Source organism: Chaetodon auriga, chromosome 16, assembly GCF_051107435.1.
Source record: "Chaetodon auriga isolate fChaAug3 chromosome 16, fChaAug3.hap1, whole genome shotgun sequence".
NCBI classification, from domain to species: Eukaryota; Metazoa; Chordata; class Actinopteri; order Chaetodontiformes; family Chaetodontidae; genus Chaetodon; species Chaetodon auriga.
Window position 1 is genome coordinate 3,329,319 of NC_135089.1, and position 67,850 is coordinate 3,397,168.

The 67,850-nt window shown below is 46.5% G+C and overlaps 2 protein-coding genes across 5 annotated transcripts; both read right to left on the reverse strand.

Moving 5' to 3' along the window:
* Positions 1-1,204: 1,204 nt before the first annotated feature.
* On the reverse strand, positions 1,205-34,373 carry lrrc4ba (leucine rich repeat containing 4Ba). The gene is made up of 3 exons (XM_076752427.1): positions 34,003-34,373; positions 14,375-14,914; positions 1,205-11,706 (listed from the first exon to the last, which is right to left on the reverse strand). Exons 2-3 carry the CDS (start codon positions 14,618-14,620, stop codon positions 9,742-9,744), a joined length of 2,211 nt encoding a protein of 736 aa, XP_076608542.1. The 5' UTR covers positions 14,621-14,914; positions 34,003-34,373; the 3' UTR covers positions 1,205-9,741.
* Positions 34,374-42,750: 8,377 nt separating this feature from the next.
* med25 (mediator complex subunit 25) lies at positions 42,751-62,157 on the reverse strand. 4 transcript variants are annotated; one of them, XM_076752996.1, is made up of 20 exons: positions 62,035-62,157; positions 60,913-61,062; positions 60,769-60,814; positions 60,528-60,652; positions 60,310-60,408; positions 59,724-59,844; positions 59,403-59,559; positions 58,219-58,340; positions 57,995-58,070; positions 57,395-57,657; positions 55,255-55,356; positions 51,920-52,005; positions 51,776-51,833; positions 51,544-51,651; positions 50,751-50,927; positions 46,156-46,269; positions 45,874-45,945; positions 44,807-44,977; positions 44,591-44,711; positions 42,751-43,335 (listed from the first exon to the last, which is right to left on the reverse strand). In XM_076752996.1, exons 2-20 carry the CDS (start codon positions 61,035-61,037, stop codon positions 43,232-43,234), a joined length of 2,247 nt encoding a protein of 748 aa, XP_076609111.1. In that variant the 5' UTR covers positions 61,038-61,062; positions 62,035-62,157; the 3' UTR covers positions 42,751-43,231. The 4 variants fall into 4 exon arrangements, with proteins under 4 accessions (XP_076609111.1, XP_076609113.1, XP_076609110.1 ...); XM_076752995.1 differs by having other exon boundaries at positions 43,088-43,335; positions 44,807-44,998; XM_076752998.1 differs by lacking the exon at positions 45,874-45,945.
* Between the last annotated feature and the right edge of the window lie 5,693 nt (positions 62,158-67,850).

Below are 67,850 nucleotides of genomic sequence, written 5' to 3' on the forward strand. Positions count from 1 at the left end.
GACAAACATTACACCTGCTTAACATTAGCATGTTAGCGCTCACTGTGAGGGTGCAGCATGCTGACGTCAGCACGGCCACAGAGTCACGATCTCCTTACACACCTGAGATCTGACGCTTTCACTGTGTGGACCGAACACTTCAACTGACCGAAAACTTTTTTGGGCTTTTTTTTGCAAAGTCTTTAGCCAGTCAGGTCTTAAATAAGTCTCACAGCGTTCAAGGTCAAATCAAGTCTTATATCTGCAGCTCTGGCTGAGAGTCATTGATTATGTTTCCTTCCAGATTACATTATTGAACAGTCTAAACCTGGACATATTGTCCCAATAAGGACACTGAGCTCAGCTTTTGAGAGCGCACACACACGTCTTTATCGTCATACATGTGGGATAAATCCTGTTTAGTTTTTACAGTTTAGTGATGGCTGCTCATTGAAATAACATCCAACACGTTCAGAGCTCAATGCTGACCGACAGGCAGCTGTTAACCACCAGAGCCCAGATATTAAAATAAGTGAATAAAACAATTTATTCCTCTAATGTTACCGGAGAATCACTGTGAAGACAGAACGAGCCAATGTTAACCCAACCCAACAACCCCATCCTGCACCCACACACACATCTGGAAACACGCACACACACAAGGTAAGCCGATAATTGTAACCCTGAGTCGGTAGCATTCAGAAGCTGACCTCTTGGCAAACCCCCAGCCAGCACGAGCTAAGTGTTCACCGCAGGCTAAACAACATCCCACGAACAACACGCACAAATGCACACACAGACACGCACCCACGTGAACACAAAGACACGCACGCACACGGGCAGACGTGGGGCGCAGGCGTAGGTCATCCGCTCGGGTCACGATACACACCCTGCAGCCAGCCGGTCCACAGCCTCAGTGTCAAATCAGCTTTAACACACTGACACAATGCCTCGGAAACACTCACACACACTCTGCAACACTGCTGCGGCACAGAAAAAAAAAAAAAAAAAAAACTGATGCTGATTGAAGGAAGAGGAGGCTCTCTGGGAGAACAGCAGCGACGTGGAAGAACACGCGCACACACACGCGCGCGCACACACACACACACACACAGGCAAAATAACCCGCAGACAAACAAGTTGCTGCTGCGCTCTGCTGATTCGGCACACATGAACTTCCACTCGTTTCCGTCTTGATGATTTAAGTTAATCGACCTACAGTCAAAAATAAGCACCCCGATCTCACTTTGAATTTTGTGAAAAAACGTTATTTTTATTTCATAAATTTCTCAGTATGGCACATGAACAGAGATTGAACGTTCTGAAAAAGATTTGGCACAGAACCTTGAAGCAGAACAAATCCACCCTCCTCCACGCATACACACTCTCTCTGCCACACACACACACGCACGCACACACACACCCATGACATGTTCCTCCAGTGTTAATACGTACATCTGTGGTTATAACAGGTTAAAACACAGTCTTAAGAAACAATCACAAGAACAACCATAGTCAATATTGCAGAAGAGAAGCTGAAGTGAAACAAAGAAGCAGATGGAGGCCATGTTTAATTGAACAGAGGGAAGGAAATATCAGAAGCCTTGGTTTGTTGTTGGGTTTGTTTTCCATATTCCTGAGAGGGGATCGGAGTGGTGCAGGGGGCTAACGAGAGCGTGGGAGAGTGTGTGTGTGTGTGTGTGTGTGTGTGTGTGTGTGTGTGTGTGTGTGTGTGTGTGTGTGAGTGGATCAAGGGGTTAATACAGAATCACAAGTTGACATCTAGCTGCAGGGGGGTGAAAAATGGCAGAAGGCGAAGGTGGGAGGGGTGAAACAGGGAGCGTGAGGTAGATAGAGAGGAGCGGAGGAGGGGAACGGGAAGTTAAGGGGATGAGTAGCATGAGAGGGGGATAGGGGGATAATGCAAGACGCGCTCCCGTGAGCGAGCGAGCATTCCAGCATGTGTGTGCGTGAGTCAGAGAGAGCGGGAGAGGCCGTGACCGAGGCTTTAGCTACATTTCTGAAAGAGAGGGTGAGAAAAAGGCAGAGAAGCAGGAGAAGTCAGCCATGCTCCTCCTCTGCCTTCCCTGGGTCGGGGACACAGAGGAGTCATTTCCCCTCCGGCGCTGTGTGACATATAAGCACCACGGCGGCCCTTCCTCCTTCATGTCTTTATCTCTGCCGCACACAGATACACAAACACGGATACCGTGCGCATTCGAGTGCACACAAGCACGCACGCAACCCACTTGGACGTATGCATAAATATGCATAGTTATGTCAGTCATGCAGATGTTACACAAACACACACTGAGCACACAGAGCTGGGGCCTCAGTGTGTGTAGGACATATTACATTCATGCACACACATGCAAACACGCTCACACATGTAGATTAAAACCTACATAGATATGGAGTGACAGGATGCCTCTCAGTGTCATCTTTCATTCCTGCTGTCATCCTCGCTTCTTCTCAATCTCGCTCTCCTTTCTCTGTCTCTATTTCTGTCTGCCCTGTCCTCCCTTGTCACTCCATCTCCTTTGGGCTCAGAGGGTGGGGAGGCCTGAGGCGACAGAGGCTGCCGTGTGGCTCCACTGCCGGCCGAGCCTGGCGAACGTGGCGCAGGCGTGACGGGCCGTGCAGCCTGGGCACAACGGAGGCTGCCGTCGTGGCCGGTGGATGCTGCTCGTAGCCGTTTATGGAGTAAAAATATAACTTGTGAGGTTGCTTTCACATAGACTGGGAGCAGAAATGAGAGCAGACATGAAATGAGGGTATTAAGGGCCAGACCGGATAAATAAATCAGCACCAACGAGAAAAGCAGCATGCCTCACTGGCTGACATGCGTGGGTGGAGACAAAAAAGGGTAAAGAAAAATCAATATCTCCAGTAAAAGTTTATTTCATATTGATGACTGTTTACAACTGTTTCCTGCATTTTTTAGGACTTATTTCACTGGGAAGATGTTGCAGGTCTGATTCAAAGCTCGGCTGGGGAGGCTTATCTGGGTCAGGGCCGATTCCTGCTCCGGCTTCACCTCTCTGAGCCCAGACAACTTCTGACCCCCGCCGCTGACGTCCGGTCCGGGTTTGACCTCACGTCCTCCCGGGCCTCTGCCGCCTCAGCAGACAGATATGGGTTTGACAGCTCCATTATCAAACCAACAGCTCATATCCATGTGGCTGTCGCTATCTCCTCACGGCCCTCCATACGGTGCTCCAACCAGACCTGAATTTACACTTCAAAGCGTTGAAATGTGCTCTATGGCCCCCGCCCAGCTTCAAACAAACATCAGACACAGCAGAGTGTGATTATGATGCCGGGCCAAGGTGCCCATAAACTGTAAATCTAGGAGCCGTGCTGCTGTGGACCGCGAGGGGGGTGTGCGTTTGGAAACTTAACTGTGAGCCCGTCCCCTGAGAGGAGCGCAGCTGCTGGGTCAGCACATCCTTTAATAGTTACGGATGGTTCAGGACACTCCAGCGCGAGCCCCCGAGTCCGCGCACATCGCACAACCGGAGGGGACGTTTCAACCGCGCTGCAGGGCGCGAGGTGGCTCCCGTGGACCGCCTCCAAATCCCAACACGAGCCGCAACATCCCAGATTGTTCTCCAAACACGAATCTGTAATTGAAAGCGCAGTACGGTTGCTGTCTGGTGAAAACCTTGCATCGCCCCAAATGTCAGCTTTTTAGGATCTAAGAAAAACAGCCTTCTTTTGAACTTTTCTTTTTTTTTTTTTTTTCACTTTACCCCACGGAGTTGTGAAAGGGTTTCACCAGCACCGAGGGCTGTGGAGTTTTCTCAGTGAAAAAAGAAAAATGTAATCACTCCACTGATGTTCAGAATTGGAGTTACAAGGTTTCCACACGACGACACTGATATCCTCCTTTATAAAGCATTCATGAGAAGCTCTGTGTTAAGCAGCGCTCTGGCTTTACTATTCCCATTAATCGGTGCTTTACAATTACATGGGCCGAGAGCGTGTCCCGTTTTACTCCTTCGGTGACTGTGTGGATTTTTCCCAGTTTTCCTCTGAGCTGCAGCTCTCAGGCCCGCTGACCCACAGCTGAGTGACACAGAGGAGACCGTCATCCGGGATGAGACACCGCTCATCACTCTCACGTCACAGCCCGCACACGCCGACGAGCCCCCCCTCCGCCTGCACGCGGCTCGTCGCAAGATGACCACGACGGACATCTTGTGACCAGCGACACAGTTGCCAAGGCAACAAGGAAATAAGCCATGTGCTAATGTCGCGGCCGTCGTCACATTAAGGACACCTTCACAGGACATAAAGCAAACACGCGCACGCTGAGGCCCAGCGGCAGCAGCTGAGCGGCTGGTGTTAACCTCCACTGCACTCAGCTGCAAACTGTTTAAGAAAGCCCCACCTCAATCAATAAATCACTCAGTCAGCGTGTGTGTGTGTGTGTGTGTGTGTGTGTGTGCGGTTCTTACGTATGCACTGGTCTGTGTGTGTGTGTGTGTGTGTGTGTGTGTGTGTGTGTGTGTGTGTGTGTGGTAAGGTTTGATAAGTGGCTTCGGGGCAGCGTTTTCACAGTGATGACACAGAAAAACGTCTGTGCACATCACATCTCAGGCTCCAGCTGAAGCTACATTGCAGTGACAAAAAAAAAAAGAAAAAAGCTCTTCAGTCTCTCATAATGTGACTGAGCAGAATGACCCAGGCGTCTGAAAACTGGTGCCATCAAATCGGGCCTTGGACCAGCGTGATGGTGATGAAACCAGCCCCTGACTGCCAAACATCCCACAGCAGAGGCACATGAAGCACAGCGAGACGGGGCTGCTGCTGCTGGGCGGGTAGGAGGGCCGCCTCGCTGACACAGTGGCACACAAAACACTGCTGCACTTAACAGAATCACAGCAGCCATCATGTGAGGAGACAAGGTGCAACGCTTGGCTCCGCTCTCACGGACCGTCTTCGTGTCTGTGCGAAGAATAATAGCAATAACGATGCGTATAAATTACGGCGGTTTGATGCTTTTGGCCTTGGCACCGGGGAGAAAATTAACACTGGCGCCTAAGCACATGCATCATTGACACCATGTGTATCAATAATGCATTGAGCTCTGCTGTCGCTTCACTGCTATTTTTAAAGGGGTTGGGTGACAGAGAAGAAATTAAGCAGTATGGCGCTCACACAGGGCTTGTTATGCTGAGGTTAACATGTGTGCGACACCGCCCTCAGGGACTGGCACGAGTGTGGCCACAGCGAGCAGCAGACCCAACCTGGACTGCCCTCGAATCTGTGATCACTCAAAGCTCCGCCACCATCAGACGGCAGCTCCAAAACCATTTCATATGCATCATTACGATTATGTCCAACAGCCACATTGCTGTCAGGGCGATTAAGCAGAAATACAGCCACAGAAAATGCACATTAAGAATCACTTCGCCAACAGGTGTTCCACTCACACATAGCCGAGCCAGGGCGAAACAATTAAAGCAAATGGCACAAAATGGGAGCGCTAAGCTAGCTGGCTAAAGATGTGAGGTTAGCGAATGCCGCCACCAGACTTGACCCTTGACCCTCAACTTGTTGTGGAGGATTGACAACGAGAGCTAAAAGAGGCTGAGGATGGGTTTAGAGAGAGAGAGAGAGAGAGAGTGAGAGAGAGAGAGAGAGAGAGAGAGAGAGAGAGAGAGAGAGAGAGAGAGAGAGAGAGAGGGCTGCTTAAGCAAAAAAAAAAAATCCTGTTTTTACTTTAAGTGTCAGTGAGAGGATCATAAAAGTAGCCTGAAGCAGAGGGAGACAGACAGAGCTGGTTTGAACTGGGGATTTAAAATGGAGGTCTGACCGCCCCTCCTCCCTCTTTCCCTCCTTACACAACCTAGCTAGCGTAAGCCCACCTGAACACACACACACACACACACACACGCACACACACACACACTGAGCAGTATTGCATCAACAATGGTGTAACCTCTCTCGCCGTAAACAGCGCACCGCTTCACATGTCCTGATTTCTTTGCCTTATACAACAGTACAACAGGCATTTTATAATCCAGAGCTGCACACGCAAACACACACACACACACGCACACGCACACACACCCATATTCTGGTGTTTTTCACCTATTCCCTGAATGGGTGAACGAGCGGGTCTCTTCCTGCACAGTAAACACAGCATTTCCATTAGAGTGTTGGGAGTGTGTTCGGCGCTCTGTGACTCAGACACTGCAGCACTGTGACTTTGTGTCTCCAGCTCAGCCGCTGCTCTCTCTCACACCGAGCCTCAATAACATGGCCTCCGGTTTGTGCCACTTCACAGGAGCTATAGGGGCTACACAATGCTTTCCAAAGTGACGGGCTACTACAGGCGATGGGCAGGGCGCGCACAATCCCAGGAATTAGGGGGAATAGCTTTTGTAACAGTCCTTGCTTTCAGCCACTGAAAACTGACACACATACACACACAGACCACACTCATACCCACAAGCGTGCCCACATGATAATTTCTCCGTTATTTGCACACAGAAGCAAAATGAATATGTAAATAACCTGTGAGGGGAATATGGATCCCTTGTGCAAGGAAAGGAATATGTTAATGACTGATGCAGGGTATGAGCGTTAATCACAAGTGTAGGGTGCATAAACGCGTTTAGCGATGGCGTGAGCGCGATGCAGATGAAACGCATAGGGGAGAGTGGCGTGTAAACCGCACGATTCGCTGACAGGAAGTCAGGAGCGTGAGGAATACAGCTGCTGGTGTAAACAAATCAGACGCATTAAACGAGGAAACGAGGAGAAATGTTAAAGATGGAGGCGCGTGCACACACGGAGGATTCTATACCGTCTGCTCTCGTCTGCTCAGCATTCGAAACCCAAATCAAGACGCCGCGATAAGGGCTGTCGCAGCGGCAACAGTTGCCAGGGAAACCTGATGGCAGGATGCTGAGGGGTTGGGGGGGAGAGGAGGAAGGGGGGTGGGGGGTGGGGGGGGGGGGGGGCGCTTTATGCGAGGACGCGGGTACAATGCTCAGGTTGATTTGCTACCATTGAAGGAACGCTGGCCGGCCGGTCGAGATATGGCACCTAAAAGGGACGTGACTGACAAGGGGCGACGGGGGGCCGCGGGGGGGCCGCGAGGCGCCGATGGCGACGCCGTTTGGAGCGTTTGTCCGAGTGTGTAGTCATGGCAACGGGGTGTTGACATAGCGCAATCGCACTGGGGGCGCCGTGATTGCGATGACATTCAGGAAAGTAGAGAGCGAGTGCGAGGGAGCTCGAGAAGCCGAGCGGGGCCTTTCCTGTCCCCCTGTGCAGAAAAAAAAGGACCAGCGCCGAGCATTTCACATCCGCCACGTCTGAGCTCAGGCAGAGCCGAGGGACACAAACAGTGAGACCACAGTTAAAGTTGATCAGAACAAAAAGGAAACAAAACAAACAAACAAACAAACAAACAAAAAGTAGCCACCAAACTTCACAGACTTCAACTGCCATTTTATGTGCCAGGTTTTTTTAATTTTCAAAGTGACCTCTGCTAACAGAACAGCTCTCATAATTATAACCAGTGTAATTAGCTAATTATAATAACAATAACAATATTACAATAAAGATAACACTTGATTTAAAAAAACAGAAAATAATCAAACTAGATAAAAACCCAAAATGAAAAACACTTATCATAATAATTTTGTTTTTTAAAAGAGATCTATAAGGTTCTATATTTTTTCACTTAATTGTCCTTTTCTTTAGAAAAAAATTCACCCACCACTGTATACTGTACTGTCTGTTACCTCCTCCTCCACTGAACGAGCTTTGCTTACCTTTAAAAATGCTCGGCAATGCCTGTCGTCCATTTAGCTCCCTGCTGCCATGAAATCCACTCATACACGATAACACTGAGATACAGTTGTGAAATAATCCCCTGCAAAGGAGCAGTCTTCATCAAAGGTTCGTGTCCTGTCTTTAATGCGTGATAACATGAGGGGTCCTGACTGCTTGAGACATCAGAGCAGACGAGTCAGTGAGGGCTGGACTGAGGAAGCCATTTTGAGGGCCAGGTTATTTCCTGCTGATGCATGTGGAGTTCACTTAGCGGCACGCTGAGTCCGTCCCGCTGCCGTTCGTTAGCCGAGTCCGACAGGATCAGTCATAAAACAACTTCAGTGTCATATACAAATGAAAGAAAAATGTACTTCTCAGCTATCTGTAGGCACAAGTAGTAATAATAATAGTCATATGAATGCTAATAATGATAACGTAATAACAATAATGTCATATCATCACTGTGATTGATCTTCACCGAATGTTGAGCGAATCTAGACTTGGTTTTTCGACAGCATGCTAAACGAGCATGTGCAGCTTTTTAGGAACATGTACAGTAAAACGTTGTAACATATTGTTTATCATTTAACGCGTTAATCATTAAATGACAAATAAAGCTAAAGCTTGTTATCATTACTACCATTCTGATCATTATTATTAACACCGTAGCTACGCTGCGTACCAAACGATGAAGAGCTGAAGTCGTATTTCATATTTTCGCAGCAGAGCGTGAAGACCTCCCTCCTCCAATGACCCTGTTTATGTGAATGCGACAGGAGAGGAAACACTTTGAGTGGCTACAAAAAAGTCAAGACCAAAATAAATTCACTCAAACACTTTGCCAGGTTTTTGTTTTAGCTCCGTCTCGACGGACGCCGCTCTCCCGCGCGTCCCTCTGCAGCACAGTCGGGGCGGCCATCTTGCTCCGGGTTCGGAAAAGTCGTAAGGGAGGGCCACTACAACAGCTGCGCGTATTTTTTATTTTTTTTTTAGATATTCTTCAGACGTTGTAGTTTTCAGTCAGAAGCTTGATAAAGATTCTTTATAATTTATTTCTTTGAATGAAAATATATTTACGGTATATATAATATGTACTTTCAGTCCTTTTTATATCTCTCATTGTCCTTTAGGGCACGGGATCGTTCTTCTCCCGTGACAAACCGATCTGTGTCTCTCCTCCGTCAGAGAAGACAGTAGCCAGTCAGGTGTAAACGGGAAAAAGGTGAGAAAGTGAGAGTGAAACCACTCTGAAAAAACAATCGCTGCTGTTCTGTCTCCTACGAAGTACTAGTCTGATACGTGTGTCCTGGACAGAATCGCTGCGCTGCTCGAATTCTGCTTTCTCTGTTTTGTTTTAGTGCTTCCTGGAAACCTGGGACCGTACCGCTCACCCAAGCCATTGTTTGTTATTCAGTGTCTCTGCCAAACACTAATCTGACAACATGTTCAATGGCCAATATTATGTCTCCCTCCAAATATATACACTGAATGTGTCTGGAAATATACGAAGCGATCTGTATAAAACCCGGAGAGGCTCACTGCACGTGTGAATTACTCGCAGCTTTCCGCTGTGACTGTGGGTGCAAATGAAAAGAGTTGGCTTGATCTTGGACTTTGGCAGACTGTAGCGGGGCGCACAGGTAACTGAATGACTGTGATGTTTGTGGTTTACGTCGTATATGTTTGCGTCTGATTTAGTTTGAAAGTATGCGCAGATGCTGTTGGTGGGACTAGTGCTGATCAGACATTGTACTCTGTCTCCTCTCGTCTTCCTATCTGCTTCTCTCTGTCAACAGATTGACAACACAAAGCAGCGACTATGTGAAATATAATCTTTTCTGGAATCTGTCCACGAGGACAGTAGGCTACAATCAGTCTCATATACTCGGTCTCACAGGCTCTTTCCGTCTCACTGTCTCTATCTAGCATCTCGTCTTTCTTACCTCTTACTTCTACTCTCACTTTTACTCAGATTTGAGTCTCTTGCACATTTTCCTTGGACCCGCTCTTAAAAAGCAGGGGCTCATTCTGGCTTTTCCCCATAAGGCCTTTCAATGAACTGTGGAGACCCAACTGGGGCAGGGGCACCGGAGAGGGCAGGGTGCCACCTGTGGGCGTTCCCCCGCTGGTGGTGGTTGGAACCTGGGAACAGGATATGGACGTGTTCTGAGACTGAGAGCAAGGCGAGGGGTTGTTGTTGTTGTTGAGGCCCACACCTGGACCCGTGCCCATGCCCAGGCCCATCATGTTGTTGTTGAAGTGATGAGTTTTGTAGTAGTGGTTGAGGTGCTCCGATCGAGCCAGGTTCGGCAGGTTGACGATCTCTGGGTGGTGCAGCCTGAGGCTCTGGCCCCCTCCTATTCCACTGCTTCCGGTCTGCGTCATGGTCGAGCCTCCTGAGATGCCGCTGCCCCGACCGCTGGCTCCGGCCCCCAGCTCATCCTCCACATTGATTATCTCGATGGCACGTGCAGGACCGTGGTGTTTGTGCAGCTGGTGCTGCTTCCTCAGCTTGTAGAACACCACCAGCATCACCGCTGCCATGAAGGTAATGGCTACGAAGCAGCCGATGATGATCTTGGTGGTCTTCATCACGTCATCCAGGCCCGAGAAGCCCGGCTCAGTGATGGGCACAGTGAAGGTGGGTCGGGTGGCCCGAGGAGAGGAGGAGGACCAGCCGGCTGACAGAGAGGAGGCCGTGGTGGAAACGCCTTCTGGCCACATGTGGCCCGAGGGAGTGGGGCCAGGGGGTACACGGATGAAGGTCTCATTGATGGCTACTAATGCAGACTCTTCGTCTCCTGGCGTCTCCACTGTCTCCACGGTGACTGTTGTGAAGTAGGTGTAGTTGACGCTGGCATCAGCGGCCGTCACATTGAGGACAGCAGTTGCCGTGGTATTGCCAGCAGCATTGGTGACCATGCAGGTGTACTGGCCCGTGTCTCGCAGAGTGACATTTGTGAAGTTGAGTGTGCCATCATGCAGGACGGATATCCGCACCCGGTAGGAGCCATGGGTCATTAAAGTGCCATTAGGGGTGATCCAGTTGACAGATGTCGTGGAGGTGCTTGTGCGACACTTGAGCTCTGCAGCCATACCCTCAGTGACATTCAGGTCTGTAGGTGGCTCCACAATGACAGGCGCATAGCAAGTGAAGTGGCTCTGGTCAAGCTCTCCAATGTACTTGCCCTTTAAGAAGGGGGGAGCATGGCAGCGGGCGCAGCAGGTGGTGTTGCTGGGTACCGTCTCCTTCAACCACCAACTAAGCCACAGCACATCACAGTTGCAGATCCAGGGGTTGTGGTTGAGGTGGACCCTCTCCAGCTGGTGTAGAGGTGTGAAGAGGTCATGGGGCAAGGAGTGCAGGGAGTTATGGGAAAGGTTAAGTTCTTCCAGGTTTTTCAGGTCATCGAAGGCGTTACGCTCAATGACGGACACCTGCGAGTGCATCAGCCACAGCTTGCGGAGAGACACCAAGCCCTGGAAAGAACCGGGCCGGATGATTTCCAGCCGGTTTCCTGACAGCTCCAGCTCCTCCAAACGCACAAGGGCCGTCAGTTTGGGAATGTCCTTCAGCCCACACATGCCTAGGTTCAGGTATCGTAGGTTGATGAGGCCGACGAAGGCTGCGTCAGAGATGAAATCCAGCTTCTTGAGCTCACCCAGGTCCAGGCGCCGTAGCGAGGGCACACGGTGGAAGGCATAGCCTGGCAGAGTCTCAATGGGGTTGTTGCGCAGCCACAGCTCTCGCAGCTTGCTGAGGTACTCGAAGGCATGTGATGGCACCAGTGTGAGGCGGTTGTCGAAGAGCTCCAGCGTGTTGAGGTTGGGGAGGCCATTGAATGCTCCGACTTCAATTTGACGGATCTGATTCTTGGAGAGCTGGAGGATCTCAAGGTGCCTCAAGTGCTTGAAAGTGTCTGACTTGATAACCTGGAGGGGCAGACAACGATACAGTTACTGAACAACACGTGGAATCGTTAATGTGGATTCAAAGCAGTGTTTGTTATTGAGATTCATATGGTAATATCTGACAACGGGAGGATCTGGATAGCATAAAGTGGACTTTGAAGTTAAGCTGGGTTTAATGACAGAGTACTGTACAAAATATTTATTTTAACGCGTTGTTACTTTTAAGGATCATATACAGTATAAACCTTCCTAAAAGTTACTCTGTTGAGTTTTGATCATCATAGTTTATGATGTTATATTAAGATATTAAGATGTTAGATATATAAGATATTAAATGACATAAAACTTTTAGAGCTGCAGCTCAAATACTGACATATGATTTTTTTAAACTTTAGAGATGTTTACAGAATAACAGTATAAACCTAAAGCACTGTGAGCGATTCAAAGACACACACAGAGCTAAACACATTTAAATAAACAAACCAATCAAATATAAAGAGTTCATGTCTCAACAGAAACAGCTGATCCTGCAGTGACCATTGCTGCTGTTTACGGGGGGGCGGTGGGCTTTTCAGACAGACTCCCTCTGACTGCTGAGAGCGACACCAGTCAGTCAAACAAGTGTGTCTCCAGGACTCTGTGTTGGCTGCAGGGCCACCCCGGCCTCCATGCTCCTATGTTACTGATGGACTAAGAGTTACAGTGAGGGCGCTGATCCACTAAAAAAGGTTGATCTGCTCATGACTCCATACTGTCTGACCATGGTGCCGTGGCACAACCTGTGCTGCACTGATGGTGAAAAATGGCAAAAAATTATCACATTTAATTTGTAGTTTGTATATTTATATAACTATCAAGACAATAAGCAGGTGTTAAACTTGTCATTACATGTCTAAGCTCTGTGGTGAACGTCCTGTAAACCCGGTCCTAACCCTGACCTTATTTCACAGCCTGCTCCAGACACTGAAGAGCTTTTCACACTGTTGTTTCAGTGAGACTCGGGGGACTTTCGGCTCACACGTTTCAATCCCTTGATAATAAGATGATTATCAGTGTTGGACTATTCGCATGAAGTGTCGCCACAAATGTTCCGTGTGACACTTTTTTAAAAATCTGTTTTACAAATGATCAACCAGGGGAGATGTTTGTCTGCAGGAAGACGTGGTTCTGAAAAACATGGATGCCAAAGGTGGCGGACAGCACACGCTAGCACCGGTGCCGTCCAGCTGGAGATCAATTGGCACGAAGTCAAAGGCACACGGCTAGTGAGCGCCACTAAAAGCCCCTTAAATCTCTGATTGTTTGAGATATGTGTGGCCAAAGCCCTCTGCGAAACACACAGAGGCTCCTGGAGTCGGGCCATTGCCTCTTCTGTATGTAGAGCAGGAGTGGGAGGGGAGGTAGGCAAAGAGGGGGGAGGGAGGGGGGGAGGGAGGGAGGGAGGGGTGGGGATGTTAAGAGGGGGTGGGAGCTGTCAAGGCTTTACTCTCAGGGTACTCAGTGAAGGAAAAAATAAGCCAGAGAATCTAGGATGCCTTCAGGTGTTAAAACATTTTTAGATTTTTAATCATTTCAAGTGGGGCTGCAGGATACAACAAACCGAATCGGAATTTGTAGGCTAAAAACGAAACGCAACGGATATTGTTTTTATTTCTTTAATTTTTCTTTCATGTGAACTGCATCTCTGAAAACCTCACGTACCAAATCATGTGGCATGATGTCCCATTTATGCCCCGTTAACGTCACATAATGGCTAATAAGATGTTTCCTCAGAGGAATAGAGGATTTCAGACTGCTCCGTCGAACGTACACAACAGTTTTACACGATAGGAGATGCACTGGACAATTATCACAATGTTTAGGACACTTGTTTTTCATTAGAGCAGATAAGATGTAATGGAAAGGCATTTAACATCACAAAAGAACAAAGCGCTGTCCAGAACATGAGCAGGGATCAAATGGCTTCAAATGCTGGTGCAAAGAGCAAAATCAACCCACTCTGTTTAGAAATGTAGAGATTCATGTGCTTTGTATCGATTGTCTGTGGTTAAATGATCTTCGCTTGCAGCTGTAAAGCCACAATGCTCTGTCGAGGGACTCTAGATAAATTGGTAATGCATACAAAAGGCAGCACGGTGTCGCAGAAATATGCCTTGCTTTCAATTCATAAAATATTCCCTCAGTTCAGCAGAGGCTTAAGTGCCTTTTTCTACCATTACTGCCGCTTACGTTCTGTCTTTTCTTGGAAGTTTCCAGGAGACAACCTGTGTCAACAAGTTAATCCCGACGTCCACAACTGGCTGCAAAACCAAATGTTCTGTCTGACTACGGGCGAAAAAAAGCATATAGAAATGTTTAAGACGCAGATTTTAATGTCTCTGTGTGACTTTATGTCACCCAGGATTCGTCTGTTCTATCAGTAACTATAGCAGCTAATGTAGTGAATGAATCAATGACTGCATTAAGGTGTATCAGTAGACTATGAGCTGAAAAGAAATGGTGAAACCAAGAATCTGCTGCGTTTGGGGCACTAAAACATATCATCTTATGCGTCTCTGTGATATTTATAGACAGAACGTTTTATCATGTGGTTTCCCTGCAAAGCATCCTGTATGAAATGCACAACACAAATCAACATTGACGTGACGAGATTTGAGCTGACGAGCATCTTCCTCCAGGCTATATTTACCTGTATCGAGTTCTCCTGCAGGTTGAGGTATCGCGTGTTGACTGATATGCTTTCGGGCACCTCCTCCAGGTTTTGCCTGGTGCAGATGACTCGGCTGGCCTGGTTGGAGCAGGTGCAGAGGGAGGGGCAGGAGGAGGCGGCTCCCACCAACTCCGGCCCAGGGAGGAGGAGCCGCAGTAGCAGCTGGGCCAATAGAAAGAGGAAGGGGGAAGGGCCGGGAAGGCAGGTCAGCGTGGCGATGCGCATGGCAACTGGGACATGACCCTGCTCTTTAATCCGAAGGTACAGGTGAGGTGACTCCACGCTGGTGGATTTGCGAGAAAAGGTTTATTTTCCCTTTGGTCCTCCAGTGGCAATTTGTTCTTTCTAATTCTGCATCCTCTGAGATGTTTTTTGTCCTCTGTCGATCTCTGTGTTTTTTCCCCTTGTTTTTTGAACATAGAAATATGCAGATAAACAGATGTTATTCCCTCTTTTTTCCTCCTGTTGTCTGGGGATTTGACTGAGGCTTTTTGTGAAGTGAGAAGAACCCAGGAGTTACTGTGGAAGAACAAAAGAGAGAGAGACAAAGAGAGGGAGAGAGAGAGAGCAAATATTAAAGGCAGAACACAGACTGCGCTTCGTGTTTTCACCAACAGAGAATGAAAAGAACAAATAAGAGGTAGACATCTACAGTATAGCTTATCATGGGAGGGATTGTCAAAAAAATCTTTGAGAAGCATTAGAACTTCTGTGTCACTGCTCATATCAAATCCCACATAATCCCCGAGCAGACATTTTGTCAGAAATCAAATCCTTACACCGAGGGCAGGTGGAAGCCGATTTCTGTAATTAACAGTTCGAGGAGGTGGTGCGGAAATATGGAAACACGCAATCAGAAGTAGGCCAACAAGGTATTTCTGTCTTTACAGGACCGCGCTAAGCATGCAAACATGAATTAATCAGAAATACATACATTTCTGAAAAACTGGTCCTGCTGTAAACAAATGAGCACCATCACATGCGATCAGGCCGAAACAGCCGAGAAGTGAGGTGATTCCTGCAGAGCAGCTCAGAGAGGACGGTCTGCACGGCGGCTTAAGGTCGCACTGGGATCAAAAGAGTGATCTGAACACACCTGAGTTCAGACAGGTACACAGGTGAATAAGTGACGAGTCCAAGTGCATAAAGCTATAAGCAGCCACGTGTTAACTGTTAGCTGATTTTCACTGCTTGCACTCAGTAAAATGTCTAAAAATAATCACATTTTCACAAACAAATGCACTTTTAGATGTAAACGTAATAACATGACAGGGATTAAATAAACAGCAAGTTATCAGATTTGTGAGTCTTGGACAGTTCATGTTCGCAATATTTTCACCCAAATGACTTAAACGATTAATTCATTGTTTAAACAGTCGAAGATTAATTGTCTGTTGCATAATTGACTAATCATTTTAGCACTAATTAGGTTTTTCGAAGGTAAAGGAAATAAGATATGTACAGTATAATATTGCACATACTTTGTACAACAAAACAATCAATGCAGCCGCCACAAATAGAAGCTGAAAGGCAGGGCTGTAATATTAAAGAGCGAGTCTTCAGACAAAATACAAACTGTAGCCTGCATTAATCAAAGGCTGGAACTCACGGCTCAAACACTGTGTTTACAAAGCCTGAGACAATGTTGGATTTCACGGAGAATCTACACCCAGTGCAAATTAAGATAAAACTTATCAGGTAGATGATGGAAAATCCCTTCAAACGGCCTCTTCAGCGAACAAAGCGGCATCTACGCTGTGAGAGGGAGCAACAGGCTTCATGGGACAGGTGGTCTTCACTTTGAGCACCATTAATAACACCGCTGGTGTGAGATAGCGGCTTCCAGCGATGGTCTCATTTGTTAAAAGCCAATTACACCAAGGTATAACAGTTAATACGACACAGATATATTGATGTTTGATCCTGCTATCCTTAGCGCCTTCAAGTAAACTCTCATCAAAGCGAGTCTCCTTAAGAAGGCCTTAAAAACAGGACTGAATCCAGGAAGCTGTGCCGCTTCTTGCAGTGGCGGTGGGACTGAAATGTTAATTCCATTCCTGTACGAGCACAGCATTGCATGCTCCAGGGGCTGGAGAATGGTGGCGAATGGCGCAGTCTACATTAACGCTAATGGATGACCAGCTTGAGTCAGGCTCTACCAGCCTGGAGAGCCACAGAGCCTCGCCTCCCTCCTGCAGGTTATTCAGACCTGAATAACCTTAATAAGGGCATCCAGCAATCTAGATACGGTTATTAATGATGATGGTTGTAATGATGAGACTTTGACACGCAAACTCATTTGACACACCGAGCATCCTCACTTGGCACAGTAAGAAAGGAGACGGGGGGGACAGAGAATGAGAAGGGGAGAAGGATTATTAATCTGATAGATGACTGTATGGCTGCAGGCAAAGAAGGGAATTATCAACACTACAGTAATAGATGAATACTGAACAGCTGCAGAGAGCGGAGAAAGAGAGAGAGAGGGAGAGAGATGGAGACAGATGGAGGGAAGGTTGAGTGAAAGCGATGATGAGGGATAAAGACCCAGAGAGAGGTATAAATAGTGGAAAGAGCAGAAAAGAGATCAGTAGTAAAAGAAAGATAAAAAAAAAAAAAAGTGGAAGAGGGAAAATAGGGAGGGAAAGAAGAAGAGGCACATTAATATTAATAATCTCTCGCTCAGTGAGAGAGAGTGAGGGAGAAAGGGGAGAAGGAGGGGAGGCTCAATAGAGAGATGAATATAAAACAGACAGAGATGGAGGGAGGGGAATGACAACACAGAGACGCATATAAAACAGAGAGCGACGGAGAGATGGAGGCAAAAGACAATACGGAGGGATGAATATGAAACAGGTGGAGATGCAGAGGGGGAGAGGAAAGGGTGGACGGGTGGGGGCGAGTTTGATCAATAACGCGTATGCAGTGGTTCAATGACATTAAAACACACACAAGGACGCTATGATAAATCATATCGGCAGCAGCATCTCTGGTCAGACAGAGCAGGGCACCGGCGACGGTGCGGCGGCAGCTGCAGCAACTGCAGCCGCAGCGCCGGGCAGCGGTGCTCGGTCACCGGGGACGGCGGCTCACGCTGCCCCGCAACTGCTCCGCATCCGCATCCCGGCGCGCGGCGGCGGCGGCGGCGCCGCGGATGAGGAGGCACTCGAGTGTTATTTTTGGAGCGCCTCTCACCTTTTTTATGTGTCTTAATTTCCAGCCACCTTTTCTTTTTGCTTGCCAGCGAGAACTGAGTGCCAGAGCTATTTCAGGTACCTGAGCTGAGTGGAAAAGGTGCAGTGAAACAGACGGAGAGGAGAGCCGGTGGAGGCTGAGGTTAAGATGGTAGCTGAGATGCTGGGAGGAGGAGGTGGCGGTGAGCGGGAGTCCATGGAGGAGACTGAGACTAGTTGGAGCTGACAGCTGGTTAGAGGCTGCTTGATTGTATTCTGCCTCGCTGCTGTCACTACCCACATGTTTCTATAGTCTCCACCTGTAACTCTTCCTCCTCATCCTCCTTCCTCTCTCTATCTCCCCTGATATCTACACCCATCTCTCACCCCCTTCTGTAAAAGTACAAACTCTCTTCTTCTCTTTTGCAAACTCATCCCCCCCCCCCCCCCCCCCAACCCCCGGCGGCCTTACTACAACTTATTTCCACCTCCACCCCCTCCTCACTGTGGTGTCCAGTGGCGGGGGTAAACGCTGCATTGACCTCGCAGTTTGATGAAAGATTAACCTGCTACAATGATGCATATTAACCCTTAACCCCCCCCCCACACACACACACACACACACACACACTGCAGCTTCTTTTCCCCCTCTTGCTCGCTCGCTCTCTCCCTCTCTGCATTCAAATCTTAGCCAACAGAGTTACCATGGTTACCTATTCACCACAGTCTCCCACTCCGTCCAGCTGTATCCCACCAAGTCCACATCCACCCCTCTCCTCCGCCTCCTCCTCCCTCATTAGCACCCTATACACACTCATATACAAACAGCACGGAGCAAAAAACATGAGCGTGCATGACATCGACAGTCCCGACACCACGAGGCCGGATTACAGCAGGCCCTGACGAAGACGACGACGACGACGATGATGCTGTGATCTGGAGGGATTTACGGTGAAGGAGTGCTCGCTTTAATTTTGGCCAAATGACAAGCAGCCACAAATCACCAGAGCAAAGGTCAGGGGCTTGCTTCCTGTGATTTAGCGGCACAAAGATAAGAAAACTGAAATTCTGTCCAGCAAAAATAAATTAATGCACATTTTTTATGGACTTTATCAACAAGGTTTTCTTTTCTCTATTAGCTTTTTACTGCACAACGAATCCTCTGAACCAAACAACAAAATGCACAGTTTGCCCTAAAAGATGGTTGGTCGTGGTTACGATCATCAACTCGTGGTTAAGGTTTGGGATGTTGCTTGGCTCGATGACGCCGTCACCTAATTACTACAGCTGCTCGAGTGCTTGCTTGAAAGTAATATACGTCGGTTAGGGGCTGAAACTTAAATAATTAAATGGTGTTTTTTAAAAGCTTTAAAGTGCCTCCTCGCTCAAAACTGGTGTTTTGCTAATTGTCCCTGCACTCGGCTGTTTGAGCCTCACTGTGCAGAGTGATGCATGTGCAGAGTTTGGCACCAGAAGGCTGTTTTCATTCACCTGCTGCTGACGGGGGAAAGAAAACGACAAAGCTATTTACTCCAGAAAAACATCAACCCTGAAAAATCCAGAATCTGTGAAGATTGTTTAGTTGACTCCCCCCCCCCCCCCCCCCCGCAGCCATTATTTTTCATTACTTTCTGTTCAGTTTGAAAATCAATTATCGTACGAAAACTCACGTTGTGTACTCACAGTGGACATCAAGTCTGCATTCATTTCGCCGGTTACATTATCATTGATTTGCAACACAATTTGAGCTCAGATTGATTTGAGAAGTCTGCACTGCTTGACCTCCAACCTCTGAACAGTAATGTGAAAATGAACGCAGAACAGATGCTCGATGGACGCAGACACGGCTGATGGTGAGTATGAATAAATGGAAAGCAAAGAAGTCTAGGAACATTCAAATTTAGAAAACATAGAAACACGGCTTTCAAAAGGGTCAGCTGGGATGTTAGGTTTAAAATCTGGTAGCGGAGGAGCTAAAACCAGCAAAATGACGGGTCTAGTCCTTTAAACGTAGTCGCAGATAAAGTTTAATTCATGCTTTTCCCCCTTTAATCGTCAGCCCAGAACGTTCCCAGCCTTCCTCTTAGATTTCCCTCAAGCTTCAAAGAGTAGCTTCAAAGTTAAATAAAACATTTTCCCACACTGTTAGACAACATTACATATACAGTATTCTGTATATGTTGTAATAAAATATTAAAAATCCAGAGCATTTCTTAAAGATGTGTGATTCCGTCGAATATAAAATTCCACATGTCCCAGTTTACGCGCTGTGCTTTCCTGTAACTCAGCCTGACGTATCGGATATCTTCAGGGTCTTGACAGGAATTTAAAATTAAGTTTGTGCATGTGAGCAACGCTTGGTCGGCCGGTATGCTCGCCTCACCAGGGGCTCTGTGGAGCCGAAGAGGTTAAAAGACCCCCATGTTCCTGTTTCTTACGCTACTGCGATGGTGTGTCCTGTGAATTTTATTTCATAAAGATTTATGTCAGCCTCTAAAGGTTGGGTAATTGAGTTTGGATAATTTTACCCTCCACTACATCTCTACCTGTGGCCACAGAGCCATAATTTAAGAGCGGAGGGTTGGGAAAAGAAGATTTTCCTTCATCTTCCACCAGAAGCCAGCGATCATCAGTGGAGGATACCGACCATGACAGGACTGAGCGGCAGATGGTTCGACGCTAACTTTTCTAACTGATGCAAAGGGCGAGAGACAGGCGGAGAGATAACCAGAAACACGCGCTGACAGTCGAACAGGCGACGAGTCGAACCGACAGGAGTGCGCTGCCGCTCTCCGGCGTCCTGTCTGCGCACCAGCGTGGAGGCCCATCAATAATGACTCGGCACACACCAAGATGGCAGCTCATGCAGCCGCGAGAAAAAAAGGGAGAAAAGCTCATCATGTCGGTTGTGTGCGGTGGGAATAGAGCCATGACCTTTCCTGATCGCAGTGACATCTCGGCAATGTGCCTGCGAGGCGTTAAGGCAGCGGAAAATCTGCTCGCACGCACCCCAATTTCTGAGACAAGGAAGTCGTTTAAAATAATAACCTAAGACAGATTTTATCCCAAACAGCAGAAAGCGAGTTGCCAGAAGTGCTGATGCCTCTGTTACATCAGGGATGGCATGTGTCATGGCAGCTGCTGATTCAGTCGATTCACTGAATCAACTGAATCAATTAACCATTTATTAGAATTCAGTTTGTGGTTATCCATGTCTGATGTGATGGATGTGATGAGGTTTTGGTGATCGATATCAATACTGATCGATGGCACCATCTGAAGCTCTTCATCTGGGCTGAATGAGCCCCAGAAAGCAGCTGGATTTTTCTTATTATCTTATGTTTCGGCGCAGACTTTTAGTGCCCCATGTTCTCCAGTAACTGCTGTTTCAGTGGCTTTACCACCCTGAGAAAAATAAAATTCTGAGGGAAAACTGGCTCCTTCGATCTCAACACCATCAATACCGGCCTTAACAGACCACATAACAGTAACCAATAAAAAACCATTCGGAAACAGTCTTGCAGAATTCGCAGCGCACGAGACGTCTGTAAACAGGAACAATGCTTGTGGTCTAATTGCTTACGACAGGCGGCGAGTTCGTGTGGCGGGGTGATGGAGAGGGCAGGAGTGAGAACCCACATCCACCTCCTGCCTTGTTCCCTCCAACCCGTCTGTCTCCCGCCTCAGTATGAATGCCAGCAGCGATGAGTGCATGTCTCCTGACTAACGGACACGGTCTTGGCACCTTCAGGCATCGCTAGGGGGCGAAGTCTCAGGGGAAAGCGAATTCCTCGTGTCGAACAGAGGATCATCCCTTCTCACATTATGGGGGCTTATTCCAACGGTCAGCTCACAGACGGTGTCGCTGGTTAATTCTACGCACAATGTTAACGATAGAAGTGAGCGTCTTAAAAGAAAATGGAAATACTAACTCATTTTAAAGGAATTCAGCAAAAGTTTTGAGTTATCAGAGGCTACTTTCTGTGCTTTAAAGCTTGCTTTCTCTCAAACTATAATAGCCCATTAAATGCTTAAACTCACAATAAACAGGCTTTTTACTGTTTAAGTTGATGGCTAACTCATTTGCACATCCATTAGCTTATTAGCTTGTCTGTAAATGTTGCTGAACAAATGACAGATACAGTATAAATGCTGAAAGCAAAGCAACTGTTTAGCATTTAGCTAAAATGCTAAGCTACTATAACAGTAGCACGAGTAGAGAGGAGTTTTAAAGTTAGCAAACTCACCCAATAATGTGTAATATTACCTGGAGTTTGCTAACATTAGCCACCATAAGCTGCTGGTCATACCAGACCGAGTAAGTCTGCAGCAGCAAAACCCCTGAGTGCACAGAAATGAGCAGTGTTGCATTTTATTGCTTATTAATTCAACTTTTCTTTTGTAAGAGGAACGGTTTGTCATGTCCTCTGTCAAAAGTTGCACAGCGTCACCTTAAAGCTCCATAGATGTGAGGAGAGCTGCAGATTCAGGGGTTAATTCTCAGTGCGGTCGTCATCAAAAGCGAACCCTTTCATAAACAAGCAGCCATGTGACCCGGCCCTGCTCTGAAATCTGGATTATAGTCGCTCTAAGTCTTAACATTTGTGTACTGAGCGTACTCACAGATCAGACTTCTCATCATGCTAAAAGCTAACTTTCTCTCAAAAACAGATTGATTGCTAAAGTGTTGCAAAGTCCAACAGGCTACAGACAGATGTTTTCAGATTCCTCATCATGTAAAAGTCATTTGACAAGCAGACAAACGTCCTCAACCAGATCAGCTCCATCATAATTTCTTAAAGAGACTCAGATTTCCAAAGAGGCCGGACCCTCCAGTGAACTGTATTTGAATACAAAGCGCCAAACCGAATCAGTCTCATCTCGCTGCTCCTTATTAGACGGGAGTACGACGGACCACAATACAATCAAGTAAGAGGCTGCAGCGAGGTCTTTCACTCTCCCAGACGATCGTTTCTCCAGGCCTTCGCGGGCCGAGGCCGAGCCGCTCTATCGCAAGTGTGATCTCCACGCTGCACAGCTCATAAGAAGCAGACAAATTTGGGATATGATAAATCAGCGCTAATATGATACCCTCAGTGTCTGCTAGTTAACATAAAACAACCTCTAAATTTTCACTTGGCAGGCGCTTCTCACTCAGCCTGCAATATCGTGTTTGTCCCGACCGGGGGAAAAAAAGCAGCTCATGCAGAATAACATACAGTAAGCAAAGGCCAGACTAAATATAAACTGTGCAAGCTAAGCTACCAAAGTGCAGATTTGAAATAATAAAACGCATGTAGTCATGTCAGATAGTAATCCTGCCATAGAGACAGTTTCGCCATAATCAGCCCATTATAATCCCATCCAGACCTTCCACAGTCTGCTACCACCCGGCGTTAATTTCCAGCCCAGGCTGCTCATCTCGCCTCATTTTTCCTTCACAGTCCTCCCGGTCCTGGTCCCAGGGTGGTCTATCACACTTAGGCTTACGCTCTTCAGAGGCACTTATAAACATTTAAAGCATGTGACTAACCGGCAGGCAAAATTGACTTTGGGATGAAAGGCCAGGGGGCTTTTAAAAAATGAAAAAGGGAAGTTCTGCATCAGGACACGGAAGTCCTGATTTAATGGAAAACAAAAAAAAGAAAAGAAAAGAAAAGCAGTTTCGTTCTGCAGAAGCGGCCGAGTCACGCAGAGGGTTTTCTCCTTTTAATGATGGAGGGGTCGAGGGGCGACGACAGAAGGTGCTTGTGAATGGCTCTTGAATGGGGAGAGATGGGGGGGGGACGCCGCTGTGCTGTATTGTGCTGGGTGGGAGAGAGGAAGCACCACACCCCCCCCACTTCCTCCCCTCTGTCTCCTCTGCCGGCCTCCTCCGCTGTGTTTGCCCTCCCACCCCCTGGCACTGAAAGAAAGCTGGACGAGCACTGGCCTTGCTGGTGAATGAAGCCCTGACGTCACTTGCCCACACACACACACGCACGCACGCACACACACACACACACTGTAAGCAGCGTGACTAATAGCGTGCTAACGTCCTTTGTGTTGCTTCAGTTATACCTGATTCATGTCTGGCTCCCAGGGGAAGGAGCCCCCCAGGTTATTGAAATATTCAGAGCTGTTAGATGTTAGCACAGGTGAATCAATGATGCCAGTCGATAACTCCCCCCTCGACAGGGATTTAAGGACAGGGGCGTGTTGTACCAGCATGCTACCAGATTCAGGTGAAAACACCACTATTGTACCTCAGATTGATTTTTTCTTTCCTCCCTGATATTGCACGCAGCGATTCCCCCACAAGTATAGGTTTATGTAGAAACATGCTTTAGTCTGCCTACCTTTGAGCTCAATCTGTGTTTGATAGCTGATATCATTAAGTGGCTGGCGCGCTGTAATGGGGCAAACTGGGGAATGGGAGTCGGAAGGAGGTGGTGAATTTGGTTTCAAGCGTAGTTCCTTTTTATTACTGATGAAACAAGCCTGCACTATAATCACCTGAAGGAGAGATACGGTATGTTTGTACAAGGGTGTGATGTTACACAGACAAACATGGCGCTGCCTTCATGTGCATCCGGAGATGAGATTCACCGTAAGACACAGAGCTCGCCGCGATATTTTGAATCCTCATAAATATACAGAATTCACGTCAAAGGACTTCTTCACACTTCAAAGTCACAATCAAATCATTTTTCACTTTGCTGGATGATTATTCCAATTTAACCCATCAACAAGTCTGTTAAAAAAAAACAGCCGTGTTTTCGCCGTGATTGGCCCCTGTAAATTTGGTTCAGTATCTAATTGTGAGTTTTTGATAATAAACTCGAAAGCATTTCCTTTCACAATTTAGAATCTGAATTTTCAGGCTGAGGACAAAAACACTGTCAGGAATAAAAGCCACAATTAACACGAAGCTGTTATTTTGAGAGCCGAAGCTGGAAACTGGAGATCTTTGCCTCTAGATGTTTGTCAGGAGGATAAATTTGAAACCATTCATATTAGATTTGGTGAAAAGAGCAAAAGGCCAAAGAACAAGTGACTGACTGTTTTAATGCAGATCCCGGAATTTTATTTGTGTAATTTTTGGAACATTTCAGTGTATTCCTCTTGAGGGAACGGGCCAATTTAAATAACATACATGCTGTATGTCGCTCAGTCGCTGTGTGTATTTTGATGTGGGTCAACGTGCAGATAAAACAGTTTCTACAAACTGGTTGACAGACTGTGCAGCCTTGGCAGCCTTACGCCAAATATTTTCATCGTTTTCATCCACTTCTGATCACATACGTATGTTAAGATTCAGTTTTGGATGGAAAATATGTCAAATTACGGAAACAAGATCTTCTCAAAGTCACATTTAAATTCTTCTAAATACCTGCATTATCATGGATTACAAGACGACCGCACACTCATCAATGACTCCAGCAGTGATTTCCTGTGTAACGCCACCTAGAGCACATGGAGTTATTTTTCTAGCCGTGGTTTCAGTATATCAGGTTGTACGTATCTGTAAATGTAACACATCAATAATGCAGTAAATGCACTTTTGATGTCTTTTAATGCTTTGTTACATTTAAGCTAATCTGTCATTTTGCGCTCCTCGAGCGAACATACAGAAGGTCAATTGAGCTTATGATTGTATGATAAAGTATTAATTAGAGAGAAACTCCTCCTCATTTCCTCCCTGTTTACTTATTAAGCTCCTTAATGTGATCTCATGACAGGACACGCAGCCTCAGATGCTGCAACACTCTCACATTTTATTACCACAAACGGTTTAGTTTGGTTATTGGAGCAGCATCACAATAAGAGCTTATTTTTAGAAGACAGCACTACAGCCTGATGAGGTTTCTTAAACCGGAGCGTTCCACTTTTTAATCACCACTCATCCTTGTCAAATAGGATATACTGCAGCCCCCTCTGCACTGTATCCGTCTCCTACCTCGCCCTCCCACTCAAAATGTCCAAAGACGCGCCGTTGCTCTCATTAGGATGCAGGATGCAGAGAGAAGCCCTGATCTATTCAGAATTGCTCCTACAGGAGCGGGGACCTCCTCCCCTTCAGAAGGGGCCGAGAGCTGCAGATTAAAAGTCACTGTGTTCATCACCCTGCTAAAGCACTTCCATTAACAGACATTACATTACCTACCCCACATGTTCAAATCCCTAACTGGGGGCTTCATACCACTTGTCATTACATGCTGGGATAAAAGTCTTTTTCATGTTAACATCTTCACATTCACTACGCCAGCTCTCGACTTCAAATAAAATCCAGTTATTAGCTGTCCGTTCTGTGGCGCTGCCTGGTCGGGACGCCGATTTCGCGAACAATTAATCCGTATTTAAGGTTGTTAAGTGTGTTGATACACTCAATTCCTGCATGCTGAGGGGGAAGCCGAAGCCAGCCGCTAATCAAAATGTCTCTCAGCCATTTACAGAGCAATGTAAACTGCACAATTTTTGGGCTGCTCTAAAACCCTTTCCCAGTGTTTCTGAGCTGAGCGTTGGTTGCTCCCAGCTGTTTTCGGAGAGGAGGACTTGGTTCAGCATTTCTGTGTTTCACGCTGCCCTCGCCTCCTTTTTTCCGCCCAGGAGAAAGAACGAGTGTGTGTGTGTGTGTGTGTGTGTGTGTGTGTGTGTGTGTGTGTGATGTCTCTCAGGAGGTCAAACCGTGGCATCTCTGACTCCATGTGATGTGTGTTTGGTGACATTTCTGTGATGGGGTCAGTCTATGCTGCATTCATTGTGTGTATCTTATGAAAAAAAGTTACTGTAATATATCTGAGAGTACAGGCTGCCGGACTTGTGTGAGCAGAGTCGGGAGGTTTCTTTAAAAACGTGCTCCCTCACACACCAGATTACATTCAGGTTCAAAGATAAAGGGAAGAAAAAGAATCACAATTTGCTTAAAAACACAAATCTGGGATGACATGGGGTGAATTTGATGCATTAAAGTGATTGTTCTGCAGTCACTCATGATAATACTGAAGTATAACAGAACAGCTGGCTGTCATCAAATTATATCTTTAACAAAAAATATATATTTGCCTCTTCAGGGTTGGATTTTCTGGTGCTGTTTGGCAGCAGCTCAGTGGTTTATGTTTTGAAGCCTTTAAAAATATAAAACATATATTGACAATAATTTCAGGAGATGGAAACCTGTGCGAGCTGATGTTGACATCATACTGAAATCGATGTATTCGTTACATGGAGAATGTTTTGCAGCAACACAAAGAACATGGGGCTTGGCAATTAAAGCAATTACACATACGCCCACACGACGCTCGAAAATACAAATATTTGACTAAAATACATTGTTTGTGCAATGCCGGATTTAATATTTAGCATTTCAGACTACAGTTACACTTCTGGGAGTCTCTGGAGGAGCGTTTACAGTAAATATTTGATCCTTTGGAAGTGTTCATTTATTTGTAAAGCGTTTTTCCTTTTGCACCGCTGAGGGGGGTTTGCACGTTTCAGGTGGTGCAGAGCCCCAGGGTGTGCACTCTTATTATTAAGTATAAACTGAACAGTCGGAGGCTGGTGTGCTGCACATCCACATTCCAGGACACAGCTCACTGATTCTGTAATTGGAGCAGGGAAGTCACTTCACCAACGCTGCTCAACAGCAGCGCTTTGGAATTAACAGGTGCTGTTTTCAAAGTTAGCATCAAGTCGAGTCTCTCAGTTGCACACTCACACACACTCCATGTAACCCCTCCACCTGAGCACCTTCCAAGTGCAAACACACCTGTTTGTAATGAGACTACGCAAGGTCGTTACTTTACTACTCAAGGTCAAGGTCAAGGTCATGGAGTTGTGGCCTCCCCTCATGCTACATATTTTAGAAAAAAAAAAGAACCGATGTGAGAAATGTTGAGAAGGGCAACAAAAAAAAAGAATCTTTTAAAAAAGCAAAAATAGAAATAAAATAAAGGCGACATGTGAGCGATTCTGTGAAATGAGTAAAAGTGAACACAGTATTTAAATATGACAACAATGCAGCTGGTTAACAATCGGTAAGGTGCAGACTGAAACATCTGTCCGTGCTCAGTTTAGAAAAAGAGAAGAAGAGCAAAGACACTTGAATGAAAATATGCTAAAAAGGCTTAATGAACCAGTAACATAAGGCTGTGACGGAGTCAAACTGCTGTACATCGTCACATTCAGTGCCATTTTGCACTGAATGGACGAGATAACATTAAAGATGAGCAGAAGAAAAAGGAGTTGTGCAGCATCAGCAGTACTCTGAGCACAGCAACAGATTTTAGCCTGGATCAGGGCTCAGTGTTTAATGAGGATTTCAGAGATGAAAAAAGGGAAATAAACATTCAGATGGTGTGGAGCAACATGTGGAGCAGAGGTGGATGCGCTTTAATTACGTGTCCATCTGTCTGTGCTCCGTGACTGTACTCCAGACCTTACAGTTGGATGTACAAATGGCCGTTTTCCTCCAAACAAACAAACAAACGGCTCGTGCGCGTGTGCATGCGTGATAAGAAACGCTCTCCTGGCCTCCATCCATTCAGGCCTCGCCCCAGCCTCCTCTATGAGTGACACTCTGACTAACACACAGACAGATAAACACTCACATTGACAAACACGATAAGGCTTTGCCCACGAAGCACTGACACGGACTGACTGATGGACGTCTCCATGTCTCTCGCAGGCGAACGTCAAGCCAACTAAACCAGAGAGGTGAGGGAGGGGGGAGAAAAGAGAGGGGGAGGGGGGAAAAAGGGAGGAAACGGTGTGCGGCGCCACAGTGATTACAAAGCAGCGGATGCGGTCCACACCTGGGCTAACCGGCCACGTGATCCTCTTTCCTGCCTTTCCACGTGCTCCTCTCACACCTCAGTCTCACCCCATCACTCACACCTTTCCATCACTCCGTCTCCTTTCCACCCCTCTCCTCTTTAAACCTCCCCATCCCTTTCCTACACCTAAGGCATGTTTATTTCCACACCTCACCTCCTCTGCTGATTTCTCCACCCTTCTCCCTCTGCAGGTTCTTCTCTCCTCCCCCCCTCTCTCTCCCTCTCTCTCTCCCACGCTGAGCGAAATGGAAGCTCTCACAGAGACCTGAGGTTGCCATAGTAACCTGCCATAGTAACCACTCACCATCTCGCGTGTCTCCGTCACGTCGGCGGGGGCGCGGGGCGTCCGCGGCCCTGCAGCTCCCAAAGCGGGGCGCCGGCTCAGTAAACCCTGCAGTGTGATGGAAAAGTCCCCGAATCTGCTTTCGCCCCACAAAACTTCCACGTGACAACATTTGTGAGGCAGCCAGTGACTGACAGCTGACAAACAGCTGATACCTGCAGGTCAGCGTGATGTATTATTAGACGCAGGTCACCGCAGGCATGAGGAAAACTGCCTGTGAACGCTCCAAATAGTCTTTTAATGGTTCCAACTTTTAATGCAACCATTTTAACAAAAAGATCAAATTAGGCCTCACTTGAGCTTTAGGGATGGAAAACAGCAGCCTGCATCTTCACATACCAATTAAGAGCCATTGTTGCTCCAGTCCACACAGGGAAATTTGAGCCTGAACGCCTCACCGCACCACCCAACCCAACGCCACCACAAGAGAAAAGTGCAAGAGGGGCAAAATATATAAATAAACTAGTACAACTGAGTCAACACTCTTCACGTATCGGGCAGAGTCTGGGGAGTGGGAGAACAAACCGTGAAGGCATGTACGGGTTCACGTGATGGCGCTGAGAGTAATGTCCTAACTACACGGCCGGACCCGATTTATCACGGAGCTCGGCTAACTGGCTCCTCTGTGGGCGCTGGGGGCCTCCCGGGACCACCACCACCACCGCCCTCCTCTGGAGCCACCATCTCACCGTGACATCAGCACTGCCCCCCCCCCCACCCCACCCATTGCTCCCACCTCCCTAAGAATACGACAACCTCCAACCAGGTCCAAAAAGGACGTCTGGTTACGCGTCATCCTGTGCGACAGCGCGCCCACGCGCCTCTCCAGGCGTCTCATCGTGATCTCAGAGCGCCTGGAAACCAAAACCTGTCTGTGTCACGCTTGAATCACAAGGAGTGAAAAAAACACACGAGGAGATTTAATAAAAAAAAAACTGTAAAGCATCACAGTTTGGTCATCAGGGTTATAATTTCATGTTTACTGCTTCTGCTGCCATCCACATCATCAATATTTATACTGTCATCATCATCATCGGCATCAGTATGCCACTACTGTTGTGCCTCCAGCCGGCGCAGCCAGTCAGCGAGGCAGACAGAGGAAAGGCCCCAGCCTGACTCTGCAATGCTGTATTGAGCTCTTATGCCGTCACTGACCCGAAACAAACTCCCCCAAGACTCTGTGCCTGGATGCAGCCAAGCCGGCGGTAGCTGCAAAGCATGGTGGTCACTGAGGCCTGACCGCCTTCATTAGCCAATCACATTTAGAAATATTTAATCTAACCAGGAGAAGATAATATCGCTTCTCTTTGCCAAACTCAGTATCAGACACGCAGGGCTGACGCTCTCTCTGGCCGCCTCATTTCAAACCGAACCGCGTCCAGGCTGCGTCAGACCTCCTGCGATGACTCGCCGCTTTTGACCATCTTCACCAAAACGTGATTTGGCCGAGGAGCGCCAGACGGCTCTCCCACGGCGCATTCACGAACCTCCGAGGAGGGAGGAGAAAGGAGCCGCCTCGGTCCATCTCTCAGGCACCCTCTCCACTGTAGGTCATGATGAGAATATATTCCTCAGGGGAAATCTCACCATTTCTAATTATGTCAATTCAATGGATTATAGCATTCATTTTGTGTCATTAACCATTGCTATTCTCCCAACTATTATTCAATAATTAATGCCCCGACAGTCATCATGATCCCCGAAGGGCCAACACCCAGGCCTGGACGGGAGACTCAATCAAACCAATCGCGGCTAATTATATCCACCATCAGAGGCAGCGTAGCATTTCTTCCGCGGATGGGTCAGCGCTCACGCACTCCCAGCCCCGCGGTTACCGAGACTCAAACTGTGCTATATCATGCGCAAAAATAGAATGTCAGATCTCCGCGGCCGGGTTCAGGCGCGGCGTGGGCACGTGGCGACCGACAGGGACGTGTGTGATATGATCCCTGCCTCTCAGACGGGGGCTCGTGCTGCATTATTAAGAGACAGCCGCAGGTTGTCACCCCACGATTTTCGGCCTCTCGTGGCTGATCGGCGACTCTCTTCCTCAGCCTTCAACCTGTGTGCATCAGCAAGTCGCGCAGCCATCAATCAGTGACACCCTCGCCCTATGAAGAGATCAGCGACCAGCTTGGCCTGATTAGAGCAGCTTTGGTGTCATCTATAATCTCAGTGTCTCTGCTGCTCTGTGCGTGCGCGGAAATGAGCGTATGTGCATCAACGCGTGCGCACGCACAAACGCGCACTCACACAGCAAATTTAGGGCAACAGTTACTCTGTTTGCATTCTAATGTAGCAGCAGCGACGTCCCTCAGAATTAATGCAGTCCTTTGTCCTCCTCTGTACAGTAAGAGGACGAGGAAAGGCAAAGTTAACCAGATTGAAAGCATCCGGCTTCGTTTGAGAGGCTCGTTGACATTGGGCAATATTTTAGGGGGGAGGGGGTCATTTATATGCTGGACTCTGCCTGCGCCCTTTCCCACCTTGTGTGTTTGTTTTTGGGAGGATTTGCTGTGACTTCTCCACATCTCCTGTGGAAATAATCCGCAATGGCTCCACAATTCCGGCGGCGTTGGAGCTGCAGGGGGGGCTGAGCATTAGCTCAAAGTCACACCTTCCCTCTAGGCCAGGTGTGCAGGTGTAATTTACCATGTCCCTGTTAACCTGCTTGCTTGTTTTCATCAAGCTCATCGGCCATGCATAAGTGGTGTGCCTCGAAAATTAAAGAGCAGCCTGGCCTGATTCCTAAAATGACTGAAATTGCTCAGCCGGTGCTTAATTTGCGACACGGGGAGGAGTGAGAGCTTGGTTTGTAGGACACATGTGCGTGCAGTACGTTCAGAAACGAGCTGTTGATGGGTTAAATTAGCACAATGACCACTGGATTTAAAAGTTGTCAGACTGGTGAAAAAGTTCAGGACATGGTGTTTTTCCCTCTGCAGCAGCTGAGGGATAAGAAGCGGGTGGGCTGTGTTAATTGTGAAAAGCATGCTGGAGGATTCCAGCTTTCTCACACTGCAACATTAAACCTGCAGAAATGTCTTTCCTTTGATGGACCACAGTGTGGAGCTTGAAGCCACCGGTCTAAATGTGGAGCCTGTTACAGGTGCAGAATCCTTAAAGGGGGCTGAACTGAATAAAACATCCCACCTGCATCCCATTAACTCATCTGTGTTAACCTTTCCTGGTGAATCCTCTTTAATATCGTGCGTATCAGATGGAGATGCGTCCTGACGTGATCCTTCAGGAATGAGAAGGACGTTTGACCCAGCTGTGCAGACGTTCAGGCCTCCCTCGTTCAGTACAGCGTGTCCCTGAATGTCTGTGCCACCAAATTCCCAGGAATGAACCTTGCAGGAATTCAAACCTCCCATCCATAAAATCACATCACAGACGCTGAATCGACCGCTTTCGTGTTTTCGTTTGAGTGGCCACACTCTCATAAATGGCCGCCTTGGCCCATTTGGAATTGGCTTCGGCTGGCGAGTGGGTGGAGGGCAGCGACAAAGTTCAGGACGCACAAATTCCACTGACATTTTGGCCTCGCTTTTGCAGCAGTGAGACGTCTTGACGTTGTGAAGTGCTGCCCTGAGCTGGAAGACCTCGCCGTTAAATGTGATATCATGTGACAAGCCTCTCATGAGGGCCTCGCAGTGGCTGGTGCTGCTGTGCGCAGTTCATGCTCAGCCGGGGAGAGAAGCCCCCGCTGCCTCACTGTTGAACATAAAGCCCACAGTGTGATTGGATAAAATGCATACTTTTACAGGCAACATAAAAACTTACCGTCCTCCTAAAGTTTAACGTCTGTGGGCTTATTTTGGATCTAATGGAAAGAACACGCTGCGGAGCGAGGGCTCATAAATGGCATGTGTCATGGTCATCCACCGACGGTGGAGCCACGATGGCGCAGAAGTTTACAGGTACTGTAACAAGCATTAAATCTAATACGGGCGCATGAGTAAAAATCACAGGACATAAAATGCAAGCAGCAAAACAGTGGTGCTTAATCGGCCTGTGAGGGTAACAAAAAATTAAATGACAGCAGCATCTCAGTGACGAAAACCCTCCTCCAGAAATCCCTTTAAATTCTCCCTCAGCTTCCTTCCTCACATGCAAATCTGCAAACACTCTCCGTGCTGGGAGGTTTGGAGGGGGCTCTCAGTGCATCACCCCCACATCCCTCCATGTTGGAGCCCATGCACCCCCCTCCTCCTTGTCTAATCCTGCCCCAGTGCCCCACTTCACCTTCCAACACCCCATTAATAACTTATTCTCTCTATCATAAAACTCAGGAGATCATCCAGCTGGTCCACAGCACACACACTGCCAGCAACCTCCTCCCGACATCCCAGCCCGCTCGGATTTCTCTGAAACACTGCACATTAGCATTTAAATCCTCTCATAACCGTATCATTGTGTTGCAGATAGAGGCAGTAGATCTTCATTCATCAGTCCTAATCTATCCGCTCCTTGTTCTCAGCCGGAGGGGCCCCAGGCTCTGACTCAGAGCTTAACCCACCGCGCATAAGCCGCAAGGTGCCTGCGCATTTTCCTCCGAATCTGGGGTCATCAGCGGGGGCCAGCGAGGGTAACTGAACCCCAACACAAAGATTAACACTGGAAAATGGTCCGATTAGGCAGGTTTAATTGAGTATATTTGAGTGAAAGCTGCGCGTTAACCGGATCAAATATTAAGCCCTGTCAACAGCTCGCGCTACAGTGGATGCTGCTCTTATCGCCAAGGTTAGATTGAGATGACAAAAAGAGCAAATCAACCAAAAAGACTGAACCAGAGCTGACAATGGAAAGTTTGAATTGAGCATATGGACCATGTCAAGTGATGCAAATTCCCCCAAATTCTCTCTCTCTCTCTCTCTCTCTCTCTCTCACACACACACACACACACACACTCGCGCACACGCACGCTCGCACACACGCGCGTCTGTCTCGTCATACATGTAGGATAATTCCTGGATATCAGCCACCTTTAGCGCCATGCAGCCAGCGAGGAGGCCGACACCGGATTACACAGGAGGGCGGTTCACACATCACATCAGGTCATGAATGCGGATTTCCATTCCAACGCATTAGTAGTTTGTTGCGCGTGGAGGAAATGCACAAACTGTGCGGACGCGCGCGCGCACGCACACACACAGATACACACACACATACACACAAACATACAGCAGACAAACAACAGAACGAGAGCGCATGCATGTGCGTCCCGGCTGTGTGAATGTCATCGACAGATTCAGTGAGTGACGGGAGACTCACCTTCATTTCATGATGCTGCGATCAAGTCCTGAAACGCGTCCCGCTCCGCACGCGCTGGCCGGGTACTCCGAGAGCTCTCACCTTCCCTCAAATAACAGCGTATTCCACTGCAGAGCCGCCGCCGACGCTGTCTTCTTCTCCTCTCCCTCCTCTCCCTCTCTCCTCTGTCTCCCTCACTGTTTCTCCTCTCTCTCTCTCTCTCTCTCTCTCTCTCTCTCTCTCTCTCTCTCTCTCTCAGATTGATTCACCCTTTCAAGTGCTGCGCTGCCACCGCTGGTAATGAGAATTGTCTCAGAAATCTTCAGGTGGATGGAACCACTGGCCGACGGTGAGGGGACGTTACACACTGCTGCTGCTGCTGCTGGGACACTGAATATGGAACTTTATTTTTTCACTCAACATCTATTTTATTTTTTTTTTTTAATGCAAAAATATTACAATGACTACTGTTGCAATCTGCAGACACGCCACGCACGTTGCAAGCACGAGCCAGACATCCCATGGCAAAGCTTAAATATTAATAACCATCAGATGACACAATGAACAAATGCATCCACTATAATGCGAATCATCTTCAGAATATAATCAGATGAACCTGCGCTTCTCCACAGCGCTGCATGTTTTATCGTCTCTCCACAGGCGCTCGCACGTGTGTCCTTATGGTCATGTAATCTCTATAATATGATGATGGTGGTGTTTACAGCTTGTTACAGGGAACATTTGCTGCTTGGCCGGTTCCCTTGGCAACGCTCAAGCACACGGTGCCGAGCCCCACCTGTACAGCACTGCCTCACTGGATGTGAGTCCTGCCTGCCACTGCAGCTCCCATCATACACACGGTACATACAGCATGTATACAGGTGTAGAGATGGACACGCTGGGGTGGAGGAGTCAGAGCACAGAGGAGTGTTTGTGTGTTTGTTTTTCCAGAAGCCAAATTCTTCTTTCAAGGATGTGAGAAATTCTGTGATTGATCTGATGTGAGAGCAGTTTAGCAGAGAATCTCGAGGGATGGGGGGGGGGTTGCATAATGAAGAGGGGTGGGAGTGAGGTGAGGTTTAAGGTCAGGCTAAGGTTACAGGTCTGATCAGGGTTGAGCTGTCAATCACCTCAGCAGGATATTAACATGAGGATGTATGTGAGCGGGTGGGTGGGTGTCCATCAGATAGCAGAGGGGAAGAGGGAGGGAGGTGGAGAGAATGTGTGTGTGTGTGTGTGTGTGTGTGTGTGTTGGGGGTGTTCAGATGGGTGATTAGTGCTGGATTGATAACGTTCTATATCGAGACTCAGAGGATCGCTCTTTCCCACATCCTTGCACCTCAACACCAGCTCTCCATCACAGGCACGTGTTCTCGCACACACTCCTCACACACGTGTCTTCCTTTCAGCTCTACTCCATCACACACACACACACAGCAGCATGATTTAGAGGGGGGGGGGGGGGCAAGGCAGGGGCTGACCCCTGTATATTTAGCCCGGATGCAGCAACAGGGTGGCCAACCTGTTTCTCTCTTATTAAACGTTGCATGCTGCACGCTCTGCCGCCCTTTCCCACTTGATGCACTGTATGTTCTCGCTCACTTGACCCCCCCACTCTGCAGTGAGGGTCTGGCGGCGTCCACAGTCTGTCCCGGTCCTCAGTAATTCCAACAACAACGGCTCTCGCTCAGTGCTTTTGCATTGCGTCGCTCCTCTTTCCCCTCCCCTGCTGCCTTCCTGCCTCCCTCCCTCCTTCCCTCTCTCTCTCTCTCTATTAAATTTCCAGTCACACAACAGTGCAGTGGATATCCCTCCCTCTCTCTAACTCTCACACACTCTCCTCCACCACCTCCCTCCCTCCCTCTCACACATACATACCTCAGTAGTCTGTGGAGGTGTTGTCGTCGTCCTGGATCTCTCCCTATCTCTCGCTCTTGATATTGACGGTTCCCTCCCTCCTTTACTTTGAACTTCTCAATCTCGCTCACTCTTGATACAAGGCTGCTCTCTTTTCACCTCCAGTTGTCTCATCCTCCCCCTCCCTCCCCCCGCCTCATTATTTAAAAGAGCCCCCTCACATTTCCTCCTCTTCCTCCCCAACCCACTCTGTTTGTATCTCTGTGCTGCAGTGTCTGCTCAGGCTATATGGTGTGGAGTATAACCTCCCCTCCTCTCTCCTCCCTCACTGTGGTGGGTGTGCGGGCTCGCTCCATCAGGCCAGCCTTTAACTGACTGATTGAGTGGACACCACAGGCCAATGAATGAATAAAGATGGGAGCCACTGTGAGGATTAATGCACCTCATATGAAGACAGAAAGCTTGCCATCTAGTATTTCTGCCTCTGCCCTGTGGATGAGGCTGCTCTCTCCTCCTGTGCTCGGCCTTGTGTTGTTGTGCGTTATGCTGTGCTGGCATATTGGCTGAGAGACGTGCAGGCGCTCTCTTTGCCCTGGGTTATGTTCAGGTCCCGGGGCCTCGGCTGCAGTCGCTGCGCCGGGGTGAAACCTCTGCCATCGCCGTGCTGCGCTGCGCTGGAACGGCGTGGTGAGAGGAAGTGGGGCAGATACGCCGGTGATGTTGAGAACACACCACCTGGCTTTTCTCCTCCTACTGTTTCTGCATCTCCCCCCTCCTTCCTCGCACGCTATCTCAAGACTGAACTCTCCACAGCCTCGGAGGCCCTCACTGAGCCCTGATCCGTATCTGATGGCGAAACAGCACGCCACCGGCTGCAGAGATTCCAACCTGTGTGATACCAAATTGAACATTCTGGCTGTCGTGACTAGCAAGCAAGGGTTGAATGCTCTGTCGCTTATGCCTGTGTACACCCTGAAACAATGTGTTTTCACCTACAGAGACAGAAGAAGCTCCTTTAGACACTGAGTTAACCAAGCTTGTATCTCCTCCACTAAAGCCAATGCTCCTCCCTTCAGAAACAGCCCCACCTGGCAGCCGCATCCATTAGGACCGATGGAGCCTTGATCTTCCCACACCCAGGCCAAGCGGACCTCAACCACCAGCCCCTGAAGACAAATCCAATTTTAGGTGCTATATGCTCCCCCGACCCACACCCTCCTCCTGATTCCTCCATGCGCAGGCTAAACTCATCTACCACCACAACCATCGCAACTCATTCGCTCTCTGTGTGGCGAAGCTTAATAATAAGACTGTCTCTCCTGCTCCTCCATCGCGCGCTCCTGTCAACACCTCCTCCGGCAGGGCGTAAAACAAACTCTCCCCGCAGGCCTATAAACCCCATTATGCTGAGCAGCGCTTCTGCCACCAGGCTGTATAATCTCCATCTCTAGCTGCTTCTAACTGCCCCTTAAACCGGTGCGCTGCCTCCTTCCTCATGGCGACACCGGGGACAGATGACCAACACGGAGCAGGAGCGTTTTCATCTCAGGCCACGCTTGCTCTGACCCGGACGGCTTTGCAGCACAGAGCAGTCAAACAGCTCAGACTGTGGTCACATGGAGGAATGTGTGCAGGGATGTAATGGCTAAGGTTAAGTGCACTTAATGTGTTTAATCACATTCTTTACTGCAAATGTCATAAATCTATATGAGGCGCATTAAAGGAAATTTCCATCCTCAGAAGCTTCATATTGAGATGTTAAATGGATTACAGGAGTTGTTTTGTCTTACTTTACTTTGTTCCATTAGTTCTTTCCATCTGTGTGTTTTACATTATGTAATACTGATATTGATAGTTTTTATGGAAGACTTTTTTTCATCTTTTGCAAATAGTAAGGGGCGAGCTGGTTGTCAATCAAACTGTCAATTAGAAAAATGTATTCAGCTCTCAAAATGGATTTATTACTAGATTTTTTTTTAATGGGACATTAGTGGTACAATCACCCAACTGTTCACATTTTATTTCAGTTATTATTCAGCCATCACTTCCGTTGCTTTGTGGGATACTTCTTGGTAGTCTATCAACACCACAACTCAACCAAATTTTGTATGCATGCCTGCATTTGTAAGTATTCTTCAGACAGCCATTTGTCCAATGTGAACTTTCTATTCACTGGATGTTTTTCACGTGACCCTGCCTGAACCTGCTGCATTATGGGGCGCAGGTGTATGTGGAGTGAACATTAGCTTTAGAAAAGCATAGTCAGAGCAGCAGAGTGAGTGGTGCCGCATTGCATTTTGGTCTACATCAGGTTCTGGGGGGTCAAATTCCGTCATTGTAGGGGATTTAGTAACTTCAAATTAAATATTTCAACCTTACAATGCAGAGCAGACAGAGTGAGCTCTGGTAGACGGCAGACTGGTTTCAGCTTTGTTTTATTGGTTAGTTTGTCGTGTTGCACAGTCCTAAAGAGTTCCACCAATCAGATGCTGTTATTGATGGTCAGCGCTGAGTGAATTCATGTGTCTGTGTTTATAATTCAAATGCTCTAAATGAAAGAAAATGATCACAGATGATGAGAAATCTACAGTATCTCTAATTTTTATGACATAACGTAAAACAATCTTTAAATTTGCTAATTGCAAAGCTGATTTGGGGCAAAGTTTCAGACTTCAGTGAAGTGTGATGTACTTCTTTAAACATTTATGGTACACTTGAGTATACCTCTGAGTTGTGGAATACCTAAGGTGTATCTACTGTACTGAGTTACTTCAATTCGTTTTTTTGTGTATTTTGTTTTGTTTGTGTCATTTGACCCAGAATTGAACTGAATTTTTTTTATTTTTTACTGCAGTTGTACCCTGAAAGCCTGCTTGAAAGACATGGGATGGAGAAGACTGGCCGGCCTCTCTTCAACTGGCATCAGAAGGGCCATCTTACCAGAACCCTTAACATCCACTGAATAAACTGTGAACTGACTTGGGTTCTGTTCAGTCACAAGTTAGAAGTGCTGTCCCACCCTGTGATCTCAAACATTGTTGTGTTTTGACCCTCGGGGCCACTGCATTTCAAGGTTTCACGGGACATTTTAATGTCATTATATGTTGAAAGCATATCAAGAATTTCATCATATGAATGTCCTTTGATGTTTTAAATCTCCTCTTCCATCCCTTCAAACTCAGTTTAAAAATTGTGCAAGGACACTGCTGAGAGAAGTACATAATAGAAACAGGAAATGACATTGAACTGTTGCCAGGGACTTGGGTTCTGTCCAATCCAGTCCTCCTACTTCCATAATCTGAAATGTCATGTTTTCTGAAATGCTGTGTTCTGTGAATTGTCAATGTGTGTTGTGAAATGTTGTTGTGTCTTGACCCTCAGGGCCACTGTAGGTTCTCTGCAAAGCTGAGAAACATTGCCCTGCAGGGCTGGATAGTCCCTGTTGTAGATGTACACAAGCACAAGTTTAAACCAGTCGGTGACTATGGCTTCATACTGCACTGGACCATGAAAAACAGTATGCGGTATGTACACACACAGCAGGGTGAGGGTTGACCCTCTCTCACAGTGGTGCTGGTTTTATCGAACAAGGCTAGAAAAGAGGTTTTGCCCACTCTGGCTGCAGATTCATTTCTTTTATTAGGTGACATTTCGGCCCCCAGGCCTTCTTCAAGATCCACAATCATAGTAAGACCCAGTCATTGAATAGGCCACGCCCTAGTCTAATGGTCTAATCACCATCAGATCACCATCTGATGGTGATTAGATAATTACATTCCACCATTAGGGTGTGAAACATCAAGAGGCCTTCAGCGAATCAAAATTGCTTTTTAAAACTAACTATGTGACAAGTGACAAAGACTCTGTCTCATACCTGATGTGGAGATCTCCAGGTATGTGATTGGCTGTAGCTCCTGTCACTGTGTTGTTTTTGAAAAGGCAATTTTGATCCGCTGAAGGCCTCTTGACTGTGGATCTTGAAGGAAGCCTGAGGGCCGAAACATCATCTAATCAAAGACATGCATGCAGAGCCCGAGTGTGTGATGCTTTTCCACTCACAGGTTTACTTCCAGTTGTGAGGGAATTTTCTATCACAGGTCTTCTGTACAGTTAGGCGCCCAAAGGTCTCAAGGTTGGACAAGACAGAGACCCCAGACAGAGACACATTAACATGATATTTAGAGACCATTCTAGCAGACAGCAGATAGTAGATGTTCTTACCACGGAGGCAGCCAAGGTCTTATAGATAAACTTTGTGAGAGACTCTTGGCGAAGCCCTCTATGCACAGAGAACATGCTGTCTGTCTCTTTGGGTGCATAAGGCCCAGATGGCTTTAACGGCTCAATCAACAACCCTGCATCCCCATATTCCCACAGCAACCCCACACAACACCCTAGGGGACACGATCTCCAAGTCCGCAAGGCTTTGAACATTAGCCATTTGGTTTCAGTGTCTCCAGCCTCCCCAAGAGTGAAGGAAGAATCCCTCTAGAAAGGACAGGTCAGGGCCTCCTGAACAGAGATTCAGCCAGACGTTCCCAGTTCAGGCCTGATCAAACTCACCACCCGATGGAGACCCGTCAGCAGCTCTGCTCCTCTGTTCACTTGAATCTAAGACGTGATGGAGATCAGACAGTATGACCTGATCTTTGACCAAAGGTGTTCTAGTGCACGGTGTTGCTATGCTATGGATGGGCCAGTTCAGAAGTCCAAAAGAAGAAAATCACTTGGCTTCAGATCAGGCAGGCTGGTCTCCCCAGAAAACCACGCCAAGTTTGCTCCATCGTTGCCCCCATGAGTGTTGGGGAGACCAACTGGAGAGCTATGGACCTACCTCCTACCTACCTCCCACCTAACCTGATGCCCAGGATGGCTTGTTACACCAAACCAGCCGAGAAGTCTTTGGAAAATGTTGGGAAAAGGGCAGGCCCTTTCAAAAAAACATTGGCAAACGATTGGGTGAACCATCTGTTTCTTACTATCTATAGAGCTACAGCCAATCAGATCAATGAACCATATGACGTAGCAGGAGTGCACTGCCAGCTGGGAAATCAAACTTTTGCCAAAGCCAGTCTGGAGAAGAGAGAAAACATCTGTTCCATGGAGAAAAGCCTTCAGACATAACTGATGCTGCAGCAGCATCTATGCTGAATTAGGAGGAACCACTGTTTTCAAACGAACCGTCACTTTTCTGGCTGTCATCACACCAAAACCACGGCTGAGCTAACAGTAGCTCCTCATAGGACGCTGAGTCTGAACCACTGTGGTTCAGACACAAGTGCATGACTTGAAGCCTGCAAGCTGGATCCTTGCGTGATCTCAGAGTCCAGCTGCCTCCCAAGATAAGATGCCTGATTGACTGACGGAAGAAGACAAGAATGGCAGAAGTCATGTGGAGGCAGCCTTGTGATTATTCAGCCAGGGAAACACTGATCTGGCACCAACACCTCTATGTCTGAGGCCATGGTACACTCCAAGAAAATGGTGGACTGTCCCTTTTGAATAGGGTGCCAGTTGCTGCACAAAGTGTACAGTTTTTCTTTTGGTTCACAAGTGAAACTAAAACATTTATGGTAGAGTTTGAGATCAGGAATTCTGGGGAGTCCTCTGGATCCCCCAGAAGAGGATGGAGGACTCTGTTTAAAATGCTGCCAGCCACTGGGACCCAAATCGTGATGAGCAAAAAAAAAAAAAAAAGGGAAACTGAACAGCCATTAGTTATCCTTCTTTTTGGAAATCAGTCACACCTTCATGTTCCTTGAACCTGGAGCCTGCCAAGAGACCAAGTGTCAGCTGAGACTGCCACGCCAGTGTTTATATGGAAATATTAAAAAATATACATAAAGTACAATTATTTTCTCAACTTAAAAAAATCACTATGGTTGATGTTTTCCAAACAACCATCGAGGAGGTCAGCTTAGTCACCGTTTTATTTACCACCACAGCTCATCATATGGACCTGTGGACATTTTTGCTGTTAATAAAAGAGATACTGAAAAACTTATGAGCTCAGGCGGGCGCTAATAGCTCCATAGTGAGATAGAGGCAGATAGATGGAGATGGAGAGAGAGGGAGTGAGTGAGAGGAAGATAAAGTGAAGCTAAGCCGGGCTCCGAGGGCCGGCCAGTGATTAAGGGATGGGAGGGATGAAGACCAGCCACTGAGGGACTAGTGTCTATCTGTGTGAGTCCATGTGAAAGCGGGGCTGAGGAAAAAGCTCAGAAACAAGAACCCACTGTCACGGTATCTTAGCAACCGTCTCTGTCTCCCAGGTGACAAGGACTGACATCACTTCCTGTTGGTGTGTGTGTGTGTGTGTGTGTGTGTGTGTGCATGCGTGTGTACACAGTGTCCAAGTGTGTTTAAAAAAAAAAAAAAAAACCTGATACGTGAACGTGCTGCGAACGTATGTGTGAGCGAAGTTCATTTCTCTCGCAGCTGCCCAGCTTCTGCGCACACGTCACCACCAGGTACACGACGTGACATCAGGAGCTCACTTCCAGGCATCATACGTGCATGCGAGGGCACGTTTTGAAAGCAGACTGCGGGCATATATGTGGAGTGTCTGCCATGTGCGCATGCGGCCAGCCTGATTGTACGTTATGCCAAGGGAAACATGGCCAACTGATGCCATCTGGTAGGACTACTTGGCACAAGGGGACTCTCTATGGTTCCACGACATATTGGAGTAGTTAAAATTAACACTGTGACACTATTTGGCAGAAAAAGACACTGAACTATCTATTACTGTGTCTATTTCCGTCTCGCTCTCACCTTAAGGGGCCAAGCTGCGTTCACACAGAGGGAGGCAGGACTGTGGAGCCTCTGGCCGGCCATCACCAGCAGAACATCATCCTCACGTGCATCGACAGCGAGACATCCTCGCAATTATGAACGACTTCTTCAACCATCTACGCACCTAATTTTATTTTATCCTCATAAAACAACTGTATCAATAATAAAAATAATAAAAAAAAAAGAATCAGAGGAAAAAAAATGAAAAATCTCAATTAAAAAGGAGAAAATAACACTACTTCAGATTTCAGTGATAGAATGTAAAACGAGAGGAAAGAGGAGTTTCCAAAAGCGTAACATAATTGACTGTTTCCACCGGTTTGGCTTCATCCAGTGTGTAGCATGGAGGATTAGCGTGCTGTCGGTTTGACCATTTACATGAAAAACTAATGCTCACATTGTCTGCCCCTAATTAACTTCAGCTGCTCTGTGCTGTAAAAAAAAGAAAGGGAAAAGGAAGTACTCATGACTCGTCCCTTAATTATGTCGAACATTTATAGCAGAAAAGTAACAGAGTGGATGTATAGCATGAGTCCAAACAGGCGAGCGGCTGCGAACATCCAACTAAAAACCCTGTTTCTGAGTCCACGGCGCTCAATCAGATAAGGTCCATGAGGATTTCATCCTCCATGACACTGGAGACTTGAGGCATCCCCGGCTGCGGTACGGCGCCTCTCTGACCTCCAGACATCAGGATCTGACCTGCACACGGGTTTGGGATGTTTGGGAGGCGGGTGGAGAGAGAGGAGAGAGACTTTTTTCAGCGTTGATACTGATGTAAAAACCAGACCTCGAACAGGACAGAGAAACTAACGGAGGTTAGCGCTACATCGTTTAATGAGCTACTTTCTTAGTATTGAATATCCTCAGTAAAAATCAATCAGACAGTAAGTACAGTGAGTTCTGGAGTATATTGTTATAGTATATTTGTATTTCTACACACAGTTTTCCAAATCATACCACACATTTTCTTCAACTTAGAGGCATTGAAATGTGAGTGACATCAAGGTACTTTTACCTCATCGGTAATGTGTACTTTGTACATGGATGTACTGCATCAAAGCTCAGACATCAGGGAATTTCAAGTCTGAACGCAACCAAACGTACTGCTGTGTCGTTCTTTCAGAAAATCAACCGTGAGCAACAAATGACGAGCAAACAAAGACGAGGACACTGTGAATGAAAATTAGTTTGTCCCCATTCGCACATACTGCTTAAAAAACGCAAATAAACTGCGTGCATTACAGTCGAATGATGCTGCAGGAGAACTGCAAAGCGGCTGTTTTTTTAGGCGATGCAGCGCACCTGTCAAAGCACAAAGGGCAACAGATGACTGACAAGGTGTCGGGGAAAACCAATCAGCGCTCTCTCTGGTTGTAACTCATCTACAGTGCACCCTCTGTTTGTCTGAATGGGACCACAGTCGGCTACCAAAGGGAAATGAATCTTTTATCGATGGAAATCTTCAAAGCTGAAGCTTCAAATCGATATATAAATGCACCAGAAGTTTGGCAAAGTTTTTCAATCAATGTGCACAAAAATTGAAGTAAGTTTGACAATGTGGGAGATTCACACTGGGATGGAAAACCTAAGTCAAACAGATACAGATGGACACATGTGGAACGGGGAAAAAATAAAAGAAGATTTGTGAGAAGGGAAAAGAGCGGATTGCTTTGGACGGCGGTCTGGTGTGAATCTGGAATGCAGAGCAGTGAATGGGCTAAAAAGACCACAACTGCTCTTTGTGCATTTAACTCTGAGCGCCTGAAGCTTCAGCTGCCGAGCAGACTCACCTCCTTTAACTTGAGCAACGTGAGTTTTTGAAGTAGTTTTTATATCCTTCCAGATATCAACCTTATTAGCCGACAGCGTGTACATTTTCAGACCCGTATACTAAATTTTCTTCTTGAGTCAAATTTGTGAAGTGCTTCCACCTCTGCAGGGGGTGTTTGCTGACCTGCCAATGGCTGCCTCCACTGGCCCTGCATCTGAGCCCCCCCTCCTGGTGTCGGATGGACCAACTGCTGCCCTAAACCCTGGTGAGACATCATGCCTGACATGTGAGAGACACCACCCTGCTGCAAAGACACGGAGACAGGAGAGACACGTCAGCTTACAGTCACTTCACCATCTATGAGACATTTACTTAATGAGACATTTGCTGCACTCTTACTGGCTGCTGCTGGCTGAGGAGAAGACTACGGAGCTGTGGATTGGCTCCTGGGTTTGAGAGGCGGAGTATGGGGCCCTGGGGCGGGGCTTGTCCGCTTTGTGCGACCTGGTTGGGTGGAGCGCCGCTGACCGGCGGCTGCTGGTTGGCGGGTCCGGCTGCTCTCATGGTCATCTGAAGGAAAGTTTTAGACGTCTTACAACACATTCATGTCATAAGAAAAACAACGATGAATTAATTAGTCAAGAAAATAAAAATAGCCCATCAAGATACTGAGATTTAAAATTCCTGTAGATTTCTCTTTCCTGTTTGTGGTTGGCCGTATCCTGCCAGGGCATTTTTAGAAGATGTTTTGCGTGCTGATAATAATACTTGTTTTATCTGTAATAACGGAGCGTTCACCACCTTAAGGCTGATATTAGTGAAGCTACTGTCGACGATCAGCTTTTGAGAACAAACAGGAAAGATAAGAGTTGTCCAGGGTGGATGTAATCCATCATGTTTGGACCTGGTCTGTCTTTGCTGTTGGCTGTGTGTCACCTCATGCTCAATGCAATCAATTCCTGGTCAATCAAATGTACAAACTGAAGGCATGCATGTTATCAATGAAAGGTTTTTTTCCCGGTGGCATGCTACAGGAGGAACACTCAACAGGTGAAGCCAACACATGCTGATAGGAAATTGTCCACCAGCGTGATGCCGAGCGGTGGGATGAGAGCGACAGTGTGTCTGTGATCATGTGTGTGTTTTTGTACATGTTTAACACAGTAACCCTGACAATGTGAAAACACAGGATGTCCACAGGTTCCACAAAGGCTGGAACTGACTTAACAATCATTTAGAATAAACACAGTGCATGGGCAATGTAAAAATGGAGACAGACTAAGGACACGGTGTTGGAAGGTGTGTACCGTACTGATGAATCTGCTGTGTGCTTATCTATGCAGTTCAAACAAACCTGTGGCTGAATGATGATATAATACTTTCGAGCCCTTCAAATATCGGTTCAGTACCTGTGGACACCCTGAACACATGTTGCTTGTATGTTAAGAGGCTACTGCAGGTCTCACCATGTTGTTCTGCCTCTGCTGCTCCTCCATCATAGAGACCTGACTAACAGTGGGCATGCCCACCACCACAGACTGGACACAGGACAGAGCAGAGAGAGGGAGGAGTGGGGAGAATGGTGGAAGTGTGAAAAAAAAGGAGGACAGTGGAGGAAAGGGTTACCAATAAGGCATGCAGAAATCAGCGAGCCCCGGGGCAGCAAAGGTGTCAACGACAGGCAGTGTGAGATGGGAACCGGTGTGGAAACACAGGCAGACATGCCAGCAACGAGTGGCTTCATTTACCTGCTGCTGGACGTTGCCGTGGGAGACGGGAATGGGGCCAGGAGCCCTGTTGAGGAAGTTCTGGTTGGGAGCGACCTGACCAGGCTGCATCGGACCCCCTCCGCCGCCCAACTGCTGCTCCGAAACAGAAAGCGAAACAATTATTAAGATATTTCCCAACAGCGCCGTATGGAGCAACAGAACATTTTATCAGCTATATCCATGGACCCGGCACGCACTCCGCTCCAGCCCTCATTAACACCTTCACGTTAAAGCTACCCAGCACAGACACAGTTTTTATCTTTGCAAGTTTTTTAAAAGTTTGAAAAAGCTGCACAGAAGGTGCATTCAAGGGTTCAGCGGCCCTGACACCAAATGTCCAAATGCAAAAACACGGTAGACTAGAAAGTCTTACAAAATGAGGAGAAGAAGGAAGCAGAACTAAAAACTGAGCTAATCTCTCATCTCCATGTTCTGTATGAATTTCACTGGTGCGGTCCAATAACTAACAACGCTTTCATTACGATGGATTCTGATCTTTCTTCAGTTCTGCTAGATTTCAGTGCTGCCTATCGCTCTGTGGACCACCACATCCTCCTGTGTCTTGGTCTCAAGGGGCTCACACCTTTTTTGGTTCCATTCATGTTGCATTCAGTAACACTATGTCTTCTTCTTCTGCTTAGGTTAAATGTGGAGTTCCACAGGGATCGGTGTTCGGGCCACTCTCATTTCCTGTTCAGTCAGTTAGTCTATCTTCCTGTAACAGTCAACGATTCCTCCCAGCTGGATAAATTACAGACATGCTTGTCAGAAGTCCATCGCTTTAATTTGACTGCACTGAAGACTGACTGAAATGTTGCTTGTTAGTCCAGCGAGATTCACATCGCTCTTTACAGATTTTTCCGTTAACCTCGATAACTGTATGGGTCTGAGAAATTGTGCAGTTAACAATCTGGGATAATATTCTCTGTTGCATTTGAGAAACACATCAGATATGTGAGACAAACTGCCTTCTTCCTCCTCCACAAAAAACCCAAATACGCCCCATTTTATCAAAATCAGACGTTGAAATTCCCATACATGCCTTCACAACTTACTAAGACGGCAACAACAGGTCTTCAAGGTCAACAAAAATCAGTCCAGCAGCCAGAGTCCTCATAAGATCCCAGAAGTCGGATCATCCAACACCAGCGCTGATGTCTCTGTATTGGCTACCGGTTCACACAAGCTGACTTCAAAATCCTTCTTCTCAGCCGTAAGGCTTTAAAAGGTCCGGCTCCCTCACAGATCTCCAGCCTTATTTTTCCATATTCTCCACGACGTCCTTAACGTTGGCTTGATTCCGCTTACTTAACTATTCCTCGATTTAATAAGAACTCTTTTGGTGGTTGAGCCTTTGCCCGTCGAGCTCCACTTCTCTGAAATCTACCACTGCACATTCGGGAGGTGAGCTCAGCTGATTCTTTCAAATCCAGGCTGAAAACTCTTCTTTTTTCTGTTCACTATGATCTCTCACGATTTCACCGGCTGGGAACCCAAATCTGTTTTTTCACATTGACAAGTAGGCTGGTTACTCCCGCCCTGTTACAGTCACACTGCATGATCTCTGCATTTCACACTAACATCAACCCAACCTTGCTGTCATATTAACATCATTACCTGTGTGTGTGTGTGTGTGTGTGTGTGTGTGTGTGTGTGTTCTTTTCTGCTGTTGTCTTGTTACTGATTTATAATCGTACAAAGACTCTCTGGGTGACACACTTCAAACAACCGATGTTGGAGTTGAAGTTGTTTGTCTGCATGCTCATGCAGTATGTTGAAAAAGAGATTTTGATCTCAATGAGGTTGTTGGAATAAAGGATTAAATAAGTAAATACTCACAAGCTCATATGTAAACTGAAAGCTTCACTGGCCGTGATAATTGTTCTTCCTCATATTGGCCCCAAAGAGATTCCCCCTTAAAGCAATTCTAGACTAATCAAGAAGGGATGAATTTGTTGTATTTTCCCACTAAAAGAGGACAGCGGATGTTGTCCCGTATCACTCAAACATGGCTGATGCTCTGACCAACCTTCTTGTCCACATACATGAATAATTCTGGCATTTCTGTATCAGCGAAATGAATCTATAATCTATATTTTCCGTCAACATATTTTCCGCATGTAATGGATGTTTACTGTGCTAACAACCCCGAGAGTGTCGTGCTGAAACCAAATATTCGCCTTCTTTATGCAGATGGAAAGCAAACACAAACATAAATGCGACGATACACTAGTGGAGGTTTAACTTCCAGCACCACCTGCTGAGGTGTTTGCTATTTTTGATTTCACAGTTCAAAACAAACTGAAGCTTCACGACTGAAGCTGTTAGCAAAATCCGGAGTGAAAAAAGTTGGATACAATATCCATCCAGTGTTTAGACGCCGAGCAGAGAGACAGAGAGCAACCTGTTGCTGCTGCTTACCTGCTGACAGATTGCGGAAACACACCTGTGAGGCAGGTTCAGACACACACCCTGACAGTGAAAACTCTATTTCACATTTCATTTACACAGTCCTGTAAAAAACAGAAAGGAAGCAGACAAGACAGATGTAGCTGCTTAAAAAGGCAAAATGTGAATCTGTGCCGCGGCGGCTCGTGTTTCCACGCTGAAGGCGAGACGAGGAGGACGAGCGGGGTTTCATCCTCCTCTAAGCACAAATTATTAACTACAGACTCTGATAAGAAAGCTGATGGAAAAAACACCTCCACCCATCCGTCTTGCCGAATCTGAACAAATCACTGTGGGACTGCGCTAATGCACGGTGTGTTTTCTGACCAACACTAACAGCACAACACACAGCTTTAGGTCTTTTGAGGGAACCAACAAAGCAGCCGCCTCCTTCCTCTCTTCTCCAGTCTATGATTTATCTCCTGTCTTTAACCCAGTAACCTGTAAAATCCCGGATCACGATTTAGGGTGCACCTCACTGTTCAGGGAAAAATATTCAATTTTGTCTCGCTGTAAACAGAACACGCCGCAATCTCGTTCCCAAAGAATGCCACTCCGGGGCTTTGCACAGAGAAACCTTAACTACTGGTCCAAATTGAAATTTTAATTACGTTAAGATTGCTGTAGCGCTTCCCTATTAGCAATGCAGCGCTGAATATGTGATGATACACAAGAGGCAGAAAAAAAAAAAATCTTCATTACAATTTCATGTCTTCTGCCTTCTCTAAATGCTCTGATGCTCACACACACGGCTTCAAGTTACATATAGGACTGAAGCGCTTTTGGGAAGACAAAAAAAATTAGCAGGGTGAGTAAACAAGCGCCGTCACCGCTGATGAGAGCAGACTGCGAAGACAAATGTAATCTAAGTCATGTAAACCTGACAAGTGGCTTCGTCTTTAAATGGAGACGCGCTGCTTCTCCCTGACTGGCTGCTGCATTGTTTCAGAGCCGTGCACCATCCTCCACGGTGGATGCAGCTGGACTGGAGCCCTGTGCTGGAGGAGACGGCCAATCCAGAGGACACGTTCTGAAGCACCCCGTCTCCAGGCGTGAGGACGAGCGCAGAGGGAAAGTCAAATTATTGTAACCTGTGATGAACTCGGAGACGAGGCTTGGCCTGCCTTCACCAGAGAGGCTGGGGGGGGGCGTTGTCTCTAGATTTCTGTAGATGTCCCTAAAGGTTGGCGCACGCCACTGCCACTCCACCGCTTCTCCTCCGGCGTGTCTCATGTAATGTTAACATCTGGGCAGCCTGAACTGAAAAATTCATGTCTACCCGAGATGTTCTTTGTTTAAAAGGTGAATCTGACAAGTTTCGACATTTTCAGACTACAGCGAAGATGTCGGAGCCACTAGCGTGAATTTATTTTTCTGATTAAGTTCTTTCACCTCGTCGCTGGTCGACAGTGAAATGACATCACACTGTGTTGGAAAACAGGACAGGTGTAATCAGACTATGGCTGCAGCTCATTTTCATTACCGACAGCTTCTGCTGATTATTTCTTCTATTCGTGTTTGGTTTATAAATGTAAGAAATGTGAGAAAATCACAGTTTCTCAAGGTGACATATTTTAATTCGCTTGTTTTTTCTGACTAAAAATCTAAAAAATGTTTGCTTAAAAATGAAAAGTTTATCACTTGCCAAACATTTTCTAATTCCTTTGACGTCAACTGACTAACCGGCTGAAACTGAATATTACAGCTGTGCCTAATGAAGCGGATGCTGATTGTATAAAGAAAAGCAGTTAACTCTTAAAGTATATTTACCACAAACAATAACCAAACACAGCACACATTTTGCAGCATACACAGAGCATGTGTGTTTCCTTCTCTTAGGCAGGTGAGAGTGCAACAGGCAGCTAATGCTGCAGCAGGAATTTAGCTAATGCTAGTCCAATTAGCCTCGGCTAGAGTGAGAGATGTTAGTGGCTGCTGTGAAGATACAAGGCTGGCTAAATGAAATGTCGATAACAATACACCTTAACGCCGTAAACAATGCACATCAATTCCCGGGTGCTCCTCGATAATGCCTCCTCATGATCACCTCCTTCTGGTCTCCCCACTCCACAATCCACACTGAAACCTTCCCACCAGCTCCACTCCCCCCTCCTATCCCCACTCACCGCTCTGTGCTGCTGGACCTGCTTGTGGTTGGTGATGACTTGCCGGATGCCGTTGACGAAGCCGCTCTGGTCGTTGGGGATGAGGCCCATGAATATTCTCTTCTTGGATGAGTAGAGCAGCATCAGCACCCGCACCTCGCAGGGCGAGGTAGTGTGGGGGAAGTGGACGCAGCCGGCCTGCAGGGAGGGTCACAGGGCTGATTAAGACCCTGACGTGGGACTCTGGTGTAATTGTGAGATGGGCTCCGGCTTGGGGACATAACCCAGTCCTGAGCTCCTTTGCCCAATCAAACATATCGGTTTTATAAATTGAATGCAAATGGTATTAAGCTGATTCACACTGTGCTTTCCCTGGGCAGTAAATCACACTGAGGAAAAGAGGCAGAGCTCAGCTGGACTGAGGAGCATTAATGCCTCTGATTTTCTCAATGATATCACCTGATGAACAATGCAGCACACTGGCAAAACCCTGATCATCATTCAGGAACTGAATCAAGACTAATTAATGAAAGTTTGTTGTTTTTTTTTTCAAACGATGGCAAAGCATGTTTAAAATCAGATTATCTCACTTGAAAGTGACTAAATGTATGGCCTGGAACCCCCTCTAGAGTCTTTACCACAACACTACAACACGGCTCCATGTTCAGTCCAACTACTGGCCAGAGGTGGGACCTGCACTCAGCTCCCACTCATGGAAAATGTATTGAGGTATACTGAATGATGGATAAGACTGGGGCATGAAGGGAACCACATTATAAGGCTCAGGGAACGGCGGAGTGCACGAAAAACTTACAAAACCATTGGCCATAATGCGGTAGAGGCCTTTCAGCGACTCCACGTCTTTGTTGGTGAAGAGAAACTGAACCATTCGAGAGTTTCTGAAGAGGTGACCTAAGGTTGTCTGCGGAAAAAGTGGGCAAGAGAGTGCTTAGTTATGCATCATTCATACACAAAACGCTGCTGCAAATAACAGCCACCACAACACTTTGACACACACGAAAACAACAGCGAGAAAAAGGTCTCACCAGCAGCTGCTGTGGAATCAGCTGCATGATGAGCTTCTGTGGCCACTGGTCCGTGTTCCTGGTTAGAGACACAACGTCAACCGTGAGCACGAGACAAGCCACCCTTTACTGCACATAAAGGCCAGTTTCTGATGGGCTACTCACAGATTTTCCCCTTGGTTAACGTGCACCTGACACGGCAGAGAGCGCGTCAGTTTGGTGGTTGAGTCCATAGAGGAGGCTTTAGGCTTCTGCGGGGAATAATGGAGAGAAAGGACGGACACATGAAGAGGAGGACAGTTAGAGAGTGAGCCTGGAGAACACCTGGAGGAGCAGAGGGCAAACATTCCTCTACAGAGGTCCTGTGGGATTTTAAGGTCTTCAAAATACTGACCATGACCTGTCAGAGCCACCACACTCAATTCAACAAGCTAACTAATATTTCCCATTTTGCACAAGCAGGAGAAGAATAACAGAAAATCAGCTTTAGTTTAAAAAGTTTACGACGCCATGAAAAATCTGTTTGCATGTTGTTGAACTGAGGCTGAACTGCACTGAACATTCCCTGTGGAGTGTTAGACCTCTAGTGGTGCTATGGAGCTGTCGGGTCCTGATTTTGCACGCGACAACTTCCTGCTAATGGTTTCACACTATTCCACTGGTGTACAGGAGGTGGTAACACGGTGTGCTGCAATGCGCCAGCAAAGGCAGAGAAGAAGACTGCAAGCTGTAAGCAATGCTGGATTTAAAATACTTAGAACACAAACTTTGTTAACGAGGGAGGAAATGCACTCGACATGTTAGACCACAGGGACGCACGATGCATTTTGGTAAAAGAAAAAAAAAACTCCACAGGGCCCCTTTAAGTTTAGAGTGGACATCAGGAAGCCAGACACTGTGTGGTGGGAAAAAAACTACTGCTTTTCACACATTGAAGTATTTTTAGAAAATTCACACGTACAGATTTTGAAGTTTAAAGAAGACTGGATGGTGTGTTTTAACTGAGTCCAGAACAGTCCCTGAGACAGCCCACGCCGAAGTCCTGCAAAGGAGACTCCAAATGTCCATCCAGCCTCGGATTCAGGAGCTGCGGCGCTCAACATTTTTACTCCTTCACCACTAATTCAAGTGAATTTTCCACTTTTGTAAAAACTTTTGTCAACATGTGTTCATTAATTGCGGAAAATCTAATAACTGCAGAGGCACTGCCTGATTATGAGACGCATGGGCTGCTGTTGTGATCTATTGGTACCAATTACACTCCTGGTGAGAGCTGTGTGAGCCCATTATTTCCCACGGAGAGAGCGGCTGTGCTCGCGTGTCCGACAGGACTGACAGGAGGTGGAGGTTACGGCCCGGAAAGGAGGGACGGAAAAGTTTTTTTTTTCCTCTCTGGATTCCCAGAGATATTTACTGTAACTCTACTCCAGAGGATGAGGCTCGATTCAGTCGTGGGTCGTCTCAGTCTGCGTGACAAACAAGCTGAGGTGCTTCAGCTAAAGAGGCCTCCCAGCGGTCTCCTTCTGGAGGTGCTCTGGGAATGAACAGGGAAGACCCCGGGCGTGCTGGGGGATCATCCTCCAGCTCTCCTTCCAGCAGCTGGAGAATATTGCTGAGGAAAAGCAGATGTGGGCAGCCCTGCTCGCCCTTTTGCCATCGTGACCCCAATCAGGACAAGCAATTAAAAAATGGACGAATGGATGGACTTTTAAAGACCTGCTCCTGAGCGAAATGTCAGGAATGAAAGGAAAAAAAGAAGTACTTTCTAAGCACATCAATACAGAAAGCCCAGCGGGGAAAGCCAGCACTCTTCATCTTCAGGGCATCGATACAGGATCAATGATCAATCAGTCACATTTTAGTCAGGCCTACTGTTGTCACTGTGCTGTTCATTACAAATGTATTGTGCTGGGCCCTGCAGACAAATGGCTTCTTCATTTCTAATGCAGGAATGAAAGCGGCGCTGTGATACACACAGTCATAAAACAATCCTTTTCAGATGCATCTACCTCAAAGTGGTGGAAAAAAGAAAAAGCTAATGTTGGAAATCATTGCGGGGAGTTACCCCACATTTTAGACAACAAAAGCTTTCAGGAATTAACTGACTGAAATTCAGCCAGAGCAGAAGACAGAGCCAAGTGTGCTGGCATCTCCCGTGAGAGTTTTTATCAACAACTATTTCTTCAGCCGAGTTTTAGTGTCTGCGGTGTAATTCTCCTCAACATTACAGATCGCTCCAGACGGGAATCACTTACTGAGCTGGAAGCCTAATGAGTGAACCGGAGGAGGAAATCGCAGATTACGAGCCATGTTTCACGCCGCTAATCTGTCCACTCCGGTTGTTTGCTGCCGTGCGTGCTGAAGATTTAGAGTTTCCCGAGTTTCCCACTCTTATTCCTGTCCATTTAATTGACTCAGATAATTTTGACAAAGAGAGGAGGGAGGATGAGACTGCAGTCGATGGAGGCGATTGATCCGAGTCTGTCCACCAAACACAAACACTTGAAGGCCTCCTGAGTGTCGCATAAAAGCCATTAACATCCATTTTCCTGGCTCAGCACTGCCACTGTAAACTGAATCGATTTGACCTTGAGCCAAACAAATAGCACCAGGACAGTAAAATGATGTGCAATTAATCACACTGTAAAACAATCAATGACAGGTGGTTATTAAGACTCACCACAGCGACAGTGATGATGATCATGGGATCGGTCATCAGGTCCTGCTGGTTTTTATTCTGTCTAATACAGACTGACGTCCAGCTGGGACATCAGACCAGCAAAGTTAACGAAAACATCAATTAGACTTTTGGGAAAAGACGCTTAGAGGGTTAGATGAGCGGATCGATACCGCTCTTATATCTGTCCAGTAAAAATAAAGCTGGAGCCAGAAGCCGGTTAGCTTAGCTTAGCATATGAACTAGATAAAGGGGAAAACAGCGCGGCTGGCTCTGTCCAAAGATGACAAAATCTACCTATCAGCACCCACAGCTCACTGATCAAAGTGTCAGATACTGCTCCTGAAGTCATGTGGTCGCTGTGAGGCTGACAGGAAACCGGCAACTTCAAAAACACACAACTTTAACAACAAGAAGCAAACGACACCTGCCCGAGCTATGCTGGCCGCTTCCAGTCTTTATGCTACGCTAAGCTAACTGGCTGTGGTATTGATCTTCTCCTCTCACTCTAGTCGAGAAAGCAAATAAGTGCGTTTCTCTAAACTATTTCTTTAACTGACTTCTGTCCTCTGGAGGGTTAAAGTTGAACCAGGAAGGCTTTCACCTGAGCCAGAACACTGAGGTTCAATCCTAAATACTGGTTTGTGCCTTCTGGGGGGAAAAAGACCACTAACATTCAGTTGTTAGTGCTGTAAGTGATTCTAATTAAGCTGCAGGGACTGCTCTTAACAACACTTTCAAACATTCCTTCAGTTTCCAGCTTCACTTTCAGGACTCCAACCACTCTGCACCAACTCAAAGTCCCACTTCCACTGAGCTTTACCTCTTGCCATTCCAGAACACCTGTCCATGCTACAATCTTATTGGCCACACCTTGTGGCTGTCCAATCGGATTTGCATTGCCTTGAGGTCCAGGCACACCAGGCTGTGAAGAAGATAGAAGAGGAGAGGGTTACATGTCGTGTATCAGTGCACTTCAAAACCAGGACAGACCTCAGAGCCAGAAACAGTGTGATTGTTAATTCAAAGGAAAAACCACAGACTAACAGATGATTTTCATTCAGTTAATAATATAAAATATGTAGTTCTGTTGAGCTGACTGAACTGGAACATCATTAAATCTGAAATTTGTCTAACTTGAAACGACTGGATCTATATTAACATAAGAACGTCGTATGAATAGAGAGAAGAATTAATGAATGAAGCCAAAAACAGAGGAAAAAAACAACAATGACTGCACCCACAATGATTTTCGAGGGAAAAGGGAATATGGTCGTGTTTTGATCTGTTAGCAGTTCTAACATTTAAAATTCATTTTGATATTAGACTTCAGACAGTGTGTTAGTCTGCACACTGGGCTCCAGGCAGCTGCTGCTACGACATCGCCGATTAAAGTTGCCTCTCTGATTTCTGACTGGAGCGGAGCCACTTACATTCCAAAGTATCAGCGTGATTTAAACATTGACAGTGTTTACACGAGGGTGAGAATCGCAAATAAGTCTTCAGCTGAGCGCGATGAGCGACGAGCCTCCCGTCACAGGTTCAACGGACTCCGAGACTCTTCGGTTTTCATTCGTTTCAGATCGATTGTATTAACTTCACCTGTTGTATCGAATCATCTATCTGTGTTTAAATTATTTGACTGTCACTTGACTCAGTCGCAGGTCAGGCAGTGGATTACATTCAAAACGATCGGTCGAATAATCCATTGAAAAAAATTAATTACCAGCTATTATGATAATGGATTAACCGTTTCAGTCTTTGAGCTCTGGGAAATTGTGATTTCTTGTGACACTTTACAGGCGATTAATTACGAAAATAACCCTGAAATTAATTGATGACCACAATAATCGTTAGCTGCAGCCCTAATGACACGACCTTGTTGTCCACTCTGCGGTCGGTCAGGTCATCACTCGTGTTTTTATGAGAGGACCACCATTAACCACGTATGCCTGACCTTGATCTCCAGGCAGATAAAAGCTTGGTGGGGGGGCGCGATGATGTAATCACCTTTACTTGAGCTCAGTAAATAAATGAAAAGCCCTAAAGTGGGATATAAAATTCAACATGGTGTCACCTGATGGCCCTGGAGGTAAATATATAGAGTAAGACAGGAAAATTGAACTGAATGTGAATTTACAGCAAGAGATGCAACAAAACCATGGTTTGGTGTTTTAAACTGGAACAACAGCACCCCCTGAAGACAATTAAGATAATTCTGCAAATGTTAGACTGCAGTGAAGAGATGTCAGACAGCCACAGGACAGGAGCCTAACGGCCTGTAATCCAGATTCCCGTAATCTGTAAGGTTCTGTGTTTCCACTGTGTTCTACAAACCTGGATGATCTGGATCGACAGCATGAAAAGCTGCAAACGATCTTAAATCTACACAGTCAAATAACAGCTGCTCAGACATCCTGAATCAAAGTGCACTTAACCAAACGAGGGCTTATCTGAGCATGTCCTGCATTGTTAAAGGAACAGTTCAACATTTCAGGATTTCAGCACCTCTACAGCTCACAGAGTCACACATTGTCCAGAAACCTCAGCGTGCTTTCACAGAGCGTTTCTTGGTTGGGCACAGTGACTTCCTGGAGTCTCCGCTGACATAATCCCTCATAATACTGCAAGTGAAAAAAACCTGTTTCCAGTCTTTATGCTAAGCTAAGATAATCAGCTGCTGGCCTTGTATTTCCCAGACAGATATTAGAGTGGTATCGATCTTCTTGGCAAGAAAGCAAGTCAGTGTGTCTCCCAAAATGTTGAATCATTCCTTCAACTGCTGTGTTTGCCATCTTGGAAATAAACTGTTGCACAACCTCCCCCCACAACATGTCAAGTTACAGGTCATTAAGCTCCCGCTGTGGAAAACGTCCACAGGTTTCGTGTCAGTCTCATCACATGCACAGAGAAAGACAGATGGTAAAGGCATTTTTGGTTTTATCCTGATAATCATAACTTACCATGTTGGGCTGTGCTGAAGGCGCCGTGGGCTGATTCGGCGTGGGCTGCTGCTGAGGTGGCGCCTGTGGCTGCTGATTGGGTGCGGGCTGTCCTGGGGGTGGGACTGGCTGCTGCTGATTGGGAGCAACTTGTTGCTGTGACATCATGGGCTGCGATGATGTGGTGACTGTCGCCATGCTGGGCTGGTTGAGCTTCCCCGCTGAGACCGAGGCGATGGCGGGCTGCGTGGTGAACTGAGGACCTTGACTGTGCAATCCTGGGACTGGACGCAGGGGAGGGAACACAACAAAACACCCTATGTTAAAAACAGCCATTACAGACCTGCTTTGAAGAAGTTTCATTCTAACCTCGACACTTATTTTTGGTCACTTTGATTTTTACTAATCAAAGATCCTGTTATAGGTCACTCAGGGTGAAAGTATCCAGCAAATACCGAAAATACGAAAAAGGACAGAAATACCAAAAAATGTCTTCCAGGAAGAAATGACAGTAAGCTGTGCTGTACTGTACAGTCACAGACGGTATGCAGACATGGAGAATAAAAGCTTAGCTCAACAGAAATTGTTCACAAAAGCCCACAGAGTCCACTGTTAACTCACAGCGACTCTTCTGGTTGTTGGCTGCCTCCACTGCCTTCTGTGCAGCCATCTGAGCAGGAGTCATGGGGGGCGGATTCTGTCAGCGAGCAGATTAAAGGAAGACAATGCCGGTTAAAACGTTTTAGGGGAGGAACATAAACACCACTGTCTGAAACGGAGCCAAAGGCAGGCGGCAGGAATTAGTCTCCAGGCGGCCTTACGCTGCGTGGCTGCTTGCCCATTACCTGATAAGGGTGGGTGTTAATGGGCGCAGGGGGCTGTGAGGCTCCACCAGCAGGCTGACTGGCAGACAGCGGCTGAGGAGGGAGGACAGGTTTGAGCGGCCCGGGTCCTCCACCTGAGGAGACTGGAGACAGACAGCGGGACGAGTTCAGAGCCTTTCTACAGCTCTAAGATGTAAACTTGGGAGTTGCTCTGAAGTCCCGATGTAGGAGTAAAATAGTGCTTCACTAGAAGTGAAGACATATTTGCCACAGAATTCACTCCTACTCACAGAAAAGTGTAGGAGTAACCATTAGAAAGTCTGTATTTACGCCTGCTGTAGCTACTGCAAACTAAAGAATGCCCTCACACGATCAATCACATCATCTTACAGCGGAAATGTGTACAATTTTTAATATCTCCAACAGCAATTAACACATCTTAAATCAGCGACTAGTATCTTACAACAATATTAGTACAGATGTAATTACAGGAAACTGGCCAAAATGGAATGAAAACAAAATCAGGCTGGAGACTGGAAGAAGAGTCTGCTGCTGGTAGAGGAGGCACCTCAGAGAAAACAAATAATAAGAAAGCAATTTACTGTAGCACCACAGAGAAAAACACAGGCAGAAAAAGATGCACGGAGAGAGATAACAACATTAATGCCAGCTTTACTCATCATTCACAGCCCTGACAAACACAGAAAAGTGCTGTAACATCCTATCAAAAGTGTGTCTGCAGATAAGAAGCTTACAGGAACGCAGCTACTAAAACCGGCAAAAACAAACTACACCATTCTGCACGCTGCTCCGTATAGGATATAACATATTATCAAGAATGAACAATGCTACACTGTTCAAGTATTTCCAAAACTCCGCCTGTGTGAGAAGCTGTGAGCTTTTCTTTGTCTCCATAATGTAAGTTAAGATTTATACAGAAAAAACAAAAGCTGCATTTACTGCAGTTATCGAGGATCATAACTGCCGACGGCTCAGCGAGTTCAAAGACCTCTGCAGGTTAAAGATACAGAATTCAGTCAGAGGAATGAGGTAAATTGCTTCTATTATTAAAGCCGCACTGATAGTTTTGGCCAGCTGTAGGCAGACTAGCTCTATAACCAGCTGACAGACACAGCTTTGACACAGCATCCCCTAAAAAAGTTGCTATACACACACAAACAAACGAGGCAAATGATGTTTCTCACCGGGGAGTGAGATGCCTCTGACGAGGACCATGTGGAAGGGGTCCTGACTGTAGTCTGGATGGGGTTCAACCACACCTCCGACTGGAGACGCCCGCTCAAACAAAGCCCTGAGTGCGGGCAGTTTCCGAGGAGCCACGACAGAGAAGTGAATCCCTCTCTAAGAAACATCAAAACATCAATTCAATACATACACTCTGCTTTTTACCCATCATATATAACAGAATTACGTAGAATAGAAAACTTCTAACAAAAAGAATGACACGATTAAGTTTGTCATGTCTACTTAAGAACCTAATGGAGACAATATCAGCGGTAACTTACATCTCTGATGATTTTGACCAAGTTGTCTGCTGTGCAGCCGGTGTAGCTGACGCTCTCCACAGCAGGAAGCAGGTACGGAGGAGAGTTACACAGCAGCACACACACTTTGTGGGTTTGACCTCTGGCAAAGGTAGAAAGAGAGAGATTTTTTTTTTAAAAACTCTGACTTAATCTATGAATTTGGAGGATACTTTGCTTATTGGAGCCAGCTTATGGAGGGCATCAGAGGAACTACAGGTAAAACACTTTGGCATCATCACTCAGTTGCGCTGCTTGGCACTTAGAAAAGGCAAAGTTCAGTCTGTAGATCTGTTTGCAGCTGCTTCGATGTGGGTGTTTATTCATGGTTTTCTTGACCTTTGCATCAAACAGGACCACCTCTCCTAAGCTGCCTCACTGAGCCAGTACTTTGGCATTATCAAGCAAAAAAAAAAGGTAAAAATAACAAGGCTCTGTTACCCACCGCTTCCAGATTTCATTACTTTATAATGTCCAACAGGAGCAACAGATCGCTTGATGATGACTGTGTTAAAATGTGAGCACTGTTCTGATGAATTGGTGAGCAGTGCGAAACAAAGAGACTTACATTTGCTCTCTCATCTTCTTAAAGTCGTCAAAGAGCTGCAAGGCCACAGAGAGTCCCTCTGCAATTAGACTACAGCTTTCTGCTCCACCTCCCATGAATCTGAGTGGGAAAACAGAGTAATTTAATATCCGAACAATCATACTGTCTCATTTATCTCTGTTACTGTAGAACAAGGAGCCATGAAACCACAAGAAGTCAGCTTTGTAATAATCACGTACTGGATGCTGTCGATCCACGAGACAAACTCAAAAGCAGAGCTGGTCGGTGCGTGACACTGCACATAAGACTCCGGAGCACAGTCCACTGTGTTGAACACCACGAGACCGTACTGTGTCCCTCCATACTGGAAGACAAAAGAAACAGGAATATTTATATTAGCAATATTAACAAATCTTTCTCCAAGCAATTGACTTCAGAAGTCACTGACAAAGAAGGTAAACTGGAGCTGAAAACACTCACATCTCCACCAAAATCTGTTTCTGCTGGGGGCCCTCCATTGAAATACCTACAGTAAAAGATAAATAATAAATAAAACTGAGGCATTTAGACACTACAACATGAATAAGATAACTTAGCAAAGGAGGAGCGTTTCAGTGCTCGTACTCGATAGCTGGAAGTATATAATTTTTCCTTAGAGATTCAAAGTACGGTCCAAGATTTGCCGTCCCTTCGATGACAAACACCACATCAGCCACCTGGTTGGTCCCAGGCTTGGTGGATGGCTCCATGAGTGCCGAACCTGCCACTATGGATCTGGACAAGAGGACATATTTTACATTTTTATGTTAGTCTTAATGAGAGACCTGCATGGTATGGCAACCTTCAACGAGAGGAACTCAAACTAAATCTACTTTCAGCTCTTGGTTGTATACAAAAAGCATCACAGTTCAATCTTAGCCATCGATCCCACTCTTACTCTTGAAATATTCATTCGACACAATAAGGTTACACTGGAGGGCAACAATGGGAATGGACCAGCATACAGGCTGAACTTCTATCAGCATGAGTACTGTTTGTTGCTTCATGTTCTGCTGAACCCAAGAAAAGAAATAAGAAGGTATGTAGCTGAAGTTACTGTGAAAACACTGTCACACAATCCCACTGCATGAGGGCAGGAGACCAAGACCTTCCAACACAAGAGACTTTCTGCAGAGCAACTGAACACATGCAGAACTGCAGGTCCACATCCACTGTTTGAGCAGGAGCAAATAACGTCGTCACCTTTTCCACCATAGATTCATTTCCTTTCCTCCTTTAGTCTGAATACAAGGCTAGAATAGGTCCAGTTCTTACTACATCTACGGTTGTGCTGCTACTATCATCTCCAGATCATCATGTTCTGACGTGTTGATTTCCAAATATCACTAACAGGATGTTGATGTTCTCCGGCATGAGAGTCGTACACAATCACATGCTTGTTAACAGCTACAACAACCACTCGGTTAACGTTACATTATAATGTGATTACTGCATGTAATAGAGTTACTACAGTTAAGATTATTAAATTAGTGAGTACGGTAGAGTAAATCCTACAAATGCACGCAAACGAATACAAAAGCATTCCGCACAATCAAAACACCAGAACTGCTGAGGGCTGTTCACTTAGTGTTAGCTAGGTAACATCAGGTAAATTAGCACAAACGTCAGTGAGCGATTTAAACGAACATAGTGGAGATGACCGGAACTAGCCAGCCGCCTTCCCGCTAAAAAGTGCCGTGGACTGACCTGGTGGTGTGCGGCTGCCAGGGGAGTCGTGCGATCAATTAAATACAAATATAATGTAAAATTAGTTGGGGAATTGGCAATGTCTACATAGCACTGCTAGCATGACCATTTGTTGTACTTTCGGCGGAAGTGACACACGACCCGCCCACAGAATCTTCTTCGGCCATCTTTTTTTTGTGCACACAAGACGCTCCGGAATGGAGTGCTGCCCCCTACAGTTGGCGCTTGATTTTCACACTATCTCTGGACACTGTACTATCTCTGCACGCTGTATGCTTCGGGTCGTAGCAGTCAAACAGTCTTCACGACCTCATGTTTGTCATGTTGCCCACTTATTGTCATGCCGCAGGTAGCCTAAACCCTAGTCTTTTTTTGTCAATCAAATACTTAATTCATTGATTTAAGTATAATTTACAGCAAAACACAATAATTTATAAGCTCTTTGTGTGTTTGTATGCAAAAGTCTTCATTTTTATATAGTATCCGAAGCTGTCAGATTATTGTAGTGAAGTGAAAAGTACAATATTTCTGTCTACAATGTAGCAGCGTAGAAAAATAAAGTGGCATGAAAAGAAACTACTCAAGTACAAGTACCTCAAAATTTTACTAAAGTACTCATCTTTGACATTTATGTTAGAAAAAGAATTGAAGTCAATTACAATGACAGCCTTATCTATTTGAGGTGACGGCTGTCTAATATTCTTTAGCTAAAATTAAGAATCTCCATGAGACTTCCTGAAACTCCTGAGTCTAAAAGGACAAGCATCACACAGTCAACCAAAGATCATGTTCAGGTTTGTCTTCTAAAAATCAAACATGTGATTTAGCTGTGGAGTCAGTGTGTGATGCTCGGCCTGGAGGGGAGATAATTCAGTCATGAACCTCTGGCACTGCAGCAGAACTGATCCTACTAGAGGACCTGATAGACTCCAGCCCTCACTGAATATTAACCTTCAGCATGTTTCTTGCAGTGAGCACAGTGAAGGTCTGGTTATCTCCGAAAATGTACCATTTAAGGATCAGCCCAGTCTAGATAAACCTCCATGAGCATGTTACAGTTTTGCAGGAGCCACTGAATTATATCAATTATATCATCAGAAGTATATCCAAGGTTAACAAAGCATTTCACAATTTATTTCACAATAAAAGGCAATTTACCATATATTTATCTACAGAAATTCTACAGAAATATATATATTTATACTAATGAAATCTACATTCTGGCCTTTTATATTCATATCTAAGGTATCTATGACTCTATATATCTTTACATTAAGGGAATTTACTATATTCATCACTTCAAATTGTGTGTAATATTGCTATTATTGCTGAAATCCTTGATTTGAGGTGACTGAGCTGTAAATTATCCATTGAGGCATTTTCAGAATTTCATTGGCTATTCAAAGCGTCAGTCATCTGCGCAATCGGTTGTGATTGGCTTGATCTTCACATGAGACTCTGTGGAGTAACTGGAGATACGATGGCGGGAATGTGAATTGTTTCCGGAAGTTTGCAATTGGAGAAATACAAACGGACTAGCACATCGCCTGTTGATTTAAAAGGAGGAAACATGTTTCTGTGGATTATTATCATATTTTGGACTAATTACTTGTACTGCAGTGGATCGTCTGGACCTTTGTGGATGTTACCAGCCCGTTTTCGTGGGACTGTTATCGATCTGTGGATCAGGAGAGACGAAAATCGGTGAGTTACCGTTTTGTTACCTTAACTTTAAAAGTGGTTGTTTGTTTGCTGTTGCTGTTTGTTGCGCCTCCTGTTGTGATTGTAACTTGAAACGTTTCGCATCGATTCAGGCGAATCTTAGCTAACGGTGTGTAATGTGAGTATAAACATGAAGTAGCTCATAGGCAGAACAATAATAAACAACAGTAAATTATCCTTCAGCCCACTGGTGGACTGGTGGAAGGGTAAGGGGCTTTAAAGTCACTTACGCGGCAGGCGATGCGTGTTTCACGCCGGTAACAGGACGCCACCTTCGCTCCATGGCTGCTGTGAGCGGTTGGCTGACAGGAAATCATTTGTCACTTGTTTACATTCGCTGCTGCAGATGTCCGCAGAACTTGATGCAGAACTTTTGGCTGATGGGTTACACGCATTTTCCAAATGAGAACACATATCGTTGGTCTGTGCGCGTACGTGTGTGTGCGCGTGCACAGCTGCTAGCTCAGTGAGTGAGTCATGTGTTGTTGTCCTTGTGATTTCCACAGAACTCTTACTCTGCACTAAAATACATGTGGCCATGTGTGTGTATTGAGTTGGCAGCCCCTCTCCCGGAAGCCCCCCGGGCCTGATCACAGTGTTTCCCCTCCTACCATCTTAACTAACGCTGTTTTACGGGATTCCCATTGAAGTGACTCAACAAACGTTCCTTCAGAGCCTGGTTTATCTTAGTGTGCTGTTTGGATGATTAAACTTTGGGTTGTACAGTATTCAAGTTTACATTTGCAGAATACAGCTTTGGCCATCAACATGTGAATTTCTATGTGCCATTCTTCTCTTTCCTGTCGGTTTGGTCTGAACTTGCACTTTCCAAACTTGTGTGTTCCTGTTTATTACTTTCTTCACCTGTAACCAGACAGCTAGTGTGCAATCCATAGTTTCTTACAAGAGCTGTTTGGTGTTGGCGCTGGCTGTTTTCTCTCCTCGTCCACTCGATAGTGTCTCTGGTTTAAGTCCGGAGGACTTGTGTCTGTATCCCTAAAATCTGCTGATCCTGTCGATACTCCATCTAACTGCCGGAGAATCTGATAAATTGTCCTGACCGGGGGAGACGAGAGGCATGCTGTGAGGTGACACGAAGGTATGCTGCGTCAGTGTTCACCATCACTGGTGCTGCCCTGCCTCTGGGTTGAACCTGCAGCACTGGTTCTTCATCAGCTCCCCTGGAAGTCACAGGCAGCTGATCTTCCTCCAGCAGATCCTCTTGGCACCCCTGGTCCCCCTGATCAGGGCCACCCCGGGTGTTTGTGGGTCCCTAATGATTGGGGACTTGTGTCTGCAGTGTCAGGTGGCTTGTTGGTTGGGCACTGCGCTCTCTCTCTCTCTCTCGAGGTGCCCTGATCGACCTGATGTTTGTCTCCCACTTTCTCTCTGCTGGGATTTTCAAGGACGCTGCTCAGGTGCTCATTACAGCTTTACACTCCACATATACTGCGAGTCTTTGTTTGTGGAATCACAACCCAATCTGTCTGTCCACACTTCAGCGGAGATCCAGGATGAGATTGCAGTTCCGCTCGTCTACTTACAGCCTCTCAGCGAGATGTGTTTAATATTAAGGAACCAGACACTCCGCAGTGCCGCTTTCTGTCCCTGCTAACCATCAGCTTTGTGTGCTGCTAAATCAAGTTTTAGGACTGTTTCTCAGCCCAGGGTTTTATCAACAACCTAACCGTCTCTAACATGAGACCACAGCCCGAAGCCGTCCCAGCTGTTTTTCCCCACCAGCTGTCTGCCTCTGCAGAGTGTCTTCCCCACACATACACACACACTTTCACTTTGTTGTGCACACACAGGAATACCTCTGTCCAACCGTCTCTTTATTTTGTTCTTTATTGGTGAATTTTAATATATTGTTATTCTTACCGGCCTCAGAACAGGACCCACAGTGCCGTATCCACACTCACAATTTTATAAGTAGAAAAGCAAAACGCTCCTTAGCTCTCATGTGTCCGCTTCTCTGTGCGAAGAAGCAGCTGATGGGGTCCTGATCTGTGGCCGTGATCGCGCGCTCAATCCAATCTCGGATGTGATGCCAAATTATGTAATGGATAAATCATTAGCAGCGGACAGAGATCTTCAAATAGTAGACTTTTAGTTGGTCTGCAGAGCATCTGAGTTCACACAGGACGTCAGGTCTTTTACACAGCTTTGCTCTAAAACAAACACAAATATCAGGTGTCATCCTGCTCTCTGTTTGGTTCAAACAAAAATGGAAATGCATGGAAGAGTGGCGTCTGAAATTACAGAGATACACTCCACGTCCATATTAGGCTTAGGTCTGAATAAACATCCCACCGCCGCTGGCAGTCAATCTTCTGGTTTTGAAATTCTGATTCACATCAGGGTGCACCGTGTTTCAGACTCAAGGCCACCGTGACCTCGGCTTACGGCCAAGGTGTCTCTTCATCTGGCAGTGCTTGTGCTGCACAGTGTTCAAAGCTCAGTGGATACACAGAGTGATGCTTGATGGATGACAGATTATATTATTATAATATTCAATGTATATGAAATATATATAAGAGACCTGAAGGTTTTCTTCAGAGACTGACAGATGGAACTTCATGAAGTATTTCCAGCGTTAGCGATCAGGAAGGCTTTTCACTGTGTAATATTCTCTGTTCGGCGTGCTTTAGGTTGTTCTGTGACAGAGGGAATACGGCCCAGTGTATTCTTCTGTGTTTGAAACAGAGCACTGTGCAGCAGCACTGGCTATTTGTAAGTGCTGTTGACCCAGATGTCCAGGAGATGTCAGCAAATAGCTACAGGAAGTGCAGTAGACGCCTGCTTTTTATGAGGGAGACGAGGATGCAGATTGTAACTTAAAGGGCATTTTCTGCACTGAGGTGGTGTATCTGTAGAAGAGTGTATTGACACGAAGCAAAGTTATTTAAAGGATAAGCTCCAGGGACAATAGGCCTGACGTGCTGGAGTTTCTTTCCTTCGAAAGCATGTCCTCTAACCTTTCTCTTATGATATTTAAATGAACATGAAATGTTTGGGATTTCATACTTGAGCTGGTTGTCAAGGTTTTGCTTGTTTGCATATTTTCCATGTTCTAGTTTTCCCTTTCAACCCAAGGCTTGCCCATCCCCTCCAAAACCTCAGAGCTGAAAACCAGAACATATTTACCACCGCAGCTATCAGCACGCTAACCTGCTGTCAGATCAGCGCAATACACCAGTGGCTAACCTGTGGTTGTAACGCACTGGCGCATTGTGCCTGTGGGTCCAACAATAGCATCTGGTCCCCTGTGGCCCTGCCAGCCAGTCAGCTCGGCGTAGTGTTCAGCGAAGGGCTTCAGAGCTCATCAAACTCAAAACCTCCCACAGAAACAAAGCTCCATATCAATTTAACCCAAATCGTGGGGAGGGCAACAAGCTGTGGGCTCAAGCAGCTTTTCCATTTGGGGTGTCAGCAAGCAAGGCCGCATCCGCATCCGGCAACCCAAGAAAAGTTCATCTGAGGGAGGGTTTCTGCCCAAGGCTACCCCCCAGATGCAAACATTAACCCCCCCCCATACACACACACACACACGCACAGCTTTTTATTCTGACTGAGCTTCGTGGCCAAATTAAACTGACAGAACAGATCTTGGATGTTTGTGTGTGAATGTGCATGCGTAGGCACCCTTTTACTTTGCAACTCTGATGCTTTCTGCTGCTCAGAGGGATATACTGTGTGCCTCGCTGCTTTGAACTTCAACACGCACAGCGCCGGCAGTTGCCAAGCAATTACAGAAAGCCTGCTTTCTGGGTGTGCCTCTGGAAAACCAGACAATGTTTTTTTTTTTCCCATTCTGTATTTTTTGTTTGGTCAGAGAATGACATAATAAAATATGAATGAGAAATATGGTCCGTGCCTCGGTGCTCCATGTCTGCGAGGTCCAGGTGGTGTGGTAAAGACAATCCGTCTCCTGACCGTGGTACCCAGCTGGGATGCTGAGGGCCAGATGGTCTGCTCACAACAGGTAATCACAGCCAGCATGCTGATACACTGACATCCACACAAATGGGTTACCAGAAGTACCCAGAGCATTTGGGATGCTGTGATAGTACCCTCCCCTGCCAGTCTCTGGG

Coding starts and splice junctions, on each gene's coding strand:
- lrrc4ba (XM_076752427.1), bottom strand. CDS start 14,620: ATGCGCATCGCCACGCTGACCTGCCTTCCCGGCCCTTCCCCCTTCCTC. Junction 11,707..14,374: donor TGCAGGAGAACTCGATACAG/GTAAATATAGCC, acceptor CTGCCCCTCCAG/GTTATCAAGTCAGACACTTT.
- med25 (XM_076752995.1), bottom strand. CDS start 61,037: ATGGAGCCATCCACCAAGCCTGGGACCAACCAGGTGGCTGATGTGGTG. Junction 55,357..57,394: donor CTTCAGCACAGCCCAACATG/GTAAGTTATGAT, acceptor TCTTCTTCACAG/CCTGGTGTGCCTGGACCTCA. Junction 52,006..55,254: donor GTGTTCTGGAATGGCAAGAG/GTAAAGCTCAGT, acceptor TATTCCCCGCAG/AAGCCTAAAGCCTCCTCTAT.